Source organism: Primulina huaijiensis, chromosome 13 (assembly GCF_012295235.1).
Source record: "Primulina huaijiensis isolate GDHJ02 chromosome 13, ASM1229523v2, whole genome shotgun sequence".
In the NCBI taxonomy this organism is placed as follows: Eukaryota; Viridiplantae; Streptophyta; class Magnoliopsida; order Lamiales; family Gesneriaceae; genus Primulina; species Primulina huaijiensis.
In genome coordinates, this window is record NC_133318.1 from 6,977,975 (window position 1) to 7,050,063 (window position 72,089).

At 37.3% G+C, this 72,089-nt stretch overlaps 1 protein-coding gene across 1 annotated transcript; it reads right to left on the minus strand.

The window, feature by feature from the left end:
* Positions 1-25,804: 25,804 nt before the first annotated feature.
* LOC140991178 (uncharacterized) lies at positions 25,805-52,608 on the minus strand. The gene is made up of 7 exons (XM_073461133.1): positions 52,455-52,608; positions 52,156-52,237; positions 51,765-51,946; positions 50,979-51,173; positions 48,496-49,211; positions 25,962-26,165; positions 25,805-25,816 (listed from the first exon to the last, which is right to left on the minus strand). Exons 1-7 carry the CDS (start codon positions 52,606-52,608, stop codon positions 25,805-25,807), a joined length of 1,545 nt encoding a protein of 514 aa, XP_073317234.1.
* Positions 52,609-72,089: the final 19,481 nt, after the last annotated feature.

Here is a 72,089-nt window from a genome sequence, read left to right on the forward strand (position 1 = left end):
TTCTGGGCAAGATATTCCCAGCAGTTACGCCTCCAATGTCCAGGCTTCTTGCAGTGATGACATTCATCAGCAGTCTTGTCAGCCTTAACTGGTGTGGCTGCCACAACGGGATTCGGAGATTGCCTCATCAAGGGCACGTTCTTCTTGGGACGTTGGAAAGAACGCTTCTTTCCCTTCCCATGTGGATCAATCTTCGTACCAGATGAAGAACCCACATAAAGAACCAGCTTCTCATTCTTGATGGTGGACTCAAAGGTCACAAGCATGTTCACCAACTCCTCAAGGGTCGGCTCCATCTTGTTCATATTGAAATTCACCACAAAAGGATCAAACGAGCTAGGCATTGACAAGAGTAACACGTCAGTGGTCAACTCCAAAGGCAACATCAAATCCATGCCAACGAGCTTGTCCACGAGCCCAATCACTTTTAGGCCATGCTCATGGACCGAGGCCCCATCTCGCATGCGTAAAGTGATTAGCTCCTTGACGGTAGCATGCCGAAGAGGCCGTGTTTGCTCTCCAAAGAGCTCCTTGAGATGCAAATGAATGTCAGCAGCACTCTTTGCATCCTCAAAACGCCTCTGTAGCTCATCATTCATAGAAGTCAGCATATAACACCTGGCTTTCAAGTCATGGTCACACCATTCCTTGTAAGTCTGCAATTCCTCAGGAGTGCAGTCAGTCGGAGCCTCAACAGGGGGCGACTCAGTAAGTGTATATGCTATCCTTTCCGAATTCAAGACGATTTTTAGGTTTCTTAGCCAAGTGAGGTAATTAGGTCCGGTTAACATGTGTTTGTCGAGTATTGCAGATATCGGATTGCGAATCGAAGACATTGTCAATTTGTACTGAAAAGTGAAAACAGATAAATGTTGATGACTATTTCAAAATATTTAGTAAGATATAAAGTATGGACTTTTACTTTATAAATATTCGCTCCCACTGTTTTGACATCTTTCACTACCCTCTAGTGAAAACGGGAAACTCCTTTCCTCAGTAGGTACGTAAGGTCCAACTAGCGAATTATGATCCCGAATAATATCAGCCAATCACAATTCCTAAAAGGTAGTTTCCAATTGCATCTCCATGCAACCCTCTACGTAAACTTTTGTCTCACGTTTGATTAGGACCCAATAATATGACGTCGTTCATCTTCACGTGTCAAGCCTAACCCATCGATATTGAACCTTAATGGACGGTCGCCATGAGTTCCCTCAATAATATGAGCCGAAATCATGGGAGTTCCACGTAGTTCACATCACCATGTCAATGGATGTCACAGCTTTCCGGCACCCAAGGCCCCCCCAATAATATGAGCCGAGCCCCGAGCACGGGTAGCGTTCATCATGCACCCATTGTCGATGGAAGACATGGAAATTATAAACAAATTTATAATTCCCCTTTTCGGGCTTGATATTAATTTTGAATCTTATTCAAAATGAGGGTTTTTAATTTTGAAAGGTCTCATCATTAATTTTATTTAAAAGCTCGCCATGTTTGATCGTATGTTTGCCGGATTCATGCAACTTTGTTATTATCATAATAATAACGCACATACTCATTATTTATAACATATCATGCATATATTATAAACAGTAAACAAAATAAGGATGATCAATCGCCCCAACACTAATGGCCCGTGTGAGCTAAACACGGGCCTAGGTCCAATCCTAGGGAAATGCACGGGATGCAAATGCAACTATTACATTAGCTTCCAATATTTACATGTCTTCGATCTTCATAATCATCATGGCCACCATCTTCCAATCTTGATCATCCACTATACTAATATTTACAAATAAATATCCATGGCAAATAGGGATACATCTCATGGGGTGGGAACGGGCCATAAACCAAGCCCACTTTATAAATTTGATAATTATTACAATCATTCAACACAAAATATCCTAGCATACACCTAGCAAATTGGGCTTGGGCTTTTGATCATCCTTCATGCATAATATCACATATCATACACCATCAATTAATTATCACAATAATTAATTGATCCAATATTATATATCTTGATCCAATCACTAACCGCCACGATTATAAACTAAATTAACAAAGTATACAAACACCTTTGTCTACTTTCAAATTAATTTATTTATAACCGAATTTCTTGTAAATCACCATTTACTATAAATAATTAAAGTCCAACTTAAATTATTTATTTCATGAGAAAATATTTGCAACTTTTGTAAATTTAAACTTAAGGGCCCAAAAATTCATTTTTCACCAAAAACATTTTGGCCCATTTAAAATTTCACAAATGTGTTAGCCATCCAATGGTCCAACAACTCAAGGCCCGTGACACTTTGATATTTCAAAACACATTTTGAAAACCCTAGTCGTCATCGCCGTCGCCGGAGCTCCGTCGCCGGATTCCGGCCAACATGCCAAAAATTTTTTTTTTTTTTTTTATTAAATATAAAGGGGCTGTTCGGGCAGCCCCTCGGGCTGCCCTTGCTGCCCGAAATGGGCAGCCCTTCGGGTAGCCCGGGCTGACCGAAACGGGCAGCATGTTGCTGCCCGAAATCATGCAAAAATTTGGCCTTCATTTTGTTGCAAATTTCATTCTCATGCGGTTAGAAATCGATCTCAATATAATATCTTGTAAATGCTACACAAAAACGTAACCATAGCTCGGATACCACTTGAAAGGGGATCGGTTACGGTGACCGGAAACGCAACGGAAGCACAAAAATTTTGATTTTAGCATAAAATTTTCGGCCACCAACATTCTTGTGTAGCAAATACAATAAACACAAAATGACATTCATAGTGTGTTAAGAAATGTACCTATCAATCACAAGGATTGATGTATGGCTCCAACTAAGGTGTAAACACCTTAGCTCTTGTATGGCAAGAACTTCTACAAGCTTCCAAAGAGCACTCCTTGCTCTAAAATAAAGCCCACCACCAACTAGGTAGATCCCCTCATATTTTGCACTAGAAAAATATGAGGATTTTTCTTTGAGAAGTGAGTGTTTTCTCCAACCATTGAAGAACAAAAAAATGGAGAGAATGAATAGTATTTTCGGCCACTATTCATGCTAGGAGAGAAGGAGAGACATTTTTTTGGTTGTGGGAAAAGTTAAAGTAAAAAAGTTGCATGCCAAGCCTTGGTTATACAAAAAGTTGTCTCCCAACCTTTCACCTCCCATACATGCAAATATTATATGGTTTTTAACAAATTAAAAACCCATGGACTTAATTTAATTATCTCAAACATTTTTGAGACTAATTAAACATTACTTGAATTTACTCAAGTCCACTAGTTAAATAATTTATTTAAATTGAGCTCTACAAGACTCAATATGATTTAATCAATTCAACACTTGAATTAATTTAATTATTTGGACTCTACTAGGTCCACTAGTGTTTAATTAATTCAACACTTGAATTAATTTAATTTAGTCCATAATAATGTTTATGAAAATCACAATTTTCAAATACATTATTTATTTGGCCAAATTTTAATTTAAGAACACATTCATAAATTAAAATTACATTTCTCTCATAGAAGTCATACTTCTATTTTTCCTTACGCCTATAAACTCATTTATAAGCCGTTCAACACATTGAACTATTTTCTCCTTTATAGAAGTCATACTTCTAATTTTCCTTACGCTTATAAACTCCTTTATAAGCCGTTCAACACATTGAACTATTTTACTTCTCAACGGGATCTAGAAAGCTAGTACTTGTGTGGCCCTCAATGGTTCATTGATACAACTAGCCGTGGGTTCACATCTCCATGTGATTCGGACTAAACATGTCCTTATATGAGCATACCCCAATTGCTCCATTCTTATTTATCAACTCCTTGATAATAAGAACGTCAGAACTCAAGTCTGATAGTACCCAACCAATCATGTTAAACGCCTAGCAGCATCGCTTACATGATTCCCTAGGTATCAAATGATAGTGCCTGCAAGAACCATTCAATTATGGTTAGCGTACAGTACGGTCCCTTCAACTCATATATCCCGACCGATTCGACAACCATTGGTATATCGAGAGTTGTCAATGAATCGATACTATGTGTCATGTCGTAGTTGCATCGATGGTGTAATCTATGAAACCCCTTTCATAATTACCACCATACTCTGATCAGAGATTTCAAACTACATATACATGAAAAACACATAGGATATCCATACCCGTAGGTAAGCGGTGAATCCCCGACTACAATGCATCGACTCCTATATGTTTCGACAGAACACCCAACCTTGCCACCTGATGACCCCTTGAGAGTCGGTAAACAAGTCAAAGTGTAATTCTAGCACATAGAGTCTCAATGTTGTCCCGGGTCATAAGGACTAATGGTGTACAACCATAAACTAGGACTTTTCCACTCGATAAGTGAGAACCACTTGGAAAATCCTTTATGGAGGGTTGTTCAGTGCACTCTACAAGGAGCACCTATCTGCATGCTCGGACATCACAATGTCCCCTACCAATGAAACATGGTACTCACATCGCAGATACTAGTCTCGAACTCGAGCGGCCTATATCCTTCTTAGCGGCGGCTAAATCGACTAGGAACTGTTTAGAATATACAGTATTCCAAATATGAGTTTCATGATACTCATCACATGAGCATCTCATATTCTTTCTACTATTTGTATATTCAAGGACTTTATCTATGCAACTAGCATGGGTATACAGATAAAGAAGTGCCAAAACAATAATTTCAAATATTATTAAAATAAAGACTGTTTATACATAGAGTTTCATTGTGAACACTCGGCCAACACTTGGCTCAACGTGCACCTACTCTAACAATTTTCGTGTATTACAGCCCTATAGTCATGTTTTCCAGTATTTTAAGAGTATTTTAATCATGGCTAAATGATGGTTCGATGTTGGTTCGGGTTGGTACGAAGCCATGATTGAATACTAAGTTCGTTGGGCGTAATTGTCCCGTTTTTGGGTTCAATTACGAGGTTGTGGTCAAGTTAAGTGTATTTGCATGTTCTCATGTTAGGATTAGGATGCAGCGAGCCTGGGAACGATCCAACCCATTCAGTAAAATAAAATAGGATATTTAATTATATTACGTGCATAAAATATAAAAGTTTATTTTTGAGATATATGCGATATTGTTTGTGGCCGCTTCACGTTCATGGGATTGCAGCTTATGGGATTGTTACTTCACCTGGTGACCTACGACCGGTTCATGTTCATGTATGGGTACGGATATCCAGTCCAAGGGCTGTGATAATCTCTACCGCCCAGTATACTGTGGTTTAGTCTAATCAGACTATTCATGTTATGTTATGTTACGTTACGTATGGGCCACTCGCGTAGAACATATTGTCAACAGAAAATTATGATATGCTATTTTATGACAGGGCTGTATCGAGTAAACATTTTACGTACGATTTTCAGCTATGCATGTATTTATAATTAATCATGACATGATTTCCATGTTTACGTTACGACACGATATATTAAGTTGCATGTGATTTTATTATATATTTACTTGTTATTTCGAGATATATGCATGCTGAGTTTTTAGACTCACTAGACTTGATTGTTGTAGGTACTGATGAGGTCGGGACCAGTGAGCCATCTTGGGTCGGCAGTAGTAGGAATCCGAGGACCTCATTTTCAGCACTTGCTGTTTTTATCCAAAACTCACACTACAACAAAAATGGTTTTTCGCAGCGTGCTTTTAATGCACGCAGTTAATACTGTCAAGTGCAATAGTATTAACAGCGCACATATGGATGCACGCCGTTAAAAGTAATATTCGCAGCGTGCTTTTAATGCACGCTGTCGATGACGTGCTGCGGAAAATCATTTTTCTTGTAGTGTCAGTTTTTATTTTGTCGAATTATTTTAAGTTTTTATTCTGAAAACATTATTTACTTCCGCTGCTACTTTAAACATTGAATCTTTGTATCAGTATATTTTATAAATGAGGCATTTTATTTATTTAAAGAGAAAATTTTAAATTTTTCCGCAAATTTTCAAATACGAAATACGGGCCTCTACAGTTTTACCTTTGGAATTATCTCCAAAACTGATGTTTGGTCCAGTGTACTTGATCCGTTGAGATAACAGATCTGCATTTTCTGTCATGTGTCGTGAGAATCCACTATCCAAGTACCAGATTGATTCCTTAATTGTACCTGTTACTTGCAATCACACACAAGATATAATTTTTTTGTACCCTTTTCTATTTGGGTCCTAAACTGATTAGTCCTTTAGGAACCCAGACTTGGATTAGTCTGACTGACTGTCCAGTTGCTGCATTCCAGATGGTCTTTCTCGATTTGTGTGTGTTTGGTGTGTAGTGTGCAGATGATACAACATGTGATTTAGCTTTGTTCGACTGATTGTTCAGCCGATATCTTTTCTGAACCGGCTTGCTGTTATAGTAATTGGAGTAGCCACATAAATATTTTCTGCTGAATCTTTTTGATGACTGACAACGTGAGTCAGTTAAAACTTTTGGGCTATAACCAATACCATATCTTCTAGCCTTGTTCGTACTTTCAGTAGGCCGTTGAACCAGTTTACTTGGCTCAGCTTGTTCTTGTACCATAACTGATTTGACAAAGTGAATGTATTTCCCTTTATCCATATTCAGTTTTGGTCGAGTATCATTGGGAGCCGTTTCATCTTGGGTGCTCAACCCTAAACCAGTTTTATCAGTAACTGATTTCTGTGAGTTCTGCATTTCAGTTAATGCAACAGATGATTTGTTCCAAGCCTGAATGAGCTCAGTTTGCTTTGAATTTTCAAGCGTCAACTTTTGAATCATTGATTGATTCCTACTCTTTTCAGCATTGAGCTCAGCAATCTCCCTTTTGAGACTCAACACATCAACTGATTCATCAGTTTTAGTTTTATTGTCTATGGGATCAGTTTGATTTGCTATGGCCTTTTCAAACGATAAGGCAAGCTTATGATACTCATTAACCATGTCATGAAGAGTTGAAATAAGTTCTTCTATAGTGAAATCAGTTGAGCTGAAGTCAAATACCTGTTGACTGCTTGACTCCTCTTCTGTATCACCAGCCATTAGACACTTCACTTCCTCTTCACCATCACTGGAACTGCATGAGGTTTCTGGTTCTGACTCTTCGCTGTCAGTTTCTGCCCATTTAGATTTACTTTCTTCAGATAAGAGTACCTCGTGTTTCTTTCTGGAAAACTTCTTATCATCCTTGGATCTCTTTCTATGCTCATATGACTTGTTTCTTCTTTCATTCGAGCCCTGGCTGTCCTTCTTGGGTTTGGGACAATCAGCAATGAAGTGACCGGGTTTGCTACAGTTGTAGCAACCATTTGATTCCTCTTTAGAATTATTTCTCTGATAATTCTTCTGAAAGTTCCCTTGATTTCTCCTCGTAAATCTTCCGAATTTTTTAATGAACAATGACATAGCATCATTGCTCAATTGATCAGCATACTTCTCGAATGAACCAGTTTGTTCTGTTCTGACAGCAGCTAATGCAGTTGTGACTGCTGGAGTAGAAGGCTCTCCTCCTCGAGTTTGCAGCTCAAACTCATAGGCTTTCAGATCAGTGAATAGATCATGAAGCTCAACTCTGTTTAGATCCTTGGATTCCCTCATTGCCATGGTCTTTACGTCCCACTCCTTGGGAAGACCTCTTATTACTTTTAATGCAACTTCTTTGTTGGTATACACTTTTCCAAGTGTATTGAGTTCACTGATGATGCAGCTGACTCTCTCATCATACTCATGCATCGATTCTCCAGTTCTCTTCTTGATATTGTCAAATTTTTGCACATCAACAGAAAGTTTATTTTCTTTGGTTTGTTCATTTCCTTCACACAGCTGGATCAACTTTTCCAAGATCTCCTTAGCTGTCTTACACATCTTGATCTTGCTGAAGGTTACTTTGTCCAGTGTCTTTTACAGTATATCCTTTGCCACATTATCCAGATTTGCTTATCTTTTGTCTTTTGTTGTCCATTCATCCGTAGGCTTTTCTATACGATGAGTTGCCCTTTCAGTAATAGCCACTGCTGTATTGGATTTCAGAATCATCATCGGTCCGTCAGTGATAACGTACCACATGTCATCATCTTGTGCAGCTAAGTGAGCCTGCATTCTTATTTTCCAGTCATCGAAGTCCTCTCTTGAAAACATAGAGATCTTGTTGAAGGAGGACATAATGATCAGTTTGAAAGTGTAGATATTCTGAGACGAGATACAACCGCTCTGATACCACGTGAAAGGATCGCCTAAGAAGTGAAAAGTGTTTAGAAGGGGGGGTTGAATAAACACTCACGGATTATGTTCGTTTTTCATAAGTTGAGTTCAGTTCAGTGACAAACTGATACTCGGTAACTCGTCAGTCGATGACAATCAGTTTAATTGAAAAAAACATTTGCGGAAGTAAAATGAATGAAAGATAGAATAACTAAAATAAAAGGTAACTGAAATGAAGAGCACGCAATTTGTTTCTGGATGTTCGGAGAATGGAATAACTCCTACGTCACCCCTTCTATCACGAAGATAGGATTTCTACTAAAATACTTTGGTCGAATACAATGTTTGTACTGACCCACTTCAGTTTGGTCTTATCCATGCCAAAACTGAAACTCTTAGTTACAACAGGCTATTTCAGTTCGTGACTGATCTTAGCACAACTTAACAATGTAACAGAGATTACAGTGTGCTAACAAGCTCAAATACGGTAGCCTTGAATGCTACAGATAGAACTTAGTAAGAGTGAGCTTTTGATTTCAGCAGAGTAACAGCTTGAGTATAATAGTTGTTCTTGTATCCTTGTTTCTTCAGCTGCTCTCTTCGCCTATTTATAGGCTTCTCTTCCACTATGAGTTGCAGTCTGCTTGTACTGATGTCGGTTGAACGTCCTTTTCATTTGATGACGTGTATGGATGAGCGATCAGCTGATAAGCTTGTGCTGAGTGAATCAACTGATCAGTTTCAAACTGATCAGTCAGCCGTCGTCAAAAATCCAGTTAGGTTCAGCTGATCAGTTTCCAACTGATCAGTCAGTTAACATCGAAGGTTCAGTTCAGCTGGATTCGATTGCCTTTGATAACTCACGCGATACTTCAGTTAGGCAAGCTGTATAATTCGAATACTTGATCAGTTAGTCCAATAGATAAATGGTTTGTCAAACAGCCGAAATTAAGTTTCCAACAGTTTACCAAACTTAAAAACATTATTTGAAAAGTATAGCCTATACTATAACTTCTCAAAAGCCACTCATAATTAAATCGTCGTAAAAATATCTTTAGCATCATTTAAAATCATAAATCATAACTAGTGCGGAAAACTAATGTCGGTCCTCGGGTTATGTGCACTTTCAGTCCAGTCAGATCAACCATCAATACCTCCACCGTTTTCATAATCACCTGCATCAGTCACACCTAGTAAGTCTAAAGACTCAACATACCATAATCTTGATAACAAGTAATACATATACAAATTGCATGCAACAGTGAAAAATACTTGTACTTAAAATATCGTTTTCATGAAGATGCATAAACTTTAAACATTACCATTTTCATAAACATTTTCATGATGCATAAGCTTTAAACAAATACATTTACATAAACGTTTTTATAAACATTTTCGTACATATTTTCATATCATCCTCAACATATTCATATACATATTATCATCAACATATACGTATTCCTTTTTCCTTTTCGTTGATTTAAGATCGTTAATTGTGACTTTCGTGTTCATCTACGTCTACGTGTTGGGCGATGGATCCATCTACATGTAACCACAGTACTGGATGGGGAGACACCAGCAACACTCTCACCGGTCAACTGGGCCTTGGTCTTACGTTTTAACATATCATCGTATACATCTACATATCCGTATCCAAGGAAACACGATCATCGGGCTCCCATTGGGACCATAACCCTCACAACATTTCCAACATATCATCGTATTAGTCACAATTACTTCACTTCGTTCAACGTTCATATTCTCATCACTTTATAAAATTTAAACATGCATATAACATTTTTCCTTTAAACCAAGCATGCAACGTATCTTTTAAATGTCCACAAATAAACCATAAAAATTCATGAACATTTAAAAATCATACTTTAACGTATTAACATTCATAAACATTTGAAATAATCATATTAACATATAAAACTGCATTTAGGACACTGCCATGACGTTTACTAATTTTTAGGTGTAAAAATACCGTTTTACCCCTGGACGTAAAATTTCTCTTTTTTCTTTTTCTTAATTTCATTGACTCTAACATGTCCCAAATAATTATCTAAGCTTACATGAATTTTCTCATATTTTTATTTGGCTTAAATCGATGACTTTTAAATTAATCTTTAAATAAAACATATTAACGCGTTTTAATCCCGAATTAAACCAAACCTTAATATAAAAATCTCAAATTAAAAACTTAGCCTTTTAATAATTATTTGAGTTTAAATATAGTTTTTCATAATTTTATAAAGCTTAAAACTAGGCGTTTCAATTAATTCGTTAATTAACGTTTCGTGAGGCGATTAAATCCCGATTAAATCCAAAACTCGTTATTTTGATACCAAACTTTAAACATAACATTTTTAATATTTATTCTACCCTTCCAAGTCATGAGTCACCCCCGTGGACCCTTGGATTCAATTTTTCCTATTAAATTCGAAATATTGACCCATTGTCGAACAACCCGAGCCATCTCCCAATTTATTAGAGCCACGCCCGAGCCACCTCAAGCCAAACCTAGTCAACCCACCTAGGCACCCTCTTGACCAAGTCTAGCCGAAAGAACTAGCCCTGGCCTGCTCAAAAACTTGATGCATCCTGGAGCCAAATTGCAGGCGTGTGCGCGTGTGAGGTGTTTGGTTTTATTGGGACTCTTCTCCACCTAAAAATCTTATAGCCACCTAACTATCTACCAGCACCGACCCTCACCGAGCCTAGACCACAATCAGACCATACCCAGACCAACCCAAGCCCCTGGACATGAGCAGCAAACCACTGAACCAGTGGCAGCAGCCTCGCGTGAATCATGTTGTCCATGTTTCATCTGTTCCTTCAAGCCACAGCGCACCCAAGCCGTACATGCCCCTGCCCAGACCCTAGTGCAATCTCTTAGGACCCTAATGACTCGAGCTAGCTCAGCCCAAAGCCCCGAGGCCGAGCCATCTCTCCCCTGCACCAGCTTTTGTACCTGCGCTACTTCCCTTTCAAAATGTTTGCATTTTTATTAAAAATCCAACACCGATAAAATTTACGTCCCGGCGTATAAAGTCACCTCAAAACCCTTATTTTCAAAAATAATAAAAAGTATCACCCATATTTTAAATAATTAAGAACAATTATTTAATAATATCATTTTCCATTTTTCAGCCATTGGTCTCCGTTCCTCGATCGCAACAAGAATAACCTTTAAAAAAACATTTTTAATGCAACCATGTAGAAAAATATATTTTAAACATGTCAATATGCACAACATAATTAATTCATACAATTAAGACATTTAATTGAAATACAAGAGAATTTAATAACTTGCGCGCATGTGGTTTACGTGGACCTTTAAATTTTTGGGGCGTTACATAAGATCAATGGAAAACTCCACCTCTCTCTCTGGTGGAAGGCCTGTGACGTTATCTGAAAAAACGTCGGGAAAATCTCTGACTACAGGCACCTCAGATATAGACGGAGTGGGTACGTCAGGTGCAGAAATAACACTGGCCAAGAAAGCCTGACACCTTTTGTGAATGAGTCTCCGCGCCTGCATGCAAGATATCATGCGAGGGAAACTCCTACATCTAGATGGCTCAAAGAAAAATTGCTCCATACCCAAAGGTCTTACTAACACTGATCTTTTTTTTGAAATCAATAAGAACTTTGTTCTTAGTCAGCCAGTCCTTTACCATAATGATATCAAATTCTGGGATTGGCAACACAATCAAATCAGCGTACACTAGGTGGCCTTGCAGTTCCAAATAGATGTCTCTGACCGCACTAGTAGCTGACAATTCTTCCCCTGATGGGACTGTCACTGAATAGCTCACGTCGAGTCCAACAGACTTGACGTCCAGGTGACTAGCGAACGTCTCCGAAACAAAAGAGTGGGTGGCCCCTGAGTCTGAGGCCTTCGTGGCGACTCATTTTATGAAAATGTTTCCTGAGAGACGTCAGCACAAACACAAAACTTATCTCCCAAAGTTCTAACCTTAACCTCATGCGTAGTAGACAATTTATATCCCAAGTCACCAAAGTAATAATTAGCACACTAATAAACTGTGGGGACCCGGACGCTAATCATATTCTTAATCATCATTGGGACAATTTAATCAATGATAATAAACAGGGTCTAAATTTTTTTTTTTTAAAATACAAAGCGGAAACGTAATGTAATTCAATCTGAAATACATATTAAACATAAAAATACAAATCTTGTATTGTCTATAATAATTCAACTAGGTCCAACTACATATCAGTGATGAATCCTAATTTACTTCTGAGCCCAGATCTCCACGCTAACTAGTCCTGTTTCGTTCTCTTCTTGACCCTGATCCTGTCCCACCTGTTGTCATGCACACATACAAACAAGACAACAGCCGGATAACTCCGGTGAGAATTATATTCCCAGTATAAACCAAGTATACATGAAGTCATATAAACTATATAAAAGCATGCATCAGATATACATAACATGTATCTCAATCAACACATGAATTAATATCAACTATCAATCATACTCTAAACAAGTACCAAAATCAGGAACATAATTCAATATCAAATAAGGAATCACACTCTGTGACTCTCAGACTCAAACTCGACTCATTTCTAATCTAGGGATCCCGATTTGAATAAGAACGCAACAGGTCTCCCACCTACTGTCCCGATCGTGGTGGCGGTACGTTCTTATTACGGACTTTGGTCCTGTCTATATCGAATGTATGTGCCAGGAGTTGCTCTACTCATAAGCATTTCGATACGACCAAACGTCCGATGTCTTGGCTGTTCTGCCAAAGACTAGGTGTATCTACCTAAACTCTAATTCTGACAATGTGCAATGGGCCATTAACAACTCTGTCTTAATCTGGCCCTTCTATCAGTGACTCTCACTCAATAGCTATCTACTATTCTATGCTTTTCTATAAATAAATAAACAAAGCATATTCATTCAAATGATACAAATGTATGAAAAGCAATAACATACAAGTATGTGATTTAGGGAAACTCAAGTCCAATCTGACTTAAGTCGATCTCCCGATTCACATTGATTTATACCTTTGTCTTCTCGGTCTGACGAAGACGAAGTCTCGCATTCCAATCTGTCCATACCCAAATCTGGCAATGACAATATAAATATGCACAATATCAATGTACAACTCAATTTAAGACCTGTTCTGATCAATACTCAAATCAAGACATACTCTGATCAATGTCAATAAAGTACGGTATAATCTAAATCAATACTGAATCTGATCAATATCAATCTACTGATGTTTCGACGGCATACTAATACAATCTCAATAACCCCGTCAATCTCAACATCACAGATATAATATCAGAACTCATACTCGATATCAGTATAACTCATAATCTCAACTATAATACAAATCTGATATCGAATCTCAATCAAATCAACTCCAAAAATCATAACAATTACATACACAGTCCGTTCTTCGATCTGACTTCAAATATACGATGCCTACTGTATCAAAAACATCATATATGATTCATATTCGATTCTGACAATATCATAATTTCAAAACATATCAAAACGTAGCAAAACTTACGTCCAGTTGTAGCCTGCGTCGATAGAAACATAGTACTGAAGTCGGATTCAAAATCGGACGGACGGATCTTTCGCAAACTTCAAATCTCAAAATCTCATTTTCACACTTCCCTCGGAGCTTCTCTCGATTTCTTTGCTATGAAATTGAAGGACTGAAGCACTTATACGTGCCATCAACGTAAAACTTTTCTTAAACATGCTTGCATACTTGCATCGTACGTACATGAGCTTACATATCATAATTTTGCGTAGAGGCATGTTTCAAAGCAAGTGACCCATAACATAATCGCCTGATCAGACTAAACCACAGTACTGGGCTGACAGGGACGAATCTACTGCCGCATACATAAGATCCCCGTTCATGCTTTAACGGGTGGATTGGTCCCCGTTCATGCTTTAACGCTTTCCAATCCTGATCTAAACCCGTTCTATTACATTCCAAGCTAATCCCGACCCAAACGAACCACCAAATAACACCTAAACTCATCCCATAACATATCTAAATGGAGTAGCACAAGCCCGGCGGTGCCCAACGAAGCCTGCAACTCAAAAACTTCAAAACATGATGAACATCATTTTCATAAGATCGCAGGTTTGAGCAGTCACACGAAAACAATCATAACTCACTTGTTTCTTTTCTGAAAATTATGAATTTTATATCAAATCAAAGTTATAAAAAAGATTTATGTTTTTTGTGTTGAAAATATTTTCAGAAAAAGAACCGAAATTACACAGGAGCCAAAATTACAGCAAAAACGTTTTTCTGAGATCAAAAATGTTTCAGAAATCAATTTAATGCATAATCGCTCAAACTTTGCTCATAATAATCAAACTTTCACCCATAACATACATTAAAATATCTACTATGACGAGATCGATGCATAAAACGAAAGAATATACATGCCTTTAAATCTTTAACGTTACCGAACGACGACACCGAAGCGGGGAAAGATGCGAGGTTGATCCGGGACGAACGTGGCACTATTTTCTTTGAAGAAAACTCAACAAAACCTTGCTGGAATTTAGAGGAAGGTGGGTGGCTGCTGTTCTTGCGAAGAACCCTAGGTTTTCTTCTCTCAAAAAAATGAAAAATGAATGTGTACGTGGGTGTTGTGTGTGTTGGCCGATTTTTAGTGTGTGCAAAAGTGTGTGTGCTTGTGATTGTGTGTGTTTAGTGGAATTAGGAGAGTAAAATATTTTTTAATTAAAATTTAACCCCTAATTAAAAGTTATTAAACACTACCTAAAATACTAACTCCTCACAAAATAATAGCATCTTAAAAATTGAAATAAAATACACAATAGATACACCTTTTAAAGTTCTGAAATTTTTAAAATCGCCTAATAACCAAATTAGGCTTTTAAAATGCTGAAAACTAAATAAAACATTTAAAATGCCCCAATCCTAACTTAAAATAAAATACCACATTTCAAAATTGCCAAAGTCGTCGCCAATCTCTTTTCCTCGATCCCGCATCGAATAATCTCCTGAAACATGAAACTCGAGAAAATATTTTAACGTGCATCACAAAACTTAAGTAATTTAAAATAATGCATTTTAAATAAATCATGCATCACTAAAAATCAATTTAAAATTAAATAAATGATTTAAATTTTAAATAATCGCATGGAATTTACGTGTACATAAACCCAAATAAAATCCAACACATGCATGAAAAACAATACAGTGCTTAACTAAATAAGTTTACCAGTCAATAGTGTCGTGTCAGGGTTCGCCTCTTGAGCATGCATGGCACACAATTTCCCCTGGGTTGGCTGCCTCCACTGTGGGCACTCCTTTAACATGTGATCACTAGCTCCACATTTGAAACATTTGCCTGACCCATACAAACCCTGCCCCGGATGTTGGTGGTGGCACTTCGGGCACACTGGGTACTCCGGTTTCTGAGGAGCCTTCTGTGGTGGAATAGGACCTTTTCCTTTCGGCGGTCCCTGATACGGCTTCTTCCCTGACTACCCCTGGTAAGGCCTCTTAAACTGAGGTCTCTGCTGTTGCTGCTGCGGTGCTTGATAGGGCCTCTTGCCCTGCCTATGTTCCTCTGGTCTTGCTCTGCCGCTAAGGCTCTAGACACGGCAACTGTATAGGTAGCAGGACCAGCAACTCTGACGTCATGGCGCAAGATCGGTCGCAACCCATCAATGAAATGCCTCAGCTTCTCCCGGGCATCATTAGCTACTAGAGGCACAAAGTGACACCCCCTCTCAAACTTCCTGACGAAGTCTGCTACGCTGTTGTCTCCCTGTCGCAGCGACATGAACTCCCTGGTCAGGCGGGAGCGTACTTCTTCAGCGAAGTGCTTGGAATAGAAAACTTCTTTGAGTCAGGGTCTGCAAATTCACCGATACAAACGCGCTCTCCCACCAAAGCCTGGCGTCTTCTGAGAGAAAGAACGTTGCACACCTGACTCGTTCTGCATTTGTCAGGTCCATAAAGTCAAAAATTACTTTGATGGACTAAATCCATCCATCGGCTATCATCGGGTCAGTGGTCCCCGAAGACTCCTTTGGATTCATCCTCCTGAACCTCTCATACACCGCCTCTGGTCTGGGCCTCGCCCCTGTATCCACTGCCGCCTGGTTCCCCGCAAACTGTGCGAAGAACTGAGTCATACCTGCAAGCATCTGTGCTTGCATATCTGGCGGTGGAGGAGGAGGAGCGTCTCTCCCCTCAACTCGAGCTTCTCTGTCCTCATCCCTTACTTCACAGTTAATCATACGTCTAGGAGGCATACTGTTCCACAATATACCCCACACGTAAACCCAATATGCATGAACATAGTATCAATAGCATAAGATGCACGTAATTCGAACTTAAAACATGTACATGCTTAAATCATGAATTAATGCTTACTACATGAAATAATTCAAAACTTTAAAACTTACAGACTTGAGGTGTGGCTTCGTGAGCTTCTCGCAACTTGTAGTAGGCATAACCCTTTACAAGAACACTGCTCTGATACCAATGTAACGTACCGTATTTTGAACTACTTGAAATTTGCGGAAAAATAAAAATTTTCTAAAATACCAATAAACTTTCAAACTGTGATCATAAATGAACTGTCCAACCAAAAGTAATTGCAAAAGACTGAACGCAATTAAATTTGCTAAAGAAAAATACTTGTTTAAACATTGTAATCAAAACGCGAAATCAGAGTATTTTGAACACTTCATAAAACTTAAAATATGGCGGTCCTCGGGTTTAGCCTCCCGCTCAGTCCAAGCCAGCTCACTGGTCCTCACCTCTCGTCTCTTCAAACTCATCCTCACCTACATCGATCAAGTCTAGTGAGTCTAAAGACTCAACATGTATAAACAGGGTATAACAAGTAATACGTAATAAAACCACACGCATCTTTAAAATAGAACGTACATACTTGAAACTTGAACATGCGTATAAAAGCTTGAACTTACATACACAACATAGACGTGCCATCAACGTAAAACTTTTCTTAAAAATGCTTGCATCGTACATACTTGAACATACATAAACTTCATCATTTTGCGTAGAGGCATGTTTCAAAGCAAGTGACCCATACATAAATACGCCTGATCAGACTAAACCACAATACTGGGCTGAGAGGGAAGATCCACTGCCACATACATGAGATCCCCGTTCATGCTTTAACGGGTGAATTGGTCCCTAGTCATACTTTACCGCTTTCCAATCCTGATCTACGTTTCATGTGTTGAAAGTTTTCCCAAAATCTCGACCGAAAAATCCCAGTAATTCAAAATACAGTAAAAATGAGATTTTGAGATCTAAAAACGTTGCGTAGATTGATCAAACAATTTTCTGCTCAAATTATTTACATCACACATGAATTTTTAAGCATAAAAACATCACAACACATAATATGACTAGATCGACGCAGGAAAAACAGAATATACATGCCTTTAAATCTTTAACGTTACCGAAACGACGACACCGAAGCAGGGAAAAATGCGAGGTTGATCTGGAACGAACGTGGCATGATTTTTCTCGAGAAATCTGAAGGGAAAGGGGCGACTGCTCTTACTTTAGAACCCTAGGTTATTCTTGCTCTAAAAAATTTTAGAAATCTGAATTGTTATAGTGTGTATGTAATGCCGATGGTTTTGGTGTGTGAAAAGTGTGTGTGTGTGTGTGCGTGGGTTAGTGTAGGCAATTAGGGAGTAAATTAGCAAACAATTAAGAATGTTAACCCACTTTTAATTTAATAAAATCCCTTAATTTAAAATAAAATGCACACCTGCTAAACTTTAAAAGTTTTTTAAAATCCTAAAATCACTAAATAACTAAATTAGGCCTTTAAAATGTTAAAACTAAATAAATCATTTAAAATGCCTCATTCTTAACTTAAAATAAAATACAGCGTTTTAAAATTGCCAAATCGTCGCCGGTCTATTTTCTTCGATTCAGCATCGAATAATCGCCTAAAACATGAAACTCGAAAAAACATTTAACGTGAATCACATAAACATAAATAATTTAAATTAATGCATTTTAATAAATCATGCATCGCTAAAAATAAATTTAAACTTAAGTAAACAATTTAAATAAATGCATGAGTTTTATGTGTACTGATTTTGGGCTCTACACATACTACCATCCTTTTTCACAAATAATACCTATGCGCCCCTTGGAAAATAACTGGGGCGAAAAAAACCCTTGTCTAGCAAGTCTTGGATTTGATCTTTTAATTCTTTCATTTCAGCAGGTGCTAGACGATTAGGTGCTTTAGATATAGGTATTGTGCCCGGCATTAGATCGATAGAGAATTCCACCTCACGATTGGGTGGAATGCCAGAAATGTCCTCGGGAAAGACGGTAGGAAAATCTCTGACAATATCAACATCTTCTAACTTCTGACTGATAGGAGCATGTGCGGTAGTAAAACATGCTAGAAATGTTTGGCATCCACGCTAAATAAGTTTCCTCGCACATAGACAAGAGATGATGTGCAACATTTGCTTGTTTCTCGCCGCCTCAAAGACAAATGATTTACCACTAGGCGGTCGAATAGACACTGATCGCTGACGAAAATCAATCGAAGCTCCATTCGCTGATAACCAATCCATACCGAGTATGATATCAAATTCGGGCATAGGAAGCACAATAAGATCTGCCCGAACCACATCTTTGGACAAACGAAGCTCCAGATTCTTGACAATTTTAGACGTGAGCATTAGATCACCGGAAGGAATAGAAACTTTGAAACCCAAACCCATATCTTGAGGAGTAATTTTCAGTCTTTTGATGAAGGTTTCAGATATGAATGAATGTGTAGCTCTCGAATCGAGTAGTGCATAGGTAGCTATCCCTTGAATGATAATCCTCCCTGCGACGAAAACGTCTTTTAAATCTTTTCGGGTTGAAGCTTAAGGAAATTTCTATCATTATTCTCGCACAGTTATGTGTAGATTACGTGTCGAACTTAAGCATTTATTGAAAAATTGCATTTTAGCCCTTCAATTTTTCGAAATTTACATTTAGTCCCCAAAATTTTCTATATTTGCCATTTGATCCTTATATTTTTCGAAAATTTACATTCTAGTCCTTTAAATTTCCAAAATTAAAATCTTGATTCGTAAAAGTTCGGTAATTGCGTTAAAGCCCCTTATCGTTTGGTTAATTGCAAAGAGGTCCTTAAATTTTCGAAAATTACATTTTAGTCCTCAAAATTTCGAAAATTGCACATTGACCCCTCCAAAATTTGAAACCCTTATCTGCCCTTAAATTATGATTTTCTTTCATTTTTGGCACTAAGTATTTTATTTGGAATTTATTCATCCTTTGCATAAATAAGGCTAAAAAATAAATACCATTTCTATGGTTTTTAAAATCATATCTTAGTTTTTAAAATCATATCTTAATTTCCAACTAAGGTAGAGCATGCAACCTAATTTTCACTAGGTTATTCTTGATTTCAATTCAATTCTAATAACCAATTTAACATTTCATGCAATAATAACCAATATAAAAATGATAAATGACTAGGTTACCCGTGATAAGAGTCGTGTCTGGCTCCCCTTCAGCTTCTTCTGCATTCATAACATAAGCTCGTCCCATAGTAGGTGCATTCTTCTTGGGGCAATCAGCAGTTTTGTGCCCTTCTTCCTTACATATGAAGCACTTAGTAGTACCCCACACACATGGTCCATAGTGTAGTCGATTTCACTTCTTGCACGGTTGTCCTTCTGCAAGTTTTGGTGCTGCAGGTGGTGGATTTTGTGGTGCTTGTTTCTTGACTTGACCTTGGGGCTTTTAAGGCCCTTGAGGTCTTGGAGGAACCGTATATGGCTTTTTGTTTGGTTGATTATTATTCTGATGTTGCTGCCTCTTGCGTTGTAACTCAAACTCAATGTCCTTCAAGGATTGGTCAGACTTGAATGCATAAGTAGTGGCAGTAGCATAATCCACATGACGCATCATCATCACGTTATTTCGAATGGAAGGTCGTAGTCCATCCATGAATTTCTTCAACTTCTCTACAGGATCCCTCGCAATAAGGGGTACAAAGTTACAACCCCTATCAAATTTCTTCACAAATTCAGCAACTGAAGCGTCTCCCTGTCGGAGAGTCATCAATTCCCTCTTCAATCGCCCTCTAACATCAGCAGTGAAATATTTCTCATAGAATATCTCCTTAAATCGTGCCCAAGTGAGTGTAGTAAGATCAACACCATGCTCGGCTTCTTCCCACCATAAAGAAGCTTCGTCTCTAAACAGGTAAGTGGCACACCTCACACGGTCAGCATCCCCCATATTCAAATAACGAAAGTGTATCTCAAGTGCACGAATCCAAGCCTCAGCAGCAAAGGGATCGGTGGTGCCAGAAAATTCCTTCGACCTTAGCCTCCAGAACTGATCATATATGTCATGTTGTGCCCTAGGTGCCTGTTGCAACTGCTGTTGCAACTGTTGCTGCTGTAACTGTTGTTGCTGTAACTGTTGCTCGAAGAAATGAGTCATCCCTTCTAACGCACGAGTAACAGCATCCCCTGGAGGAGGTGGTGGGGGTGGTGCATTCCCTTGATGGTTCACACTGTTCTCGGCTTGATTCTCATTAACATGGGCATGTCTAGGAGGCATTTTATCTGAACTTTTTCCAAATTCTAATGTAACCAACATGCATTTAAATCTAAGTTTTCTAATCATGTGACATATTCTAATTCATTTAGAAATTTAAGTATGCAAAGCATATATACTCAAAAAGCTAGTAAACATGTAACGTAAACATATTATTCATGTCATCATGCGAGTAATATCATATTAAATCATATAAAGCATGTAAAATTTACAAATTGAGGCTTGACGATTGATCTTTCCGGTGATGATGGTGGCACAACCCTTTACAGGACCATTGCTCTGATACCAACTGAAACGTCTGCTATGCGTTTTCTTAAAAAGTACTAGAAATTTTTTTTAAATCCTCTAATGAATCGGCCGAACTCCCCATATATATGTAAAATATTTTTGCACCTTTTTTAAAATAAGCCAAGAAACTATTATTTGAAAATCAAATGAAATAGTTTAACATAAACCAAACCTAAAAAGCAATAAGTTGAAAAGTGTAGCCCATACTAAACCTCTCAAAAATCTCTCAAAAAGCATTAATAAATAGTCTTAAAATTCTTTAACGTAAATCATAAACTTAAACGCGGAAAGTAAAAGTGCTGGTTCTCGGGTTATGTGCACCGACAGTCCAGCAAAGTCACCCATCACGACCTCCAATATCATAACTATCAATATCACCTACATCAATCACACCTAGTGAGTCTAAAGACTCAACACATCATATTATTGATAACAAGTAATACATATACAGATCACGTACAACAGTGAAAAAAACTTGTACTTAAAATAACATTTTCATAATAATACATAAACTTTAACATAAACATTTTCATATCAACATATCCATATTCATATTATCATATTTATATTCATATTCGTGTTTGTTGAATTCATATCGTGATTGTGACTCATATTCGTATTCGTATTGGGCGATGGATCCATCTAGAGAAACCACAGTACTGGGCGGCGGGGACACCAGCAACACTCTCACCGGTCAACTGAGCCTTCGCCAACATATTAACATATTCGTATCCGTATCCAAGGATACACGATCATCGGGCTCCCACTTGGACTATAACCCTCACGATATTTCCAACATATCATCGTATTTAGTCACAATCCCTTCACGTCTTTCAACATTTCGTATTTCCATAACTTAATAAAAACATGCATATAATTTTTGTTGGAACTTTTCAAGCTCGCATTCTTTGCTTAGTTTAGATGTTAACAAAACTTGTAATTTTGTTTATAATAACCTACCTTAGTGCGCAGATAGCTGAAACTTAAATAATCATTTTACGAGCCAAAACTAAAGCTATCGGAGATGCTAACTGAAAGAACCAAATGATCGAACGAGCTGAACCAGTTCAACTGATGCATCGCAACTAGCTCAACTGAATGTCCAAACTGATAGGTAGTTCAGCAGAAGATCTTCAGAAGCCCGCCCAGCTGATAAAGAGTTCAACTGATGAAAAGCCCAACTAACCAGGTAACTGAATCAGTGAAATTAGTTCAGCTGACGAGTCAACTGATTTCACTAGATCACTTAAAAGACCAGTTGCTGATTAGTTTGAAGAACTCGTTCAGAACATCAGTTAGGAGCAATCAGTTGCAGATCACGACAAGCTTACTTAATGGATTACAGTTGTGCGCAAAGGTACAAAAGCAATTGTACTATCACAGTACAATCATGAACGTTGCATCAGAAGCTTAAAGCCAAAAGTTCCGGAATGGATTCCAAAGAACAAATTCAAAATGCAATGTATACAATAATTGAGTCTCACTGTACGATCAAGCTTCGCGCCTATAAATAGAAGATCAGTGAAGACTTAGTAATAACGTTATATACACAGTGTGGTTAAAAGAGATAACACAAGAAAAAAAAGAGGGCACGCATATTGCATATCAGCTTTAAAGAAGCAATCAGCCAGTCGAGGGAACACTTCAAAGTTGTATCAGCTTAGATTAGAAGCTTATTTCCCTCAGTGTGTGAGAAAACTTTCGGGTAGTGTTCATTGTTCAGTTCTCACACACACGCACACACACACCACTACCCAAATTACAGACTTGCACAAAGACAATAAACTTGTGTGTGTAGTCTTTGACACATAGATGTTAAACAAGTTTTGGCTGGAAGGTGCTGCCTTCAGTCTAGACTAGAAGTTCAGTTAGACAGTGGGTAAGTCCTAAGCTTTGTAGGATTTGTACAAGGTGTTGTATAAATCTAAGTCTTCTAGTGTATCCTTTCCGTGGAGGTAGAAGGGATGACGTATGAGCAGTTGAAGTCTCCGAACATCCATAAACATATCATGTGTCTTTTGACTGCTTGTTTTGTTCTTAACTGATTTGATCAGTTCAGTTGATATCAGTTCAGTTATGTCCATAACTGAACTGATATAAGCTCTATGAAAGGATTGGTTAAGAATTGAAAAGTGTTTAGAAGGGGGGGTTGAATAAACACTCACAGATTATGTTCGTTTTTCGTAAATTGAGTTCAGTTTAATGACAAAATGATACTCAGTATCTCGTCAGTCGATGACAACCAGTTTAACTGAGAAAACAGTTGCGGAAGTAAACTGAATGAAAGATAGAATAACTAAAATAAAAGGTAACTGAAATGAAAAGCACGCGATTTGTTTATGGATGTTCGGAGAATGGAATAACTCCTACGTCACCCCTTATATCACAAAGATATGATTTCTACTAAAAGACTTTGATCGAATACAATGTTTGTACTGACCCACTTCAGTTTGGTCTTATCAGTGCCAAAACTGAAACTCTTAGTTACAACAGGCTATTTCAGTTCGTGACTGATCTTAGCACAACTTAACAATATAACAAAGATTACACTGTGCTAACAAGCTCAAAAAGGGTAGCCTTGAATGCTACAGATACAACTTAGTAAGAGTGAGCTTTTGATTTCAGCAGAGTAACAGCTTGAGTAAAATAGTTGTTCTTGTGTCTTGTTCTTCAGCTGCTTTGTTCGCCTATTTATAGGCTTATTTTCCAACGGTAACTTGATATAATATTTGAATTTTATATCCGTTGATTGTCACGTCGATATTCTCCTGACAATCGTACACGGTAGACTCTGAAATGCGGCGTTCCAGTATGAGTTGCAGTCTGCTTGTACTGATGTCTGTTGAACGTCCTTTTCATTTGATGACGTGTATGGCTGAGAAATCAGCTGATAAATTGTAGCTGATAAGCTTGTGCTGAGTGAATCAACTGATCAATTTCCAACTGATCAGTCAGCTGTCTTCAGAAATCCAGTTAGGTTCAACTGATCAGTTTCCAACTGATCAGTCAGTTAACTCCGAAGGTTCAGCTCAGCTGGATTCGGTTGCCTCTGATAACTCACGTGATACTTCAGTTAGGCGAGTTGTATAATACGAATACTTGATCAGTTAGTCCAATAGATAAATGGTTTGTCAAACAGCCGAAATTAAGTTTACAACAATTTCCCCCTTTTTGGTGTTTGACAAAACTAAGCGAATAATAACTTATCAGTTAAGCTTATAGACGTCCTTCAAATCGGTTGTAGATAAAATAATAACTATCGTGTACAAATTCGTACAAAGAACGAATGAAATAATCTGTACAAAATAAATCCATGTATAAATAAATCCGTCAACTGATTTGACTGTAGCTTAGGTCTCTATTCCCCCTTTTTGTCAAACGCCTCCATTCTGATAGATAATCTTTTAACATCAGTTGATAGAACTTTAACAGAAGTGGGTACGTCTGAGACTCCATTCAGCACAGTGGTTTGCATCAAGTCTATCTTTCTGGAAACAGATGTCTCCACAAAGTCAACTCTATTTCTCATTGCATCTTGGGTTATAGTGAGACTTTCAGCTAAGCCTCTATTCTTTTTGATATCTTCTATTGGAAGGGAAAGAGAGGTCACGGTAGCATGAAATGCCTTTAGTTTTTCTGAGTTGAATACCTCTGCATGTTCCAGTTTCAGAGTATGAGTGAGTTGAGTTCGCTGAATCTGGGAAACGACAGTAAGTATTTTGTGCATATTCTTCTGAATGTCTTGAATTTCTTCGAGAACTACTTCAAGATCACCAGTTGACTGAGGAGGTAGATGTCCAGAAGTTCCAGGTTCTTGTTCTTTGGAGACTTGATCAAAGACTACCAAGGTTGCGTTGGAGGAGGAGAAGAAGGATCCTGAGTAGCGACTGAACTGTCCTGATGAAGATGTAAATCTTTGAGAACTTCAGTTGGAGGATCATCAACTGGTGCTTCTGCTTGAGAATCAGCTGAAATTTGGTCTAGCTCGTCAGTTGGAATATTTTTAAAATTGAGCAACTGAGCCTCCACATTTTCAGCGATTTCTTTATCTGTGGACTGAGCTGGCACATTAGTTGGATCATCCTGCTGAACGGGCTCTTCAGTTAAGATAGGAGCCTCTAGAATTGCTTGATCAGTCAAGTGATCAACTGATTCAGAAATGAGCTCCTCTGGTTTAGATTCCTGTACTACTGACTGAATAATTTCATCAATATTTGCAAGTGTTGAGTCAGCTTCTGAGTACATTGGAGGATCAGCAACAGAGCGTTCAGGCACATCCTGAGCTTGCTCTTTATTCGGTGATGAGGGTTCTTCCTCTTCTTCTGAAGACCCTCCATGAATAACTAATCATGATCTTGTTCCCAAAATCTTATCTGTACATGCAGGGAAGTAAGATCTGAATCCAACGGAGTAAGCACAGCTCGATCATTGTAAGCAGTTGGATTCGTCAGAATGTAGTTTGCTTTCAACTTTTCAACTAGTTGAGCCAACTTCTTGGCTCTCATCAAATCAAAGAAATAATTTTTTCTTTCCAAAGACTGCACAATAGTAGCAGCTTTGACTATCCTCAAAACGATGGCTTCCAACCTGATAAAATTCTTCAGCTAAGACTTCTTCTTCAATTGTTTGGCAAAAGTGTGAGTTCTGTATGTGATCCAAGCCTCATAAGTTTTCAGTTTGGATGCTGCAAAAGCATTGAACTGTTTTCAAATTAGGTCAACATGGGTCTGGATTGCATTTGTTGGCATGGGCTCTTCAATCATCTTGCCCTTGCCTTTCTCATCGGTAAGAATGTGTGGAATGTTCAGACCCGAACGAGTCGTTTCCACCAATTCTCGAATAGTGATCCCTTTAGGTCGAGCCTGAGCAAAGATGGTAGGGCGATTGACAGTTTGCAAAGAAGATACGGCCCTAGCTGACTCCTTTTCACCTGCTGAGGTGATGACCTTCTTGGATGGATCAGTTGATTGAGGCAACTGATCTCTTGCTGAAACTTCAGCTGGAACGGCTTTTAGAATAATAGCCTGAATAGGCTGTTGAGCATCCGAAGGTTTCAGCCTTTCAGTTTGAATAGCTTCAAGCGAAGCTATTGGCTTGGTTTTCTGAGTTCTGGGCTTTTTGGTAACTTTGGGAGATGGAGTTTTCTCCGATTCCGATTCACTGACAATCAGCTTCCTCTTGGAGGTCTTCAGCTGTGCCAGAGTTTTTGCCCTTTTCACAGACTTGGGAGCAGCCTGCTGTGCTCCAATCTCCTTTTTTATTTTTACTAATTGATCAGGAGTAAGATCCAGTTTGGCTTTGGGCGGCAGAATATTCTTAGCATTGAAAACTTTCAATTTGGATGATCTTTCAGAATCATCAGCCACCAACCCTTTGATTTTCAGCAAATAGCTCAACTGAACAGCAAATCCTTTGGACTGTTTGGTGTATTGAAACATGTTTTTCAATATGTTGAAGGTGAGTTGCCTCCAGTTGAGTCTTCGTCCCGCTATGATAATGGTAAGGGCTTGAAATTTCTCCAAGGTAAGAGCAGCAACGGATCCTGCCTTTGCCAATAACACCTTGGCTACAATGTCAGCTAACAACTGAACCTCATGTTTTCGTTCCTTCTTTGGATTAGAAACTTTGATTTTTCGTCCATCAGCGGAGAGTTGTGTCTGCATCTCTTCAATATCTGATGCTTTAACATCAGCAAGGTGTGCCAATCCATCAGACGGCAACAAGAATATCTCACAAAAGGAGTCTTCACATATGGTCAACAACTGACCATTGACAGTAGATGAGATGGTTCCATCCTGATTGATAAATCCACTAGAGTAGATGTCGAAAAGCTCCTTTGGATAGATCTCTTGGGAAGATTGTCCCAAGAATCTTCTGAGCCCAGCTGATTGAAGCTTCTGAAATACATTCTTGACCTCGGCTTCTTTGATAGATAGGACTGAATCGAAATTGATTGCCATAGAATTCAACATATGCGCTGGAATCTAGTTTGCCGTTTGAGCTGAATGATTTTCTGCGAAAAAGAATGTTTGAATTTGCTTTTGCTCTGAGAAATTTGGATAAGCGTAAGAAGAAGAACTGAAATGGAGCGGAAAAAGTACTTTTGTACGCGACTGTTCGTATTATTGGACACGTGTCAGTCCATGAAAATTTTGCAATAAAAACATGTGTTTGTGTGGTAAGAACGTGTGTAGTAATTATGTTGATTATATGAGTCCACGTTTCAACTTATCATTTGCTGAAAGATAGCATTTAATTCTTGATAGATAGTCACGTCACTTAATTTGGATTAAAAAAAATGGTTAATTTGCTAACGTATGTGAGAAGATTAGTGGAATATCCAACTGAACGATCAGTTGTAAAACTGTGCTTTCAGCTGAAGATTTACTAACTTCTGTCTTCTCAGTTAACCTCTTAAAACCAATATTTCCCCTTAATAAATGCATATAAATATTAAGCGAACTTAAGCAAGATTAATTAAATAAAATCTTATGCTTGGAAGATTAATCGTCTGCTGCAGTGACTGAGCCCTTTCATCTTCCTTGACCCTGCACTATAAATAAAAGTGGCTCAGTTAGTATCAAACATATCAGTTAAGAATATTCAGCAGATACAATGGCAGGTGCAAGTAGCTCAAGGCTTCCAGATATCGCTGAAGAGTTTATGAACACTGCTCTGGAGAAACGTAAAGTTGATATGGAAGATGAGGTCTTTCATAAAATTCTTCGCTATTGGTAGGAGCTGTAAGGACTCCAGTTCCTCTATGAATGTGGAGAAGCGAACACTCCTAGAGTGTTGGAAAAGCTGGAAAAGTATAGAGAGCGTTTGCACGTCCCCGAGACGGTGAACCTCTTTGAAGATGGTTATGTCTACCAGCTGATGCTCCACAAGGAGAGGACTATTCTGGAGCGAATAGTTGTTTCTGATAGTTTTCTTAAGACTGCAACTGGCGAAATATCCGGTTGGATGAAAAATGGATGTCTTTTGTTGAAGAAGAATATTTTGGTGTAATCTGCAACAATTTCTTTAAATAAGGACTCATTTTGTTTTAGCTTTGTCTTTTATTTTTCTGCAATAGTTAATCTCATCGGCTGAAAAATAAGTGACTAACTGAATCATAATAACAAACTGACAAGCTAACATCAGTTAAGAATTAGATAAATAACACAAATATATTAACAACTGAGATATAATCATGGAAAACTGATTAAGATAAATCTATTAAACCAAGTATGTTGCGAAAGTGAGCAAACTTAGTCTCGGGTAGTGGTTTGGTGAAGATATCAGCTGCTTGCTGCTCAGTTGAGACGTATTCCAGTCTGATGTCCTTCTTCAAGGCATGATCTCTGATGAAGTGATGCCTGACATCGATGTGCTTGGTCCTTGAGTGAAGAACTGGGTTATACGTGATAGCAATTGTGCTTGTATTATCACAAAATATAGGCGATTCCTTGGCGATAACTCTATAGTCTTTCAGATGTTGCTGAATCCAGAGCAGTTAAGCGCAGCAACTTCCAGCATCAAGATATTCTGCTTCAGTCGTGAAAGTAGCTATGGATGTTTGCTTCTTGCTGAACCAAGAGATCAGTCTGTCTCCTAGAAACTGACATGATCTACTTGTGCTTTTTCGATCAAGCTTACATCCTGCATAATCTGCATCTGAATATCCAACTAAATTGAAAGATGAGTCTTTAGAATACCACAGCCCAACATTTTGTGTGCCCTTAAGGTATTTTAAAATCCTTTTGGCGGCTGAGAAATGTGATTGCTTAGGATTTGCTTGAAATCGAGCACACATGCATACAGAAAATACAATATCAGGACGACTAGCAGTTAGGTATAATAATGAACCTATTAAACCTCTGTATAATGTCGCCTCAACTGATATTCCCCCTTGATCATTGTCTAGTTTGACTGATGAACTCATGGGATGGCTTACTGCTGAGCATGATTCCATGCCAAATTTCTTAAGCAGTTCCTTCGTATATTTGGTCTGACTGATAAAGATATCAGTTTCCAGTTGCTTCACTTGCAGTCCAAGGAAAAATGTCAGTTCACCCATCATGCTCATTTCGAATTTGTCCTGCATCAACTTAGAAAACTTCTCGCATAATTTGGGGTTAGTTGACTCAAATAAAATATCATCAACCTAAATTTGAATAAGTAGAATATGATCATTCTTAGATAATTTGAACAAGGTCTTATCAACTGATCCAACTGAAAAATCATGATCAGTTAGGAATTTTGAAAGCGTTTCATACCAAGCTCTTGGAGTTTGTTTCAGACCATATAAGGCTTTGTTCAAATGGTAGACATGATCATGAAAAGTATGATTGATGAAACCTGGAGGTTGCTCCAAATAGACTTCTTCCTGCAGCTGACCATTTAAAAATGCGTTCTTCACATCCATCTGGTAGACTTTGAAGTTCTTGAATGATGCATATTACTGGGGCATATGTTTTATCATAGTCAATTCCTTCTTCCTGCCTATATCCTTGTGCTACAAGTCTCGCCTTGTTGCGCACAACTGAACCATCTTTGTTTAGTTTGTTCATGTACACCCATTTTGTACCTATAACAGTTTTTGAAAGTGGTCTTGAACTAAGTTCCAGGCATTGTTATGTGTAAACTGATTCAGCTCCTCTGGCATTGCATTTATCCAGTTTGGATCAGCAAGAGCTTCATCAGTTTTCTTTGGTTCCAATTGTGATACGAAAGCTGAATGAATAAATAAATTAAGCATCTGATTTCTTGTTCTTACCGGATCAGATTGATTACCTATCACCAATTCCAGAGCATGTGATTTCTTCCATCTGAGTTCAGTGTTTGTTGTATCCAAGTTGGTAACTGCTTCTGTATCAGTTGGACCTTCATCAGTTGGCAGTTGAATATTCTCAATAGGCTCCTCCAACTGAACATCAGGAATAGCTTCCTGTTCAACTGGTTGTTCTAGTACTTCTGGTTCTGGTGTTTGGAAGTTGTTGCGATTGATATAATTATCTTCTTCATCTTCATTCTCCAAACTGATGTATGTAAGTCTATCAATTAGCTCAACTGGATCAGCTGGCTTATCAGTTAGAGTGTTTTCTTCAAAAACAGCATGGATAGATTCTTCAACATTCAAAGAATTTTTATTAAAAACTCTATATGCTTTGCTAACTGAAGAATATCCAAGAAATATTCCCTTTGCAGATTTTGCATCAAAGGTTTTTAAATGATTTTTACCATTATCGAGAATAAGACATCTGCAGCCGAATATTTTAAAGTAGGAGACCACACTTTTTCTTCCATGCCAGATTTCATATTGTGTTTTCATATGTTCTTATTAATCATCGATCTGTTCTGAGTATAACACGCAGTGTTTACTGCCTCTGCCGAAAAACTTTGAGAAATGCCCGAATCAGCAAGCATTGTTCTAGCAGCATCTTTAAGGGTCCGGTTTCTCCTTTCAGCTACACCATTTTGCTGAGGAGTTCTAGCTGCTGAGAGCTCATGCTTAATTCCAGCATTTTCTAAAAAATTTGAAAGAGTTTTATTGATGAATTCAGTTCCTCGATCAGATCTAATTCTATCAATTCCAACTGATTTTTCATTTAATAATCTTTTGAAAAGCTTGATCAGTTGTGCAGCAGTTTGGTCTTTGGATTTGAGAAAAATAACCCAAGTAAATCTTGAAAAATCATCCACAATCACCAAGGTGTATTTCATTCCCCCTAAGCTCATGATTGGTATTGGACCAAAGAGATCCATATGTAATAGTTCTAAGCATCGGGAAGAAAATTTACGGCCCTTGTTTTTAAAAGAAGATTTTACTTGTTTACCAAACTGACATGCTGAACAAATTTTATCTTTGACAAAATCCATTTTGGGCAAACCAGTTATAAGATCGTGGTTACTCAGATATGCAATGGATTTAAAGTTCAGGTAGTTCAATCTCTTATGCCACAACCAGTTTTTAGAAATCTTTGAAGCAATGAAACATACTGGTGCATAAGGTTGATCATTCCAACTGACTTTGTAAGTGTTTCCACACCGTTTGCCAGTTAGAATAACCTCATCAGTTGAGTCTTTGACTGAACAAGAGTGTTTGTCAAACTGAACTGAGAATCCGTTATCGCATAACTGACTGATGCTAATCAGATTATACTTGAGATTCTCAACTAATAAAACATCATTAATAGTAAAGTTATCATGGATAAGCTTACCCTTACCCACAGTTTTACCTTTGGAATTATCTCCAAAACTGATGTTTGGTCCAGTGTACTTGATCAGTTGAGATAACAGATCTGCATTTCCCGTCATGTGTCGTGAGCATCCACTATCCAAGTACCAGATTGATTCCTTAATTGTACCTGTTACCTGCAATCACATAGAAGATATAATTTTTGGTACCCTTTTCTATTTGGGTCCTAAACTGATTACTCCTTTAGAAACCCAGACTTGGGTTAGTCTGACTGACTGTCCAGTTGCTGTATTCCTGATGGTCTTTCTCGATTTGTGTGTGTTTGGTGTGTAGTGTGCAGATGATACAACATGTGATTTAGCTTTATTTGACTGATTGTTCAGCCGATTATAGTAATTGGAGTAGCCATTTGAATATTTTCTGCTGAATCTTTTTGACGACTGACTACGTGAGTCAGTTAAAACTTTTGGGCTATAACCAATACCATAACTTCTAGCTTTGTTCGTACTTTCAGTAGGCTGTTCAACAAGTTTACTTGGCTCAGCTTGTTCTTGTATCATAACTGATTTGACAAAGTGTTCCCTTTATCCATATTCAGTTTTGGTCAAGTATCATTGGGAATCATTTCATCTTGGGTGCTGAACCCTAAACCAGTTTTATCAGTAACTGATTTCTGTGAGTTCTTCATTTCAGTTAATGCAACAGATGATTTGTTCCAAGCCTGAATGAGCTCAGTTTGCTTTGAATTCTCAAGCGTCAACTTTTTGAATCATTGATTGATTCATGCTCTTTTCAGCATTGAGCTCAGAAATCTCCCTTTTCAGAGTCAACACTTCAACTGATTCATCGGTTTTAGTTTTATTGTCTATGGGATCAGTTTGCTTTGCTCTGGCCTTTTCAAACGATAAGGCAAGCTTATGATACTCATTAACCATGTCATAAAGAGTTGAAATAAGTTCTTCTCTAGTGAAATCAGTTGAGCTGAAGTCAAATACCTGTTGACTGCTTGACTCCTCTTCTGTATCACCAGCCATTAGACACTTCACTTCCTCTTCACCATCACTGGAACTGCATGAGGTTTCTGGTTCTGACTCCTCGCTGTCAGTTTCTGCCCATTTAGATTTACTTTCTTCAGCTAAGAGTACCTCATGCTTCTTCCTGGAAAACTTCTTATCATCCTTGGATCTCTTTCTATGTTCATATTACTTCTTTCTTCTTTCAGTCGAGCCCTGACTGTCCTTCTTGGGTTTGGGACAGTCAGCAATGAAGTGACCGGGTTTGCCACAGTTGTAGCAGCCATTTGATTCCTCTTTAGAATTATTTCTCTGATAATTCTTCTGGAAGTTCCCTTGATTTCTTCTCATAAATCTTCCGAATTTTTTAATGAACAATGACATAGCATCATTGCTCAATTGATCAGCATACTTCTTAACTGAACCAGTTGGTTCTGTTCTGACAGCAGCTAATGCCTTTGTGACTGTTGGAGTAGAAGGCTCTCCTTCTCGAGTTTGTAGCTAAAACTCATAGGATTTCAGATCAGCGAATAGATCATGAAGCTCAACTCTGTTTAGATCCTTGGATTCCCTCATTGCCATGGTCTTTACGTCCCACTCCTTGGGAAGACCTCTGATTACTTTTAATGCAACTTCTTTGTGGTATGTACTTTTCCAAGTGCATTGAGTTCATTGATGATGCAGCTGACTCTCTCATCATACTCATGCATCGATTATCCAGTTCTCATCTTGATGTTGTCAAACTTTTGCACATCAACAGAAAGTTTATTCTCTTTGGTTTGTTCGTTTCCTTCACACAGCTGGATCAACTTTTCCCAAATCTCCTTAGCTGTCTTACACATCTTGATATTGATGAAGGTTACTTTGTCCAGTGTCTTGTACAGTATATCTTTTGCCACATTATCCAGATTTGATTTTCTTTTGTCTTCTGTTGTCCATTCATCTCTGGGCTTTTCAATACGGTGAGGTGCCCCTTCAGTAATAGCCACTGCTGTATTGGCTTTCAGAATCTTCATCGGTCCGTCAGTGATAGCGTACCACATGTCATCATCTTGTGCAGCTAAGTGAGACTGCATTCTTATTTTCCAGTCATCGAAGTCCTCTCTGGAAAACATAGAGATCTTGTTGGAGGAAGACATAATGATCAGTTTGAAAGTGTAGATATTCTGAGACGATATATAACCGCTCTTATACCACTTAAAAGGATCGGTTAAGAAGTGAAAAGTGTTTAGAAGGGGATGTTAAATAAACACTCACAGATTATGTTCGTTTTTCGTAAGTTGAGTTCAGTTTAATTACAAACTGATACTCAGTATCTCGTCAATCGATGACAATCAGTTTAACTGAGAAAACAGTTGCGGAAGTAAACTGAATGAAAGGTAGAATAACTAAAATAAAAGATAACTGAAATGAAAAGCACGCGATTTGTTTCTGGATGTTCGGAGAATGGAATAACTCCTACGTCACCCCTTCTATCACGAAGATAGGATTTCTACTAAAAGACTTTGATCGAATACAATGTTTGTACTGACCCACTTCAGTTTGGTCTTATCAGTGCCAAAACTGAAACTCTTAGTTACACAGGCTATTTCAGTTCGTGACTGATCTTAGCACAACTTAACAATATAACAAAGATTACAGTGTGCTAACAAGCTCAAAGAAGGTAACCTTGAATGCTACAGATAGAACTTAGTAAGAGTGAGCTTTTGATTTCAGCAGAGTAACAGATTGAGTAAAATAGTTGTTCTTGTATCCTTGTTCTTCAGCTGCTCTTTTCACCTATTTATAGGCTTCTCTTCCAATGGTAACTTGATATAATATTTGAATTTTATATCTGTTGATTGCCATGTCGATATTCTCCTGACAATCGTACACTGTAGACTCTGAAATGCAGCGTTTCACTACGAGTTGCAGTCTTCTTGTATTGATGTCGGTTGAACGTATTTTTTGTTTGATGACGTGTATGGCTGAGCGATCAGACGATAAATTGTAGCTGATAAGCTTGTGCTGAGTGAATCAACTGATCAGTTTCCAACTGATCAGTCAGCTGTCTTCAGAAATCCAGTTAGGTTCAACTGATCAGTCAGTTAACTCCGAAGGTTCAGTTCAGCTGGATTCGGTTGCCTCTGATAACTCACGTAATACTTCAGTTAGGAAAGTTGTATAATATGAATACTTGATCAGTTAGTCCAATAGATAAATGGTTTGTCAAACAGTCGAAATTAAGTTTCCAACACTCTAACTGATTTTCCCATTAATTCTGTTCTTCAGTTGCACAATATATAAAACATATCAGTTTTCTTAACGAATGATTATTTCAAGTGTTTTTCGATTAGTTTAATACCAAACTTGATCTAATTCATCGATGTATACATTTTTAGAACACGAGCTATTGCAGCTCATTGATTTATTGTGTTGAAAGCACCCCCAAGGTGCCGAACACACGATCTGTCAATTGGTATCAGAGCGAGTTGTCCTAAGAAGGACATTTGAAAATTGATATCTTAAAATGTATTTTAAGATGGTATTTAATATGGTTTTTAAAACCCTTTTAAAAATTTTATATATCATGCATTGGCTCTGCGAGTAACATCGTAGCCACTTCACTCGACTCCGTAATTTTGCTTTTTGAGCAGCTTGCAGGGTTTTGAGTTCAACTGACAGAAGAACAGCAAAACTGATCAGCGGACAAGACCTCATGTAGAGGCCTCTAAATTCGTGCTTGAAAATTTGCGGAAAAATTTAAAAAATTTCTCTTTAATTAAATAAAATGCCTCATTCATAAATAAACTGATAAATAAAGTTTAATGTTTAAAAATTGCAGCGAAATTAAATAATGTTTCAAACGACAGCTTAAAATAATTCATTGTGATAAAATGAGTTTTTGCAAAAATAATAAATAAACTGATAAATGAGGTCCTTGGGTCCCACTACTGCCGACTCGAGCTGGCTCACTGCTCCCCGCCCTCGGTTCCGACATCATCAGTACCTAAAACAAACAAGTCTAGTGAGTCTAAAGACTCAGCATGCATATATCGTAAATAACAAGTAATAATACTAAAATCGCATGCGAAGGAAAATATCATGTCATGATTAATTGTAATGCGTGCATCACTGAACTGAAATCGTATCATGAATTATTAATATTACGTGCATAACTGAATTGAACTGAACTGAACTGAAAGTAGTAAGTGAAATGTTTGCCCCGTAGAGCCCTGTAATTAAATAGCAAGTAATAATTTTCTGGTGAGATTATGGCCTTCGCAAGTGGCCCCTGAACTGAACTGAACTGACCGGTAACTGACGACTGGGACCGGTAACTGACGACCGGGTGAAATAACGTACGTCTGATCAAACTAATGCCACAGTATACTGGGTGGTACAAAACTGAACTGACCGGTAACTGGCGACCGGGTAAAGTAATAATCCCATGATAGTACAATGGCCACAAGCAATATCACATAAATCTCAAAAACGAATAATTTCTATTTTTATGCACGTAATATAATTAAATAACGTAATTAAATGTCTTGTATTAATTTTACCAAACGGGTTGGATCATTCCCAAGCTCGCTGCGACTTAAATCTAACATGAAAAATATGCAATTGATTTTTCTTGACCAAACTTTGTAATTAAATCCAAAAACGAGACAATTACACCCACTGACTTAGTATTTAATCATGACTCCGAGCCAACCCGAACCAACACCGAACCAACGTTTAGTCATGATTAAAATACTCTTAAAAATGATGAAATAATGCTCCTAAATTTACAGTACTCAAAATTTAGTGAATGGATGACAAAAACGTGAAACGCTCTTTCGATAGTCACTTTGGCACATTGCACCGTAAATTCTCGTACGACCTCTAAAATGATCCGAATCATGAACGGCCAAAAACATGACCTTCCTAACTTCATGAAGCACTGTCCAGTCCTAGGCCATAGGCTAAAAGCCAACCAAGAACTCGAAACACACCTCTGAACCGCAGCACAACTTGCTGTCACAAAAATACAGCAGCTGTGTTAGCGTTTCCTTGCGTCGTTGGCGAGGCTAATTGCCATTGGGGCTTGAACCACCGACCAAAGCCTCTTTCCAACATCCCAAAGTGTTGTTTGGACCATGGCTAAGGGCCCTAGGCCAGCCACAATCCAAGCAACACCATAAACGTTACCCTGCTGCCACCCGAGGGCCAAGCTGCACGCGTGGGGGCACCTCGCTTGTTTGCTGTCACACGCCGGATCCAATGGCTATGAGGTTAACCACGGTCCATGCTAGACATGCTGAGGTGTTGTATGAGTCATGGCTAAGGGCTAGAAGCCAACCAACCCATCCAAACCCTCAAAACCGAAACTCAACTCATGCAGAAAATAAAGGGATCAAGGGGCTGTTCTTGTTTTTGTTTTAAAAACTGATGCAACCATGGACCAAGCCTTGAAAGGCCGACTTGGTCACGACTTAGACATAACAAGAAGATGTTATAACCATGGCTATAGCCCCTAGGGCAGCCAAGATCAGCAACATCACCCTTGACAACAAAACTGAAAAAAAATCAAACTCAATATGACACTAGTTTCACGCTTGCGGATTGGAGCATCTAACTCACGGTTTTGGGACATGAACCCTTGATCAAACTTGACCCTAACATACCCTAGGACATGACCATAAGCAGCCTTGAGCGCCTGGAACGAGCCATACCCTGAAACCATCAAAACAACTACCAACGTGAAGCATGAGGGGAAGTAGAAAAATCTGTGCAGAATTTTGTTGTGTAGTTGCTGAAATATTTCGGTTTTTCTATTAAAAATCATGAACAAATATGGGTTAAAAACATGTATATGACTTGATTGAAGAGTGAAAGAAAGATATAAACATGCCTTGGATTTTTGTTTTGAAGAAAACAAAGGATACGACGACGCGGCGCGGCGGAGACAGAGTTTCTTTCTTACTTTCTTCCTTGCCTCTCTCGAGTTCTCCTCTAGGGTAGAGGGAATGGCTAGGGAATGATAGGGAAGATGGCAAGATAAAGGGAATGAAAAATCTTTCTATCTTCTAGTTTGAGAGATAAGGGAAATGGAATGATATGAAAAGATTTTTTTGGGGGATATTTAGGAGTGCGCTTGGAAGTTTTTTATGGTCTAGGGACAAAGGAAAATTGGTTAATTATTTAATTGTTGGTGATTTAAAAGTTGGGAAAGATATCTATCTAGAAAAGATTAAAGGAAAAAATAATAATGAATGAGTTGTTAAACAAAATTAAATCTTTTAAAATATGGGGGGTGGCCGATTTTCATAAATAAAGTAGGGTAGGGAAATTGCTTATTTAATAATTAATGAGGATTTAAAAAAATGGTGAGGGATTATCTCCAAGTAAAGGTTAAGGAAAGAAATAAAGAAATGATTGGTCCAACTAATTAAAATCTTTTAAAAAATAAAGAGGAAGGGTCGAAAATTTGATGATTAAAATAGGTAAAAATATTGCTAAATATTAATTATTGATGATTTAGTGTGATGGAATTATCTCCTAAGAAAATAGATAAGGAAAGACACTTAAAGAATAATTTGCCCCACTAATTAAAATCTTTTTAAAAAATAAAGAGGGGGGTTCGAAACTTTTAAAAAAATGGAGGGGAAATATTTCTTAAATCTTGTATTTTAATTCTTTAGAGTTTGATCTACCCATTAAATATTTTAGTGAATAAATAAATTAATTAAGGAATACCATTATCTTGCATGTTTGGCCAAATCTTTAAATTTTAAAGATAAATTTACTATCATTGTAAATTATAATTTCTTAATTAAAATAAGTCTAGGTTAACTTATCTCAATTGGTCACATATTTTATTTTAGGCTTTTTAATTAAATTGTTGAACCTAAAAGAAATTATTTACTACTTATCTCTAATTAATTAAATAATTTCTTAAACTTCTTTTTTCATTAGAATAAATTATTTTTTATCTTAAATAAGTTTTAGTAATATTTTCTTAATATTAAATTTTATCTTCATACTCCAACTCCGGTCCGACCTCACTTATTTAATTGAAAAGATAATAACTAAAATACTGCGTAAACTAACTCATCAAATTTAAAGAAAAGAATTTAAACACTCATGAAATAAAATCATTTTAATTTAAATACTAGAATTATGCATGGCTTATACGTAGTCTAATTTACGGGTTCTACAATCCTTCCCCCCTTAAAAGAAATTTCGTCCTCGAAATTAGCACTCACCGAATAGTTCCGGATACCGACTCCTCATCTAGGGCTCAGACTCCCACGTAGCTTCCTCCTCTGAATGGTTAAAGCCACTTGACTTTAACTCGCTTAACCTGCTTGTTCTAAAGCTTATTCTCCTGTCTGTCTAGGATCTGCACTGGTCTCTCCTCATAAGACAGGTTCGGAGTAAGCTGCAACGGTTCAAAATTCAGCACATGCGAAGAATTTGCCATATACTTCCTCAGCATAGAGACGTGGAACACATTGTATACTCCGGCCAGATTCGGCGGAAGAGCAACACGATGAGCTAGCGGCTCAACTCTGTCAAAGATCTCAAATGGTCCAATGAATCTCGGACTGAGCTTCCCTTTCTTCCCAAATCACATGACACCCTTCATAGGTGCCACATTCAAGAAGACATGGTCGCCCACGGCGAACTCTAAATCTTACCTCCGCTGGTCCGCATAACTCTTCTGTCGACTCTGAGCAGTCCTCATCCTGTCACGGATCTGGGCTACTACATCGACATTCTGCTGAATAATCTCTGGACCCAACTCTGCTCTTTCTCCTACCTCATCCCAATGAACAGGAGATCTACACTTGCGACCATACAATGCTTCATACGGAGCCATTCCTATAGACGACTGAAAGCTGTTGTTATAGGTGAACTCCACTAATGGCAAGTTCGACTCCCACCTCCCGGAGAAATCGATAACACAAGCACGGAGAAGATCCTCCAAAATCTGAATGACTCGCTCTGACTGCCCATCTGTCTGAGGGTGGAAAGCTGTGCTGAACAGCAAATTCATATCCATCGTCGAATGCAAACTCTTCCAAAATGAGGAAGTAAATCTGGGGTCTCTGTCAGATGCGATAGAAACTGGAATACCATAAAGTCGGACTATCTCCCGGATATACAACTCTGCATACTGAATCATGGTGAAAGTCGTCTTAATAGGCAAGAAGTGCGCGGATTTGGTAAGACGATCAACAATCACCCAGATAGCATTTGATCCTCTGACTGACTTCGGTAAACCTGTCACAAAGTCCATGGTAACATTCTCCCACTTCCACTCGGGAATAGGAAGAGGATTGAGCAAACCTGCTGGTCTCTGATGCTCTGCCTTCATTAACTGACAAGTCAGACACTCAGATACAAAACGTCTGATATCCTTCTTCATTCCTGGCCACCAGTACAATAACTGCAGGTCTTTGTACATCTTCGTACTCCCTGGATGAATAGAGTACGGCGACATATGGGCCTCTCATAGAATATCTGATCGGATAGAATCACTGCTAGGAACCCATATCCTGTCTCGATATCTAACAATACCGTCACTAACTGTATACAAGACACCGCCCTTGGCCTCATCCCGTTGCTTCCACTTTGCCAACTACTCATCTGCTGGCTGACTACTGCGAATACGCTCAATGAGAGAAGACTGGATAGTCAAGGTAGATAGACGAGGAACTCTACCTTGAGGATATGCCTCCAGATCAAACCTCTGCATCTCAGACTGAAGAGGTCTCTGAATCGTCAGATGGGCCATCACTGCAACTTTCCTTCTCATCGCATCCGCGACTACATTAGCCTTACCCGGGTGGTAGCTAATGTCACAATCATAATCTTTCACAAGCTCCAACTATCGCCTCTGACGCCTATTCAGCTCTTTCTGCGTAAAGAAGTACTTGAGGCTCTTATGGTCGGTAAAGATATGGCACTTCTCTCCGTACAAATAATGCCTCGAGATCTTCAAATCAAATACAACGGCTGCCAACTCTAGGTCATGGGTAGGGTAATTCTTCTCATGAGTCTTCAACTGACGAGAAGCAAATGCTATCACCTTCCCATGCTGCATCAATACTGCGCCAAGACCGAGCTTCGAAGCATCAGTATATAGAACAAACTCACCGGGCCCTGATGGCATGGCCAAAACTGGTGCTGAGATAAGAGCTTGCTTCAAAGTATCGAAGCTCTTCTGACAATCATCGCTCCACACAAATTGCACATTCTTCTTGGTCAAAGCTGTCAGTGGAACTACGATAGATGAGAATCCCTGAATAAACTCCCGGTAATATCCTGCTAAGCCAAGAAAACTGCGAATCTCAGATGCATTCTGTGGTACAACCCAATCGCTGACTGCTGCAACTTTTGCTGGGTCTACCTCGATACCACTGCTAGAAAAAATGTGGCCTAAGAACGCCACCTTCTCTAACCAGAATTTGCATTTACTTAACTTTGCAAATAATTTATGCTTCTTTAAGGTCTGCAACACTGTGGTCAGATGTCTGCTGTGATCCTCTCGATTCTTCGAGTAGACGAGAATGTCGTCTATGAACACTATCACAAACTGATCAAGATACGGCTGAAATACGCGATTCATGAAAGCAGTCTTAGGAACATCGGCGTCTTTCACCCTCAACTGGTGATAACCGGAACGCATATCAATCTTGGAGAATACCGAAACTCCCTGCAACTGGTCAAATAGATCTTCAATCCTCGGAAGTGGGTATTTGTTCTTCACTGTCACCCTGTTCAACTTCCGGTAGTCAATACATAGTCTCATGGATCCATCCTTCTTCTTTACAAACAAGATTGGCACGCCCCATGGTAAGAAACTCGGTCGAATGAACTCCTTGTCGAGAAGTTCCCGAATCTGCTTCTTCAGCTCTGCCATCTTTGCCGGCGCTAGTCGGTACGGTGCTTTTGAGATCGGTACCGTACCTGGCATAAGTTCAATAGAAAACTCCACCTCTCTCTCGGGTGGCATACCAGAGACGTCCTCAGGAAAAACGTCTAAGAAATCTCTAACAATCGGAACATCTGCGGCTGACTGACTGGGTGTCTCGGGGACAGATATAAAAGTTGCTAAAACCGCTCGACACCCTCAATACATGAGATTCCTAGCCTGGACATAAGGAATAATGTGCGGTAAGGGAAAGTACCTGTACAGCTCAAATAAGAATTGTGTCATCCCAGGCGGTCGGACTAGAACAGATCTCCGCTAGAAGTCTATCAAAACTCTGTTCCGCAATAGTCAATCCATGCCTAATATGATGTCAAACTCTGGCATCGACAAGACAATCATATCCGCATTAACAAGGTTGCCTGAAGCTCCAGATCTATGTCTCGGATCACATTGGTGGCTGCCATCTCCTCTCCAGAAGGTAGTACCACTGAGTAGGCTACATCTAGCCCAACGGTCTTAACTTTGAAAAAATTCACAAAGACCTCAGAAATAAATGAGTGAGTAGCCCCTAAATCTATAAGGGATTTTGTAGCTGAGCCAGCTATGAAAATTCTCCCTGAAAGGTTAGAACACTAGGCTGAACCCAGTAATCACAAAACTAACTTATAGACATGCAAAGGCCAAAGTTCTTCTAACTTAAATTCCCCAAAAATAATACTGAGTAGAGCATGCAATCCTATTGCAATACTAGGTTCAAAACCTCACCCAAAACATTAAATCCCAAATATAAATTTAAATCTTAAAGGTACCTGTCATAAGCATGGTATCGGGGTTCGTCTCCGCTGCATGGAGAGCAAATACCCTGCCTTGGGTAGGCAGATTCCTCTGAGGGCACTGCGGTAGCACGTGGTCTGGGCTACTGTTGTCACTTTTATTGTTGCACTCCCAAGAGCAGGTTGTCCACAAGTAGTATAATTCGGTGAGTCCGATATCGTATCCACAGGGAAGCTAAGGTAATTACAAGTCCACTACAATGTCTTTTTGTTTTGTTTTTGTTTTTGTTTCTTTTTAATTTTAATTGTTTGAATCTTTAATGGGTAAATTTTAATTGTTCAAATTTTAATTTAAGTAGTTGAGATTAAAGGATCCACTCTTGGTATTTTAATAAAGTTAACATTAACGAACAATATTGAAATCCACTTAATAAAATGGTTCCAATATATTAAATAATCATATTTATATTATGTTATAAATTATTATCTTATAAGTATATAATATATACCAAAACTTATAAATGTGGTCAAGTATTTATTGTGCTATATATATTTGTAAACACTAAATCAAGGTTCCCACTTTAAATGGTTGGTAAAACCAAACAAACATTTAAATGGTACCAATAAATTAATACTATGATATATTCATATATAATAAATCAAGGAATCCAAGTTAAATGGTTGGTAAAACCAAACTAATATTTAAATGGTTCCAAGAATTTAATATTATAATATATTTATATATAATAAATCAAGACATCCACTTTAAATGGTTGGTAATACCAAACTAACATTTAAATGGTTCCAAGAATTTAGTAAAACATATAACAACAACAAATCAAAACTCCCACTTATAAGTAGGGTATAAAAATGCTTAAACAAATAAATATAACATAAACAATAAATAATGATTAAATAATATAAAACATAGATTCTTACCTTTTAATAACCTTATTATCATGCCAAAAGTTTCACCTTATCATCTCAACTTTAGGAAGTTAGCTATTCATTATTCAAAGTGTAAACTTTGAATATGAAATTAACATGCTAATTGTATTTAAATGAATAAATAAAGGAAAAATATAGAGAGAAATATTATGAACTCAAAGGTTTGTTCATAGAATGAGAGATATCTCAATACATTACAATGTACCTTATTTATAGCCAAATTTGGGGAGACAGCCACAAATAAAATATTATTTTTTACACATAAGTCTTCATTGGTGTTCCAAGATATTATATTATATTACACATCACTTTTGAAAATCTTCTTCTTCGAATTTACTTCTTCACATAAAAAGAAACATGTGGATAATTGAGTTGTCTAGTTGTGGTATTTTTTTCAAACCATTTGACCAAGTAATTTGAGAGATATGGTCAAAATATTAGAGCTTGGTAAAACTGCTACTCCTTTGGTAACTTTATTTGTTGCTTAATTTGATCCCAATTGTGAGATGATTTTTATCTCATGCTTGTCAACAATATTGTAGATATTATAATCAACTTTCTACAGGTCCAAGAATCATCTTAATCCCATTTGCAACGCCAAGTTTATTCTTGTTTTATCGAACCTGTAAAAAATAGTAAAAACTTGTAATTACACAACAACTTATATTTTATACAATTTATTATAAAACATATAATATTTAAACATTAAATAAAACAAAAACTATATAATTATATTATAAAACATTTAATTAATGTACAATTTTTATGTTTATCACACCTCCCAACCAGCTTATTGCTAGTCCCTAGCAATTTAAGCGTTAATAGCAATACAAAACATGTTGATTAATTTAAATAGAAATGTAATCAAAACTATCTAAGTGTTTAAATTAAATTTGAAAACTGTCAAAGTTATATCAAGATCATCATAATTATAATTTATGAAATAATTTGAGATGATCAATTCAAAGCTTATTTCAGGTAGTTAAATGTACACTGCCTTCAGAAATTCCTAGTAAGAGTCTCAACTCCATATCCTTACAGGTTAATAAATATTTCAATTTACAGCAACAATTTCTCTCATGGAGTTGGAATACAGATAAATGCTCAGAAAAATGGTTTACAGAATGCAGACAGACAAACGAGCCAAACTAATCAAAAGATAGAAAATCCATTGATTCAAAATCTAGTTGTTCTTATTATATATTTTTTCCTGATTTTTTTTCATAACATCATGGAATCAGACTAAGTTTATGCTTCTTGACCACATATTATTTAATTTGTAAAATAAATTTATCTCTTTCTTTTTTTTTTTTTGAGAGATATATGGGTCGTAGCATATAACTTAAAAATTACATAGATTTTCAATATCTTTCTTTTTGTGTTTTTCTCCTTTTTTTTTCAAGAAATTTCATTTTTTTTTTAAATAAGAACTCAAGATCTAAACAATAGATAATCTCTCTCATGATCAATAAAGGCTCGAAAGCTGTTTTTCAGTCCTCTCCACTCACTCACAAAATATGTGTGAGTTTAAAATTTTAGGCACTCTTATAAGGTATATCTTGGGCCATATACTTTAATACCTGATTTTATCACAATGGTTAATCACTCAAAAAGATTTCATAAATCATATTTTTATATTGATCATATTATTAAAATTGACTTTTTTTTTCAAATAAAAATTTAAACATTCTTAAATTTTTTTTTAAAAATTTTTTTTTATAAGTTTGTTCTCCCCCCAATCAGAATATGACATTGTCCCTAATGTCAAAATATGTGGGGACCCAGACGCTAATCATGTTCTTAATCGTCATTGAGACTAATTAATCAATTCTAATAAACAGGGTCTAAATTTTTTTTTTTTTAAATATAATATCAAATGCGGAACGTAATGGAATCACTCTACTATACATATCAGTATAAAAGTAAAGCACAAGTCTTGTACTTTATACAATCAATTACAAACTAAGGTTCAACTACTAAAGATCAAGTGTTCAACCCTATCTCAGATCCAGTCCGTAGTCTCCACTCTAATCACGATCTCTCTTTTCATCTCCTCGACCCTGAACCTGTCCCACCTGTTGTCATGCACACATACAAACACGACAACAGCCGGATAACTCCTGTGAGAATAAATCCCAGTATAAATCAACGAAACATGCAATCATATAATTAATATAAAGCATGAAGCAGATATCAGATATATATCAAAATCTGAAACATAATTAATATCAAACTATCAATAATACTTGTGACTCCACGACTCAGACTAGACTCAATCCTAGTCTAGGGATCCCGGTTTCCAGACGTTGGTATTCCTATATCGACCAACAGTAATAGAAGAAACTCCGATTCTATCCACGTCGATATAACCAAACATCCAGTGTCTTGACCTATCCGTCACAGACTGTGGCACTATCGCCAATACACTATCTTGTGACATCGTGCAATGTGCTCGTGGCGATCCCGCCACTATCAGGTACTTCTGTCACAAGATCACTCGTCTAATATTCGTCTAACACATGCTCTCTATATATCAATAGAACAAGCATATCAAATCAAATCAATGCAAATAATAACAAATAGTATGTGATTTAGGGAAACACAAGTATATCCTACTTGTGTCGATCTCCCAATACCACATTAACTTATACCTTTCGTTTGTAGTCTCGGTCTAAAGCAATTGAAGTTCTGAACTCAAGACTGTTTCTGTATAGCTGAAACGATATATCAAGAATCATAATATTAATATTTCATTCTCAATTCAACACTAAATCGGATTAATCTGAATATAATTCAAATCAACGGCATAACGGCACAATCCCGATATTCCCGTCAATACAATATCAACAACTATCAATTACAATCCATAACCCATATCTGATACAACTCATAAGCCAGTCACAATTCAAATCTGTCCAATACCACTCAATATAATCTGAAAAATCATAACAATTCCATAATCAATCTGTTCTTCGATCTGACTTGGATTCTACGATGTCTAACATGTCAAGAACATCATATATGAATCATATTCAATTCTGACAATAGCATAATTTCAAAACATATCAAAACGTAACAAAACTTACGACCAGCACCGGCGCATATGCGCGAGACCTACTGGTCTCGGCGCGCATTCTCTGGAATGAAATCTTAGCTACTGGGCACCTCGCGCATATGCGCGCCAACTCTTGGTGCATATGCGCCACATTCTCTGGACTCGGTCATCATCAAGACATCTCCTCGCGCATATGCGCGCCCAATCTCGCGCATATGCGTGAGGTCCTCTGTCCTCGCGATAANTAATTTCAAAATAACTATTAATAAAGAGTACATAATGAAAGAGATATCACCTGGAATTTTATTGAAGATAACAAACTGAAACAAACGCAAACCAATCCACGACTTTTGAATCAATTATCCAACTTCCTTTTCTTATTGCTTGATTGCGACAAATTGATCTTTGTTATCATCGGATCAGGCTTATGAACAAAAGCTTCCAAATCATCAATTAATTGGTCGGCAGTCGAAGCACAGATGAGCATCCGTCGTGAATTTTCTGAAATGAAATTCTGTTCCATAGCTTTATCAAGAAATGTCAACAAACTGTCATAATAATTATTGATATTCAACAAGCCCACAGGTTTATTATGGATATTAAGTTGTGCCCAAGAAACAGTGTAAAAAATTTCTTCTAATGTATCAAAACACCTGGTAGTGCGATAAAAGCATCAAAATTTTCAATCATTTGAGTGATTCTTTCATACATAGAAAAAAATTTTAATTCCTCCCCAATCGTAACACCTGTAATATTTCCTTCAGCTAAAGCTGTAGGAATAATACCCAAAACCTGACTAACTCCAAGATGAGCAGATGTTAAAACAGATCTCATTAACTCAATATTACATCCCCCATATACCAAGTGAATTTTTCTCTCAGCCAATATCTTTCCAAGATTATTCGCTGCTTCTACAAACACTTCATTTTTTTCCAGGACTCGACCCACAAAATACACAAATATTTTTCAATGATTGTGCAGAGGTTCCAGCCATGTTTTTTTTTTACTTTCTTTTAATTTTTTTCTGCGAAAATAGAGAGAAAGATGAGAGATTTTATAGGGGTAATATGTTATGAGGACAAAACTATAGGTCACAGTTGTAAACAGAATAAACAGTAAAAACAATAATGACACACATGCATGTAAACAGTAGTGTGATTGTGGCTCAAAATTTTCCTCTGGTTTTACGTCCAGAAACAGCTTCGACGCCTTCTATGAGTCGAGGATATGCTTCCCATCCAATTTTCTTATAAATTGGCAAACAGGGTCTTTTTTAGTCGGATTCCCAAGACTATGACGCTCATCTTGGAATTGTTTCCATAAGCGGAGAAGTTCAATATGCACATGTCCACTAGAATGCGTCTCAAGAGTCAATAAGATGTTATCTAAAGACTCCTTACTCAGCCCATTTTTAATGAAACCAATTTTATCTTCTATGTTATTGGAAACACATCCCAAAGATCTGCATCGTTTGTCACAAGTCCATCTTGCACACTTATGACACACCCCTAAACTTTTGGCCCTTCGTTTTTTTTTTGCATAAGTGCTTTTTCCTAATCCAGGCAAATATCGAATGAGCAATGATTGTGGAACTTCTCCTCCTAATCAGACCTTAGCTTCTATTACAAGACGAATATCTTCTGTAATTCCTTTTTGCATTAGCAATCTCAATCTTTCACATCTTCCGGCATAAATTTTTTTTAGAACATTTTCAGAAACAGAGGGAAAATATTTACAAATTTTTGAGAAAATTTCATCCATTTTGAAAAGGAAAGAAATGATTTTTTTTTTTAATTTTTGTATCAGCAATTATGGGAAACTGATTAAACCGACTATGAGAGTCACGGAGTACCGTTATCCGCCATTTAACCAGGAAAATAAAAAGATTAAGGAAACCGAAATAAAAACAAACAAAATTAAATCCAACACAAAAAAAATCAAGGATCGGAAAGGGAAATAAACTCTTCTTGAAAAATTTGATTTTCTAAAAATGGTTTAAGCCTTTGTCCATTTACTTTAAAAACATCAACATTTTTAGGATTTTCAATATCAACAGCTCCATAAGTATACACATGCTTTACAACATATGGGCCTGTCCATCTTGATCGTAATTTTCCTGGGAATATGTGAAGTCGAGAATTATAAAGCAAAACTTTTTTACCAATCTCAAAAGATTTTCTAAGAATTGTTTTATCATGAAATGATTTGATTTTTGCTTTATAAATCCTTGAATTCTCATACGCGTCATTTCTGAGTTCATCAAGTTCATTAAGTTGCAATTTACGCAATTTGTTGGCATCATCCATGCTTGAATTTAAAGTTTTGATCGCCCAATAAGCTTTATGTTCCAATTCCACAGGCAAATGACAATGTTTTCCGTAAACCAACCTATAGGGAGACATATTCAATGATGTTTTAAAAGCTGTTCGATATGCCCAAAGTGCATCATTAAGTCGCAGAGACCAATCTTTTCTATTTGAGTTAACAGTTTTTTCCAAAATTTGCTTTATCTCCCTATTAGCTAATTCAACTTGTCCATTTGTTTGAGGATGATAAGGAGTAGTTACTTTGTGAGTAATACCATATTTTTTCATTAATGAAGCAAATGGTTTATTAACAAAGTGAGTTCCCCCATCACTTATCATGGCTCGAGGAATTCCAAATCTACTAAAAATATTTTCTTTTAAAAATTTGATGACGATTTTATGATCATTTGTTCGACATGGAATTGCCTCTATCCATTTGGAAACATAATCAACTGCAACTAAAATATACAAGTATCCAAACGACGGTGGAAAAGGTCCCATAAAATCTATTCCCCAACAATCAAAGATTTCAATTTCAATAATAGGATTCAAAGGCATCATGTTTCTTTTTGAAATCGCACCCAATTTTTGACAATTTTCACAGATCTTGCAGATTTCGTGGGTGTCTTTAAACAAAGTGGGCCAATAAAATCCACACTGCAAGATTTTTGCAGCTGTTTTCTTTGAAGAAAAATGTCCTCCGCATGCTTCTGAATGACAAAATTTAATGACACTACTTACCTCATTGTCGGGTATGCAACGTCGAAAAATTTGATCCGGACAATACTTGAACAGATACGGATCATCCCAATAAAAGTTTTTTACCTCATTCAAAAATTTTCTTTTATCTTGAGAACTCCATTGCGGTGGCATTTTTCCTGTCACAAGAAAATTTACTATGTTAGCAAACCAAGGTGTAGTAGTAACTGAAAATAGATGTTCATCAGGAAAATTATCGTTAATTGGTGTCATTTCACAAGATGATCCTGTTACTAGTCTCGATAAATGATCGGCTACGACATTCTCGGTTCCTTTTTTATCTTTGATCACAATGTCAAATTCTTGGAGCAACAAAATCCATCGTATCAGTCGTGGCTTTGCATCCTGTTTGGTCAACAAATATCTAATAGCAGAATGATCAGTAAACACGATAGTTGTTGATCCAATCAAATAAGAACGAAATTTATCTAATGCAAATATTACAGCAAGTAGTTCTTTTTCAGTTGTGGAGTAATTCATTTGAGCATTGTTTAAAGTTCTACTTGCATAATATATCACATAAGGCTTACCGTTTCTTCTTTGACCCAATACTGCACCGACTGCATAATCACTCGCATCGCACATGATTTCAAATGGTAAAGACCAATCAGGAGGTTGCATGATAGGAGCTGATGTTAAATGTCGAATGATTTTATCAAAAGCATTTTGACATTCTTGAGTCCACTCAAATGCACTGTCTTTTGTTAAGAGGTTACAAATGGGTTTAGAGATTAAACTAAAGTCCTTTATAAACCTCCTATAAAATCCAGCATGTCCCAAAAATGAGCGAATTTCTTTAATGGTTTTTGGAGGGGGTAAATTGGCAATGACATCAACTTTTGCTTTATCAACTTCAATTCCATGAGATGACACGACATGTCCCAAAACAATTCCAGAAGTAATCATGTAATGACATTTTTCCCAATTTAAAATAAGACCTTTTTCCTCGCATCTTTTTAAAACTTTTTCCAAATTTTCAAGACAATTATCAAATGTATTCCCAAAGACAGTTAAATCATCCATGAAAATTTCCAAACAATTTTCAACCATGTCGCAAAAAATGCTTAGCATACATCTTTGAAATGTTGCTGGGGCATTGCATAATCCAAATGGCATCCTTCTAAATGCAAATGTTCCAAAAGGACATGTGAATGTAGTTTTATCTTGATCTTCGAGTGCAATGGGAATTTGATAATAACCTGAATATCCATCAAGAAAACAGTAGTATGGATGACCTGCTACTCTTTCTAAAATTTGATCCAAAAATGGTAATGGAAAATGATCTTTTCTAGTGGCGTCATTTAATTTTCTATAATCAATACACATCCGCCAACTAGATGGGACTCGACTTGTTAACAATTCACCTTTTTCATTTTTTATCACTGTGATGCCAGATTTTTTCGGAACTACTTGTGTTGGGCTTACCCACTTACTATCAGAAATAGGGTAGATAATCCCAACATCAAGTAGTTTGAGAACTTCAGTTTTCACAACATCTTTCATGTGTGGATTTAATCTCCTTTGTGGTTGTTGAGATGTTTTTGCATTTTCTTCTAAGTGAATTTTGTGAGTGCAAATTAGTGGATTAATGCCCTTGAGATCTTTTAGTGTCCAACCAATTGCATTTTTATGTCTTTTAAGCATATCAACTAATTTACCTTCTTCATCACTTGCTAGTTTGGAAGAAATTACCACCGGATATGTTTCATCTTCTCCAAGAAATGCATACTTCAATTCTTCTGGCAAGGGTTTTAACTCCAATATGGGTGGTTCGTCTTTGTTCTCATATTTTGCATCAAATTCTTTCTCTGATCCTGGTAACGAGTGATACCTGATAAAATCATCAAGATCAATTTCAATATTTTCTTTAACAGTTTCAATTGAACAAATATCTAATTGATCACGAGTACTCCCTTCTTGAATGTTTTCTTCCACAAGAGTTTCAATAAGATTTTCATCTTCACTTTCATCTCCTTTGTCATGTGGTTGCTTACAAAGATTAAACACATTAAGCTCCAAGGTCATGTTACCAAATGACAACTTCATTATTCCATTCCTGCAATTTATAAGAGCATTAGAAGTTGCTAAAAATGGACGACCTAAAATTACAGGAATTGCATTACAAGCTTCGATAGGTTGTGTATCTAAAACTATGAAATCGACAGGATATACAAAGTTATCAACTTGGACCAACACGTCTTCTACCATACCTCTTGGCACTTTAACAGATCTATCAGCAAGTAAAAGTGTTACCGAAGTAGGTTTTAACTCGCCTAGATTGAGTTCTTGATAAACTGAATATGGAAGTAAATTCACACTAGCTCCAAGGTCAAGCAAGGCTTTTTTAATCTTTCGTTCTCCAATAATACAAGAAATAGTAGGACAACCAGGGTCTTTGTATTTCAAAGCATTATTATTTTGAATGATTGCACTTACTTGTTCGGCTAAAAATGCTTTCTTTTTCACATTCAATTTTCTTTTCACAGTGCACAAGTCTTTCAAAAATTTGGCATATGATGGTACCTGTTTTATTGCATCTAATAAAGGAATATTAACTTTTACTTGTTTAAAAATATCATATATATCAGAATTCAAATTTGATTTTTTTGTATTTTTCAATGCATGAGGGAATGGTGGTGACACTGTCTGTTGAACCTCCTCTTCGCAAGTTATGGGTTCCACTTCCTTACCCTTTGGAGTTGATTTATCATCATCTTCACAAGGTTCAAGAATGGATTTTTCCACAACCTTACCACTTCGAAGGGTAATAACAGATTTTACCTGATCCATCGGTTGAGTTCCAGAAGTTCCAGTTTGTGAATGATGATCCTTGGGATTAGGCAGAGGTTGTGAAGGAAATTTACCTTTTTCATGAACATTAAGTGCAGATGCAAATTTAGCAAGAGTATCTTTCAAATCTGTCATGGTTTGAGCAGTTTGAGTATTGATAGACTCTTGCTTTGCAATGAAAGAATTCAATATATCTTCCAAATTCCTTTTAGGTGGAGGAACATAAGGTGCATAATTTTGAAAATTTTGTTGATTTTGGAAATGTGGTTGTGAAAATTGTGCAGCATTATCATTCCTCCAACTAAAATTTGGATGATTTCGCCAACCTGGATTGTAACTTTGAGAAAATGGTTCAAAATTTGGCCTTTTGAGATTGTTTAAAACATTGGCTTGTTCATGGAGACATTCTTTAAAAGAAGGCAAAGTGGGACAATCTTTTGTAGAATGATCACTTGTATCACAGATGTGACATGCAATTTCTTGAACAGATTTTAATTGACCATTCTTTTTCAATTCAAGTGCCTCAACTTTTCTTGCCAAAGAGGTAAATCTAGCTTGAAGATCATGTTCATCTTTGAGAGTGTACATACCTCCACCAGATGTAGGAGATTGAATCTTGTTTGATGGTTCGATTGTACCTATAGTGTCCCAATTTTGAGCATTTTCAGCTAATGAATCGAGATACTCAATTGCCTCATTTGGATCTTTATCTTCAAATGTTCCATTACACATAAATTCAACCATTTGCCTATCTTTAGGTGTTAAGCCTTCATAAAATTGAGAAACAACTCTCCAAATTTCAAAACCATGATGTGGACAAAGATTAAGCAATTCTTTATATCTATCCCAACACTGATAAAAAGTTTCTCCTTGTTTTTGAGTGAAAGTGATGATTTGCCTTTTGAAAGAATTTGTTCTATGAGATGGAAAAAACTTTTTCAAAAATTGTTGTTGCAATTCATCCCAAGTTCGAATGGATCCCGATCTAAGATTTTGTAGCCAAGTTTTAGCTTTATCTTTTAAAGAAAAAGAAAAAAGCTTAAGTCGAATGGTGTTCATGCTACAATTTAGATCATTATATGTGTTGCACACTTCTTCAAACTCTCGTAAATGCATGTATGGATTTTCAGAATCTAAGCCATGAAAATTGGGTAAAAGTTGGATAATACCAGGCTTAAAATTGAAATGAGATGCATCGGGGGGAAAAACTAGACATGAAGGTGTACTAGTGCGTGTAGGATTCATGTGATCTCTAAGTGTTCTTCGTCTATCATTATCATGTTGAGATTGAATTTCATCTTCATTTTCTTGGATGGGTTCTTCTGCCATGTTTTGTAAAAATAAAGGGTTATTTCGAATGATTCGACCACTAAGTGTACGTGACCAAATGCTCATGCAAATGCAAATGCAAAAGAATAAAAACACACAAAAGCAATAAAAATTCAAATAAAGAAAAATAAACTATAAACAAAATTAAATAGACTTGAAATTAAATTATACTTCCCCGACAACGGCGTCAAAAACTTGTTGTCACTTTGATTGTTGCACTCCCAAGAGCAGGTTGTCTACAAGTAGTATAATTCGGTGAGTCCGATATCGTATCCACAGGGAAGCTGAGGTAATTACAAGTTCACTACAATGTCTTTTTGTTTTGTTTTAGTTTTTGTTTCTTTTTAATTTTAATTGTTTGAATCTTTAATGGGTAATTTTAATTGTTCAAATTTTAATTTAAGTAGTTGAGATTAAAGGATCCACTCTTGGTATTTTAATAAAGTTAGAATTAACAAACAATATTGAAATCCACTTAATAAAATGGTTCCAATATATTAAATAATCATATTTATATTATGTTATAAAATATTATCTTATAAGTATATAATATATACCAAAACTTATAAATGTGGTCAAGTATTTATTGTGCTATATATATTTGTAAACACTAAATCAAGGTTCCCACTTTAAATGGTTGGTAAAACCAAACTAACATTTAAATGGTTCCAAGAATTTAGTGTAACATATAGCAACAATAAATCAAAACTCTCACTTATAAGTAGAGTATAAAAATGCTTAAATAAATAAATATAACATAAACAATAAATAATGATTAAATAATATAAAGCATAGATTCTTACCTTTTAATAACCTTATTATCATGCCAATAGTTTCACTTTATCATCTCAACTTTAGGAAGTTAGCTATTCATTATTCAAAGTGTAAAACTTTGAATATGAAATTAACATGCTAATTGTATTTAAATGAATAAATAAAGGAAAAATATAGAGAGAAATATTATGAACTCAAAGGTTTGTTCATAGAATGAGTGATATCTCAATACATTACAATGCACCCTTATTTATAGCCAAATTTTGGGAAACAACCACAAATAAAATATTATTTTTTACACATAAGTCTTCATTGGTGTTCCAAGATATTATATTATATTACATATCACTTTTGAAAATCTTCTTCCCCGAATTTGATTCTTCACATAAAAAGAAACATGTGGATAATTGAGTTGTCTAGTTGTGGTATTTTTTTCAAACCATTTGACTAAGTAATTTGAGAGATATGGTCAAAATACTAGAGCATGGTAAAACTGTCACACTTTTGGTAACTTTATTTGTTGCTTAATTTGATCCCAATTGTGAGAGGATTTTTATCTCATGCTTGTCAACAATATTGTAGATATTATAATCAACTTTCTGCAGGTCCAAGAATCATCTTAATCCCATTTGTAACGCCAAGTTTATTCTTGTTTTATCGAAGCTGTAAAAAATAGTAAAAACTTGTAATTACACAACAACTTATATTTTATACAATTTATTATAAAACATATAATATTTAAACATTTAATAAAACAAAAACTATATAATTATATTATAAAACATTTAATTAATGTACAATTTTTATGTTTATCAGCTACCGCACTTGTAACACTTCCCAGAGCCATACATACATACTCCAGGATGGTGGCGTGAGCATTTAGGACAGATCGGATGCTCAATAGGCTTAGGGACTGCGCGTCCCTGCTGCTACTGCTGCTGCTGGTGGCCTCTGTTTCTAGGCGGGCCATGGTAAGGCCTCTTATTCTGCTGCTGATGCTGCTGAGGAGGAGGGCGGTGTGGTACCTGGACTGGGTGCTTGCTCTGGCGGTCTCTCTCGATATCACGCTGATCCTGCTCTCCAGCTAGAGCTCTGGAGACAGCGACCTCATAAGTAGTAGGGTCAGACACCCTAACATCACGACGCAAGATTGGCCGTAGACCCACCAAGAAATGCATCAACTTCACTTTAGCATCATTCGCGATCAGGGGCACAAAATGACAACCCCTCTCAAATTTACGGATGAACTCCGTAACAGTCAAATCTGCCTGTCTCAGGCTCACGAATTCCGTGGTCAACCAGGTGCGCACTTCCTCAGTAAAATATTTGGGGTAGAATACCTCCTTGAAACGCGCCCAACTCAGTGTAGCCAAGTTCAGGGCTACAGATGCTCCTTCCCACCATAAGCGGGCATCTCCTCCGAATAAATATGTGGCACATCGAACTCTGTCTGCATCTCGAAGCTCCATAAACTCGAAGATAACCTCGAGGGACTTGATCCAGCTCTCGGAAATCATGGGGTCCGTCGTCCCTGAAAACTCCTTAGGACGCATCTTCATGAATCTCTCGTAGACAGCCTCAGGCCATGTCGGCCTGGTCGCCACAGCATTGTTCCCCGCAAACTGTGCGAAGAACTGTGTCATCCCAGCTAGCTTCTGGGCATTCATATCTTGTGGAGGGGGTGGAGGTCCGTGCCCCTCCTGTCTCTGTTCCTCTCTGTCCTCATGACTAGGCTCATCATCACCTTTCGGGCGTCCAACCTGGCGTCTAGGAGGCATACTGTTCCATATATAACCCATACGTAACCAACATGCATAATTCCATAATTTATTTAAATGTAAATAAATACTGAACAATAAAAATCTGAACGTAAAAATACTTCATGAGAACCTGCAGTTAAAATAATTCCGGCTTTAAATAAAATGCATGAATGTAAAACTCACAGACCGAAGACGTGACTTCGTGAGCTTCTCGAGGTCAGTAGTAGTGCAACCCTTTACAGAATCATTGCTCTGATACCACCTGTAGAGGCCTCTAAATTCGTGCTTGAAAATTTGCGGAAAAAATTTAAAAATTTTCTCTTTAATTAAATAAAATGCCTCATTCATAAATAAACTGATAAATAAAGTTTAATATTTAAAAATAGCAGCGGAATTAAATAATGTTTCAAACGACAGCTTAAAATAATTCATTGTGATAAAATGAGTTTTCGCAAAAATAATAAATAAACTGATAAATGAGGTCCTCGGGTCCCACTACTGCAGACTCGAGCTGGCTCACTGGTCCCCGCCCTCGGTTCCGACATCATCAGTACCTACAACAATCAAGTCTAGTAAGTCTAAAGACTCAGCATGCATATATCATAAACAACAAATAATAATAATAAAATCGCATGCGAAGGAAAATATCATGTCATGATTAATTGTAATGCGTGCATCACTGAACTGAAATCGTATCATGAATAATTAATATTACGTCCATAACTGAATTGAACTGAACTGAACTGAAAGTAGTAAGTGAAATGTTTGCCCCGTAGAGCCCTGTAATGAAATAGCTAGTAATAATTTTCTGGTGAGATTATGGTCTACGCAAGTGGCCCCTGAACTGAACTGAACTGAACTGACCGGTAACTGACGACCGGGACCGGTAATTGACGATCGGGTGAAATAACGTACGTCTGATCAGACTACTGCCACAGTATACTGGGTGGTACAAAATTGAACTGACCGATAACTGGCGATCAGGTAAAGTAATAATCCTATGATAGTACAATGGCCACAAGCAATATCACATAAATCTCAAAAATGAATAATTTCTATTTTTATGCACGTAATATAATTAAATAACGTAATTAAATGTCATGTATTAATTTTACCAAACGGGTTGGATCGTTCTCAGGCTCGCTGCGACTTAAATCTAACATGAAAAATATGCAATTGATTTTTCTTGACCAAACTTTGTAATTGAATCCAAAAACGAGACAATTACGCCCACTGACTTAGTATTTAATCATGACTCCGAGCCAACCCGAACCAACACCGAACCAACGTTTAGTCATGATTAAAATACTCTTAAAAATGATGAAGTAATGCTCCTAAATTTACAGTACTCGAAATTTAGTGAATGGATGCCAAAAACGTGAAACGCTCTTTCGAGAGTCACTTTGGCACATTGCACCGTAAATTCTCGTACGACCTCTAAAATGATCCGAATCATGAACGGCCAAAAACATGACCTTCCTAACTTCACTAAGCACTGTCCAGTCCTAGGCCATAGGCTAAAAGCCAACCAAGAACTCGAAACACACCTCTGAACCGCAGCACAACTTGCTGTCACAAAAATACAGCAGCTGTGTTAGCGTTTCCTTGCGTCGTTGGCGAGGCTAATTGTCATTGGGGCTTGAACCACCGGCCAAAGCCTCTTCCCAACATCCCAAAGTGTTGTTTGGACCATGGCTAAGGGCCCTAGGCCAGCCACAATCCAAGCAAGACCATAAACGTTACCCTGCTGCCACCAGAGGGCCAAGCTGCACGCGTGGGGGCACCTCGCTTGTTTGCTGTCACACGCCGGATCCAATGGCTATGAGGTTAACCACGGTCCATGCTAGACATGCTGAGGTGTTGTATGAGTCATGGCTAAGGGCTAGAAGCCAACCAACCCATCCAAACCCTCAAAACCGAAACTCAACTCATGCAGAAAATAAAGGGATCGAGGGGCTGTTCTTGTTTTTGTTTTAAAAACTGATGCAACCATGGACCAAGCCTTGAAAGGCCGACTTGGTCATGACTTAGACATAACAAGAAGATGTTCTAACCATGACTATAGCCCCTAGGGCAGCCAAGATCAGCAACATCACCCTTGACAACAAAACTGAAAAAAATCAAACTCAATATGACACTAGTTTCACGCTTGCGGATTGGAGCATCTAACTCACGGTTTTGGGACATGAACCCTTGATCAAACTTGACCCTAACATACCCTAGGACATGACCATAAGCAGCCTTGAGCGCCTGGAACGATCCATACCCTGAAACCATCAAAACAACTACCAACGTGAAGCATGAGGGGAAGTAGAAAAATCTGTGCAGAATTTTGTTGTGTAGTTGCTGAAATATTTCGTTTTTTCTATTAAAAATCATGAACAAATATGGTTTAAAAACATGTATATGACTTGATTGAAGAGTGAAAGAAAGATATAAACATTCCTTGGATTTTTGTTTTGAAGAAAACAAAAGATACGACGACGCGGAGCGGCGGAGACAGAGTTTCTTTCTTACTTTCTTCCTTGCCTCTCTCGAGTTCTCCTCTAGGGTAGAGGGAATGGCTAGGGAATGATAGGGAAGATGGCAAGATAAAGGGAATGAAAAATCTTTTTATCTTCTAGTTTGAGAGATAAGGGAAATGGAATGATATCAAAAGATTTTTTTGGGGGATATTTAGGAGTGCACTTGGACGTTTTTTATGGTCTAGGGACAAAGGAAAATTGCTTAATTATTTAATTGTTGATGATTTAAAAGTTGGGAAAGATATCTATCTAGAAAAGATTAAGGGAAAGAATAATAAAGAATGAGTTGTTAAACAAAATTAAATCTTTTAAAATATGGGGGTTGGCCGATTTTCATAAATAAAGTAGGGTAGGGAAATTGCTTATTTAATAATTAATGAGGATTTAAAAAATTGGTGAGGGATTATCTCCAAGTAAAGGTTAAGGAAAGAAATAAAGAAATGATTGGTCCAACTAATTAAAATCTTTTAAAAAATAAAGAGGAGGGGCCGAAAATTTGATGATTAAAATAGGTAAAAATATTGCTTAAATATTAATTATTGATGATTTGGTGTGATGGAATTATCTCCCAAGAAAATAGATAAGGAAAGACACTTAAAGAATAATTTGCCCAACTAATTAAAATCTTTTTAAAAAATAAAGAGGGGGGGTCGAAACTTTTAAAAAAAATGGAGGGGAAATATTTCTTAAATCTTGTATTTTAATTCTTTAGAGTTTGATCTACCCATTAAATATTTTAGTGAATAAATAAATTAATTAAGGAATACCATTATCTTGCATGCTTGGCCAAATCTTTAAATTTTAAAGATAAATCTACTATCATGGTAAATTATAATTTCTTAATTAAAATAAGTCTAGGTTAACTTATCTCAATTGGTCACAAATTTTATTTTAGGCTTTTTAATTAAATTGTTGAACATAAAAGAATTTATTTACTATTTATCTCTAATTAATTAAATAATTTCTTAAACTTTCTTTTTCATTAGAATAAATTATTTTTTATCTTAAATAAGTTCTAGGAATATTTTCTTAATATTAAATTTTATCTTCATACTCCAACTCCGGTCCGGCCTCACTTATTTAATTGAAAAGATAATAACTAAAATACTGCGTAAACTAACTCATCAAATTTAAAGAAAAGAATTTAAACACTCATGAAATAAAATCATTTTAATTTAAATACTAGAATTATGCATGTCTTATACGTAGTCTAATTTACTGGTTCTACACCTCAGTTGCCGACCTACCAGTTCAACTAACAGCAGATGAAGCCCAACTGACAGCTGAAATTTTGGATGATTAGGATCTTAATCATCAGCAGTATGCCGCCGCTTGACTGCCATATCAGATCAGAAGAGATGATCAATGCGGTTCAGCAATCAGTTGAGTCGAGTTTGCATCAGTTAAACCAGTTAGCCAGCACAGAAGTCAAGCTCATAACAGCTAGCTGTTTATCTGGCAAAAAAATTCAATACTATGCAATATATCAAGCATTGAAGGCCACCAGTAGTTGGTACATTTAGTTCTACTATGTGTAAAGTGATTGATAACTGATGTTGTTTAAAATTCAGCTAAGTGTAGTAGCATTTTTCCCTTACATAACTGATGCGCTTAATTATAATACAAGGGAAGTTTATTTGATTAAATAAACATCGAGTTATCCAGTTAGTTTAAATATAACTGAATTGATATTTTCAGTTTTTCTGTAACATTAACTGCTTGAATGATAATTGCTGCTGAAAATATTTTAAAATCGCGTGACTGATTATATTTTTAAAGGGGAGTTTTTAATTCAGTTCTTGAGGGGGAGTTTTCTTTTCCCTCGAACTGAAAAATGTTTTTAAAATATTTTTAACTCGTTTTTAAATTCAGTTCTTGAGGGGGAGTTTTCTTTTCCCTCGAACTGAAAAATGTTTTTAAAATGTTTTTAACCCGTTTTTAAATTCAGTTTTTGAGGAGGAGTTATTTTTTTAAACTGATTTTAAATATGTCATCCCTCAAACTGAAATTTCTTTTATTTGTTTTAAGTTTTTATCACTTTAACTGTTCAAGTTTTTTGAGCATCAAAAAGGGGGAGATTGTTGGAAGTTTTCAAGTTTGCAATCTTTGCTTAATTTAGATGTTAACAAAACTTGTTATTTTGTTTCTAATAACCTACCTTAGTGTGCAGATAGCTGAAACTGAAATGATTAGTTTACGAGCCAAAACTTAAGCTATCGGAGATGCTAATTGAAAGAACCAACTGATCGAACGAACTGAACCAGTTCAACTGATGCATCGCAAGCAGCTCAACTGAATGTCCAAACTGATAGGTAGTTCAGCAGAAGATCTTCAGAAGCCCGGCCAGCTGATGAAGAGTTCAACTGATGAAAAGCCCAATAACCAGGTAACTGAATAAGTGAAATCAGTTCAGCCGACGAGTCAACTGATTTCACTAGATCACTTAAAAGACCAGTTGCTGATCAGTTTGAAGAACCAGTTCAGAACATCAGTTAGGAGCAATCAGTTGCAGATCACGACAAGCTTACTTAATGGATTACAGCTGTGCGCAAAGGTACAAAAGCAATTGTACTATCACAGTACAATCATGAACGTTGCATCAGAAGTTTAAAGCCAAAAGTACCGGAATGGATTCCAAAGAACAAATTCAAAATGCAACGGATACAATAAGTGAGTCTCACTGTACGATCAAGCTTCGCGCCTATAAATATAAGATCAGTGAAGGCTCAGTAATAACGATATATAAACAGTGTGGTTAAAAGAGAGAACACAAGAGAAGAAGAGAGGGCACGCATATTGCATATCTGCTTTGAAGAAGCAATCATCCTAGTCGAGGGAACACTTCAAAGTTATATCAGCTTAGATTTTCCTTCAGGGTGTGAGAACACTTTCGGGTAGTGTTCATTGTTCAGTTCTCACACACACGCACACACACACCACCACCCAAATTACAGTTTTGCACAAAGACAATAAACTTGTGAATGTAGTCTTTGACACACAGACGTTATACAAGTGTTGGCTGGAAGGTGCTGCCTTCAGTCTAGACTAGGAGTTCAGTTAGGCAGTGGGTAAGTCCTAAGCTGTGTAGGATTTGTACAAGGTGTTGTATAAATCTAAGTGTAATGTACCGTACCTTTTTCTACTTAAAATTTGCGGAAGAATTTAAAATTTTCTTGCTTAAATAATGAACTTCCAAAATTATGTGAAATAAACTGTATGTCTCAACATAATGTCTGCCAAATGTATTTGCTTGAACCACAAAAATCGTAACATAAAAACCAGAGTATTTTCAACATTTCAAATATCCTTAAAACTTCAAAACATGGCGGTCCTCGGGTTTAGCCTTCCGCTCAGTCAAAGCCAGCTCCTTGGTCCCCACCCCTAGCCTCCTCAACATACTCCTCACCTGCATCGATCAAGTCTAGTGAGTCTAAAGACTCAACACGTATAAACTGGAAGGTAACGTGAAAAGGCCCGTATTTCGTATTCATAATTTTTACGGAATTATTAAAAATTTTCTAAATAAATAAATAACTTGCTCAATTTATAAAATAAACATGTAAATAATTTTAACTTTAAAATAACAGCGGAAGCAAATATTATTTTCAAACAACAATTTAAAAATAATCCAACGTATTAAAACTGAGTTTGAATAATAAAAGGTGCATAAATTAAAACATGAGGTCCTCGGGTTTACTACTGCTGCCACAAGATCGCTCACTGGTCTACGCCCTCCGTCTCGACCTCATCAGTACCTACAACAATCAAGTCTAGTGAGTCTAAAGACTCAACATGTATATATCGTGAATAACAAGTAAATATATCATAAAATCGCATGCAACGTAAAAATATAGTATCGTAAAGCGCATGGTGAAAATCGTATCATGAATAATTATAACTACGTGCATATCTGAAAATCATACGTAAAAGCTTTGCTCAATAGAGCTCTGTCATGTCATATCATAATTTTCTGGTAGAGATAATGTTTCTAAGCAAGTGGCCCATAACATAACGTAAGCGCCTGATCAGACTAAACCACAGTATACTGGGCGGTAGAGATCAATCACAGCCCTTGGACTGGATGTCCGTACCCATACATAATCATAAACCGGTCGTAAGTCACCGGGTGGAGAGGTCCTCGGTTGCGCCTACCGACTTCCAAACCCATAAGCATAAGGTGGCCACAAGACATATAGCATATATCTCAAAAATAAACATTTTATATTTTTATGCACGTAATATAATTATAACCTTATTTTTTTTCGGGATGAGTTGGATCGCTTCCAGGCTTGCTGCAACCTAATTCTAATATGTGACACATGCAAATGATATTATCTTGACCAAAACTTAACACTAGAGCCAAAACAAGACAATTCGGACCAACAACTTGATTTTTAAACATGGTTTCGTACCAAACCGAATCAACATTAAACCGACGTTTAACCATGATTAAAAATACTCCAAACATACTGAAAAATATGTATTATAACTGTAAAACACGAAAATGGGTGAAAGGAATCCAAAAACATAAAACACTCTTTCGAGAGTCATTTTGGCACCTTTCACCGTAAATTCTCGTACGACCTCTAAACTCGACCAAATCACGAACGGCAAAAAACATGACTTTCCTAACTCATTAAGGTAGTGTCCAGTCCAAGACCATAGGCTAAAAGCCAACCACAATCCAAACCCCACCCAAAACCCGAAAGTGTACACACACAGAAAGTGAAGGAACCGAAGTGCACTTGTGTAGTTGCTGTGATGTTTTTAATGGATCTGTGAATTAAACCGTGAAAGAATGATTTGGTCACGTCTTAGACATGATAAGGAAGAGTTCTAACCATGGCTACAGTCTCTAGGACAGCCAAGATTCGAACACCATCCTTAACCATTCCATGACAGAAATCATGCCTCATTTCTGCACTTAATTATAAAGTTGCTGTCATTTCTTTGTTTGTGCGTGTATGGATGTAAACCAATGAACCAATAACACCCTAACACACTCTAAAACATTCCTAGAAGCAGCCTTGAGAGCCTGGAATCGAAGCAACTCCTGAAATCAACAAAACATCTCAAACCGTGAAGTTGGAAATCAAATGAGTTGAGAAAATCTGTGCAGATTTTTACTTGGGAACTTGCTGTCAATTTCGTGATTTTTGCTTGAATCATGGTTATATAATGGTTTAAAAATATTTATAGGACTTGATTGAAGAGCAAAGAAACAATATATACATGCCTGTAATTTGTTTTGAAGAAAACAAACCAATACAACGAATACTACGTGACGGCACGGAGTTGGGTTCCTCTTCTTGTTTCAGCTGCTGTTCACGATTATTTTTCTGATGTTCTCTTCTGTAATTTCGAAGGTGAGGTTGTGGGGAATGTAGGTGAGGAAGCTGAATGATTTAATAGGTGTTAAAGGTGACATTATATGCCTTAAAATGAGAGTTACAAATGAAGGAGTGGAAGGGACTTTGAATGGTTTTTCATTCCTCCTTGCTGGCCGATTCTTTTCGTCCCTTTTTCTGCATGATTTCGTTTATTTGCTAGCATGATTGGTTAAGGAAGAATCAAGGTGTATTATTGTATTTGAATTCACTAATAACTAATGGGTTAAAGGTGAGGAATTGCATTCACCTTAAAAGCTATTTAAGGGTGGCTTGAATGAGATTTACTAATCATTTGAATTTGCTTAAGGAGTTGATTAAATTTCTACTAATATTGCATGGTATAATGTTGATTAAGTCTTGTATTTTAAATTCTTAGTGTTTTAAATACCATTTTATGTTTTAGTGAATTAACAAATTAAATTAGAATGAAATCTTGCATGGCATTGCATGGTTTAAAATTTAAGTATTTAAATGCTATGTTTAATTTCTTGACTATATTATACCTAGATTAATTTATCCCCACTTGTTTACATATTTTAATTTAAGCTTTAATTAAATATTGAACCTAATAGGATTTATTTACTAACTTGATTCCAATTAATTTAATAAATCCTAAAACATTCTTTTTCTTTAAATTAAATTATTCCTTGACTTAGATTAAATTTAGGAATATTTTTCTTATTATTAATCTTATTTCTAATCTCCAAACTCCGGTCCGTCCTCGCGTATTTAACTGAAAAGATAAAACTAAACTTTTGCATTTAAAATAAATAGTTATGACTTGTCAAATATCAAAATGAATTAGACCCTTCATATATATATATATATTAATCATTTTTAAATTTAAATAGTAATAATTATGCATGACTTATACGTAGTCTGATTTTCGGGTCGTTACATAACGAACACTACATAATAAAACCACATGAAACTTTAAAATAGGGAGTACATACATGAAACTTGAACTTACATAACTAAAACATGAACATACGTACATACATACATAGACGTGCCATCAACATAAAACTTTTCTTAAACATGCTTGAATACTTGAACATATTTGAATATACATACTTCATCATTTTGCGTAGAGGCATGTTTCAAAGCAAGTGATTCATACATAATAAATGCCTGATCAGACAAACCACAGTACTGGGCTGACAGGGACGTATCCACTGCCACATACATGAGATCCTCGTTAATGCTTTAACGGGTGGATTGGTCCCCATTCATGCTTTATCGCTTTCCAATCCTGATCTAAACCCGTTCATGCTTTAACGGGGTGGAGAGGTCCTCGGCCACGTTCACCGACTTCCAAACCCATTCATAATTTGGTCAAAAGACATTTAGCATACCTCAAAAACTTGAAATATTTTATTTTTAAAAAATCTTAAGTAAGATGTGTAGGTGTGTGTTGTGTGTTTTTGTGTGTGTAAAAACATGTAAGTGTGTGTGAGTGTGTGTAACGTGTGTGTGAGTGAGTAATTAGGGGGAATTGCTTAATTAAATAATTATTCAAGCTACTTAAAATGTTAAACCAATTAACAAGCTAATAAAAATGGTAAACTAATACCCAATTTACTAAAATCCTCTAATTTAAAATAAATTGCACACTTGCTAAACTTTAAAAGTTTTAAACCCTTAAATCACTAAATAAATAAATTAGACTTTAAAATACCAAAATTTATAAATCATTTAAAATGCCCCAATCCTAATTTTAAAATAAAATACCACGTAAAAATATTTGCCAACATCGTTACCGGTCTCTTTTCCTCGATCCCGCATCAAATGATCGCCTGGAACATGAAACTCAAGAAATATATTTTAACGTGCATCACATAAACATAATTAATTTAAAATAATTCAATTTAAATAAATAATGCATTATTAAAAATAACTTTTAAATTAAAATAATGATTTAACCATTAAATAAATGCATGAGATTTACGTGTACTGATTTTGAGCACTAGAGTTCTGTGGGGACCCGAACGCTAATTCATTTCCTTAATCGTTATTAATATCAAATACACAATTAAGTAAGGTGGGACATAAAATTTTTTTTTTTAAAATGCAATGCGGAAACGTAATGTACATATAAATCTAAAAGTACATGTCCTGTACTAAATACATTTACTAGGTTCAACGACATATCAGTACTGAATCCTAATCTACTTCTGAGCCTGGATCTCCACTCCAACTAGTCCTGACTCGTTCTCTTCTTGATCCCGATCCTGTCCCATCTGTTGTCATGCAAACATACAAACAATGCGGAAACGTAATGTACATATAAATCTAAAAGTACCCAGTATAAACCATGTATACATGCAATCATACAGACAATATAAAAGCATATAACAGTCATTCATAACATGTATCAAATTCAAAAACATGAATCAAATATTCATCGCATGTATCAAAATCCGAAACATGAATCAATATCAATAATAAATCATATTCTAAAGATGTACCATAATCAGGAACATAATTCCATATCAAGCAATGAATCACTCTCCGTGATTCTCAGACTTAGACTCGACTCAGTCCTAATCTAGGGATCCCTATCTGAATAAGAACATACACCCACCTACACTCCCGATCGTGGTGGTGGTACGTTCTTATTCACTGACTTTGGCCCTTTCCATATCGAACATCAGTAATAGAAGCAACTCCAATTCTATCCACTTCGATATGACCAAACGTCCGATGTCCTGACCTATCCGTCAAAGACTATGGCACTTCCGCCATACCCTATCCTGTGACAAAGTGCAATGGGCCAATGACGATTCCTCACTATCCGGCCTTTCTGTCATAAGACCAATCATTTAATACCTGCTATCTATAAATCAATAGAACAAGCAAATCAATTCATTCATTAATTGCAAATATCATTGCAATAAAATAAAGTATGTGATTTAGGGAAACTCGAGTCAAACCTCACTCGAGTTGTGCAATCCCAACTCAACATTAATTTATACCTTTCTCTTCTCGGTCTGACGAAGACGAAGTCTCGAATTCAACTCTGTCCATACCCAATCTGGTAATGACAATCGAATAGGTACAATATCAATATACAACTCAATTCAATACCTGTTCTGATCAATACTTAAATCAAAACACAATCTGATCAATATCAACAATACAATGATACAATCTCAATCAATCGTGAATCTGAGCAATATCAATCTACTGATGTTTCGACGGCATAACAATACAATCTCGATAACCCCGTCAATATCAACATCACAGATATAATACCAGAACTCCTAATCAATATCGGTACAACTCATAATCAATAACAATACAACCCTGATATCGAATCTTTATCAAATCAATTCCGAAAATCATAACAATTACATAAACAATCTGTTCTTCGATCTGACTTCAAATATACGATGTCTACTATATCAGAAACACCATATATGAATCATATCCGCTTCTGACAATACCATAATTTCCGATCATATCAAAACGTAGTAAAACTTACGTCCGTATGAAGCCTGCGTCGATAGAAATACAGTACTGAAGTCGGATTGAAAATCAGACTGGCGAATCTTGCACAAATCAGAAATATATAAAATAAAAGGCGTAAGGATTTTCTTCAATTCTTCCTCGACCTTTCCTCGGAATTCTCCAGGATAAAATACAACTGTTACATATATATATATATATATACTTTCTTACCGCTCGAGTGCCGAATGGAATTTAAGAAAATGAGCCGCGTATCATTAACCATGCAACGTGATATATATATATATATATATCACGTTGCATGGTTATTGATACGCGTCTCATTTTCTTAAATTTCATTCTGCGCTCGAGCGGTAAGAAAGTATATATATATATATATATCACGTTGCATGGTTAATGATACGCGGCTCATTTTCTTAAATTCCATTCGGCACTCGAGCGGTAAGAAAGTACCGCTCGGGCGCGGAATGTTCTGCCCAAATATTTCTTTCTCGCACATTGGCGCTCGGGCGCTTATAAATTACCGCTCGGGCGCCGCATCTTCTGCCCAAAACATATAATTGTTTAACCATGGCGCTCGGGCGCCGATAGTTCTGTTCAAAACTTGTGTAAGTCATATGCTTGGCCCAATCCGGTCTTGGACTGATCCGTCTATAATCACATCAATTCAAAATCAAGAATCTCAGCTTAACAAAATCAAAATCTCAGCCATTACAAGTTCCTCCCCCACTTATAATTTTTCGTCCTCGAAAATAAATCTTACCGAACAACTTCGGGTAGCGAATCTTCATATCTTCTTCAGTCTCCCAAGTTCTGCTCTCTCTCCGACTTCATCCCAATGAATCGGCGATTTGCACTTCCTTCCGTACAATGCCTCATAGGGAGCCATACCAATAGATGCTTGAAAACTGTTGTTGTATGTAAACTCCACAAGAGGTAGCTTCGATTCCCACGTCCCTTGGAAATCGATCATACATGCTCGCAATAGATCCTCCAAAATTTGAATCACTCACTCAGTCTGTCCATCTGTCTGCGGGTGAAACGCTGTACTGAATAGCAACTTCGTCCCCACGGCTGCATGTAGGCTCTTCCAGAAGGACGATGTAAACCTTGGGTCCCTGTCGGACACAATGGAAACTGGGATCCCATGCAATCGAACGATCTCTCTGATATAAAGCTCCGCATACTGCGTCATGGAGAAAGTCGTCTTCACTGGCAAGAAGTGCGCTGATTTAGTGTGTAAATCCACTATGACCCAAATGGCATTAAAACCTCTGACTGACTTCGGCAAACCGACAACGAAGTCCATATTAATATTCTCCCATTTCCACTCTGGGATAGGGAGTGGCTTAAGCATTCATGCCGGTCTCTGGTGTTCCGCTTTCACCTGTTGACAAGTGAGGCATTCAGAAACAAATCTGCGGATGTCTCTCTTCATCCCTGGCCACCAATACAAGATCTGCAGATCTTTGTACCTCTTGGTACCTCCTGGGTGGATAGAATACGGAGATGCATATGCCTCTGACAAAATATCATCTCTGATCGAATCAATTTTAGGCACCCACATTCTCCCTCTGTACCTCACAATACCATCTGACACGGTGTAGAGCACACTGCCCTTGGCTTCATCCTTCAGCTTCCATTCTGTAACTGCTCGTCTGAAGACTGTCCTTGACAGATACGGTCTAGCAAATTTTAATTGACTGTCAGATTAGACAGCCTCGGAGCTCTGCCCTTACGATAAATCTCTAGATCAAATTTCTTAATCTCAAACTGAAGAGGTCGCTGCACTGACAACTGTGCTATGACTGCAACTTTTCTGCTCAAGGCGTCTGCGAAAACATTAGCCTTTCCCGGATGGTAGCTAATTTCCAGTCGTAATCTTTTACAAGATCTAACCACCGTCTCTGCCTCATATTCAGCTCCTTCTGCGTGAAGAAATACTTGAGACTCTTGTGATCGGTGAATATCTGGCATTTCTTGCCATACAAGTAGTGTCTCCAAATGTTCAACGCAAAGACTACTGCGGCTAATTCAAGATCGTGAGTCGCTTAGTTCTTCTCATGCACCTTCAACTGCCTGGAAGCATAAGCTATAACCCGACCATGCTGCATCAATACTGCGCCTAACCCGAGCTTAGACGCATCGGTGTATAACACAAAGTCTCCTTGCCCTGATGGTATGGCTAGCACTGGCGCTGAATAAGAGCTCGCTTCAACGTATCAAAGCTCTTCTGACATTCATCACTCCACACGAATTCAGCACTCATCTTTGTCAGTGAAGTGAATGGAACTGCTATCGAAGAAAACCCTTGAATAAATTTCATGTAGTAGCCTGCTAGGCCTATGAAACTGCGAATCTTAGACGCATTCTTTGGCTCAACCCATTCCTTAACGGCCACCACCTTTGCTGGATTTACCTCAATACCACTGCTAGACACTATATGACCCAAAAAGGCTATTTTCTCCAACCAGAATTCACACTTACTGAACTTCGCAAATAACTTGCGACTTTGCAGGATCTGTAAAACTGTCCTCAAATGTTGACTGTGCTCCTCATGGCTCTTCGAGTATATAAGAATGTCGTCAATTAATACTATGACAAACTGATCAAGGTAAGGCTGAAATACTCGGTTCATGAGGTCCATGAAAATTGCTGGAGCATTCGTCAGTCCAAATGGCATTACTAAGAACTCGTAATGCCCATACCTGGTTCTGAAGGCTGTCTTGTGAACATCTGCTTCTTTAACCTTTAGCTGATGATACCCTGATCGAAGATCTATTTTAGAGAACATTGTAGCTCCCTTCAACTGATCAAACAAGTCTTCGATCCTTGGAAGAGGGTACTTATTCTTGATCATTACCTTGTTCAATTCTCGGTAATCGATGCACAACTTCATACTCTCATCCTTCTTCTTCACAAAGAGCACTGGTGCGCCTCACGGTGAGAAACTAGGGCAGATATATTCCTTGTCAAGATGCTCCTGAATCTGCTGTTTGAGTTCTAGCATCTCAGCTGGAGCTAATCGGTACGGTGCCTTGGAGATTTGCACTGTGCCTGGCATAAGATCAATGGAAAACTTCACCTCTCTATCTGGTGGAAGGCCTGTGACGTCGTCAGGAAAAGTCGTCTGGGAAGTCTCTGGCTACTGTCACATCTGATATAGATGGAGTGGACGCATCAAGTGTCGAAATGATGCTGGCCAAGAAAGCATGACAACCCTTGGAAATAAGTCTTCGTGCCTGCATGCAGGAGATCATACGAGGGAAACTTCTCCATCTGTCTTGCTCAAATAGAAACTGCTCCATTCCCATCGGTCTGACCAACACTGATCTCTTCTGAAAGTCGATCAGGACTCGGTTCTTCATCAGCCAGTCCATTCCAAAGATAATGTAGAATTCTGGCATCGGCAATACTATCAGGTCGGCATACACTAGGTGGCCCTGCAGTTCTAGATCAATATCTCTGACCACGCTGGTGGCTACTAGTTCTTCCCTTGATGGGACTGTCATTGAATAGTTCACGTCGAGGTCGATGGACTTGATGTTCAGATGATTAGCAAATGTCTCCGAGATAAAGGAGTGAGTGGCCCCTGAATCTATCAGAGCCTTAGTAGCTAATCTCTTAATGAAGATATTCCCTGAGAGACGTTAGCGCAACACACTAGCTTATAACCCAAAATTCTAACATTAACCACATGCAACAAAGAAACCAAAACGTCACTAGTATCCTAATAATCCCAAATTCAAAAAAAAACATGCAAGGCAAAATTTTTTATTGTACTGAATTAAATAATTTACCAGTCAACAGCGTCGTGTCTGGGTTCGCCTCCTGTGCATGCATGGCGAACACTCTGCCCTGAGTTGGCTGCCTCCACTGTGGGCACTCTTTCAACATATGGTCACTGGCTCCACATTTAAAGCACTTGCCTGATCCGTATAAACACTCTCCCGGATGTTGGCGATTGCACTTCTGACGTACTGGGAAATTACCGGGCCTCTACGGAGCCTTCTGCTGTGGAACAGGACCTTTACTTTTCGGTGGTCCCTGATAGGGCTTCTTTCCTGGTTGCCCTTGGTAAGGTTTCTTGAACGGAGGTCGCTGCTGCTGCTGTGCAGCCTGATAGGGCCTCTTGCCCTGCCTGTCCGTCTCAATGTCCCTCTGATCCTGCTCTGCTGCCAACGCCCTAGACACGGCAACTGCACATGTAGTAGGACCAGCTACTTGGACATCTCGACGTAAGATTGGCCGCAAACCATCCATGAAATGCCTCAATTTTTCCCGGGCGTCATTGGCTATCAGGGGTACAAAGTAACACCCCATCTCAAACTTTCTCACAAATTCTGCTACGCTGTCTCCCTATCGCAGCGCCATGAACTCCCTAGTCAAGCGGGAGCGTACTTCCTCAGCGAAGTACTTGGAGTAGAAAACCTCTTTAAAACCATCCCAAGTCAGTGTTCGCAAATTCACTGACACGGACGCACTCTCCCACCATAGCCTGGCGTCTCCATTAAGCTAAAAGACGGCACACCTAACCCTGTCGACGTCTTGTAGTTCCATAAAGTCAAATATCACCTCGGTGGATTTAATTCATCCCTCAGCCACCATCGGGTCAGTCGTCCCCGCAAACTCCTTCGGATTCATCCTTCGAAATCTTTCGTACACTGCCTCAGGTATGGGCCTCTACCCTGCACCTCCTGCTGCAGCTTGGTTCCCCGCAAACTGCGCGAAGAACTGCGTCATACCTGCAAGCATCTGTGTCTGCATACATGGTGGTGGACGAGGAGGAGTGACCCTCCCCTCATCTCGGGCCTCTCGGTTCTCCTCTCTTGCTTCGCGGTTAATCATACGTCTGGGAGGCATACTGTTCAAAAGTTTACCCAACACGTAAACCCAATATGCATGAACATGATACTAATAGCATAAGATGCACGTTATTTGAATTAAAAACATGGACATGCTGAAATCATGACGTAACG

Coding starts and splice junctions, on each gene's coding strand:
- LOC140991178 (XM_073461133.1), bottom strand. CDS start 52,608: ATGGTTGAATTTATGTGTAATGGAACATTTGAAGATAAAGATCCAAAT. Junction 52,238..52,454: donor ATCTCCTACATCTGGTGGAG/GTATGTACACTC, acceptor TGTTTTAAACAA/TCTCAAAAGGCCAAATTTTG. Junction 51,174..51,764: donor TGATAAATCAACTCCAAAGG/GTAAGGAAGTGG, acceptor CTGTAATTTTAG/GTCGTCCATTTTTAGCAACT.